General features: G+C 41.8%; 1 protein-coding gene across 2 annotated transcripts; it reads right to left on the bottom strand.

Moving 5' to 3' along the window:
* Nucleotides 1-5,533: 5,533 nt before the first annotated feature.
* Nucleotides 5,534-52,752, bottom strand: LONRF1 (LON peptidase N-terminal domain and ring finger 1). 2 transcript variants are annotated; one of them, XM_068971107.1, is made up of 12 exons: nucleotides 52,002-52,752; nucleotides 27,677-27,795; nucleotides 26,330-26,452; nucleotides 23,186-23,335; nucleotides 22,416-22,656; nucleotides 22,219-22,282; nucleotides 20,318-20,432; nucleotides 17,225-17,346; nucleotides 14,072-14,230; nucleotides 13,796-13,958; nucleotides 9,086-9,238; nucleotides 5,534-6,770 (listed from the first exon to the last, which is right to left on the bottom strand). In XM_068971107.1, the coding sequence occupies exons 1-12, from the start codon at nucleotides 52,750-52,752 to the stop codon at nucleotides 6,612-6,614; spliced, it is 2,319 nt and encodes a 772-aa protein (XP_068827208.1). In that variant the 3' UTR covers nucleotides 5,534-6,611. The 2 variants fall into 2 exon arrangements, with proteins under 2 accessions (XP_068827208.1, XP_068827207.1); XM_068971106.1 differs by having other exon boundaries at nucleotides 22,219-22,315.
* Between the last annotated feature and the right edge of the window lie 19,337 nt (nucleotides 52,753-72,089).

A 72,089-nucleotide genomic window follows, 5' to 3' on the forward strand; every position in this document is an offset into this window, starting at 1 on the left:
GGCGAAAAGGGTAAGTGAACCAGAGAAGGTTATTACTCACAGGTCCTGGCGGAGGTCCATGGCAGCCTCCGGGGGCCACGCGGAGCGGCTGAGGTGGGAGCAGGCAGAGCGCCAGCTGCAGAGGACCCGGGACACGTGCCATTATTAGGGTCCACAGGCGCAGTGCTTTGCAGGCCCTGGGCTAAGGCACAGTTCATTCAAACCATAAACAGCAAGGTTTAAGTAAGCTCCAGGGGCTCTTGGGCACAAGTGGAGAAAGCTAGGAGGCAGGAGAAACTGTTTATCAGCAGTCATGTCAGGAACTTGTGACTCCAAATTGCTGTGCAGAGCACACGCTCGTGGTTCAAGGCCCCTGCTGGCCCCTTAGTCACACAAAGGGATGCCAATACTCCAAGTATTACGGAGTAGCTTAGTGAACCCCTCAACACAAACCAATGCCCAAACTTGAAGACAGATCAAAGCAAATGATCTCAACTGAAACACAAAGAGGAAAGAAAGGGGAAGCACAACAGAGCCTCAAAGATCTATGAAAGAATATCAATGGGCTAACATGCAAATAATTATAAAAAAAGGGAAAAGAAAAATGTACATATGGAAAGATGCACGTGTGTGTATATATGTGCACTGATCGCATCGTTTGATAACTTTACAATGAAATACTAATTCTGAAACTCTAAATAGAATTCAACTATTTTTTATACTGAGAAAACAAGGAAGTTATTAAAAAATTGGAGTGCCCAGGTAAGAATCTAGCTCACTTAAAAGAAGAACAGAAATTGGATTTGCATTAGGCTTTCAGCAGCAACATACATGTCTGTGCTTAGAATGGGCTCTAGTATTTCAGAGGAACCCAATCAAAGGCTGCACACTGAGAGACCTGGTTATCGCTATGTCTATTTTCACTTGCCCCTTAACCACCCTGTCTTGGGCTTCAACATTTGAATACAAGAGGTAATTCCAGAGTCTCCTCTAGCTCTACTGATGTGGAAACATTCCCGGAACTAGAAGTATGTTTTTTTCACTCACTGGCTTGCCCAAGGAGTTATTACCACCTTTCACCTTATCATTTTTTCTTTGTTGTCCTTGCTTAGATGTGTTCTAGCATGTTAGGCTGTTCCATGATTTGTTTCTGTAGGTTGCCACACTGTTACTTCTCTGTCTTCATATTCAGTTTGTTAGTGATGATAAAATTGAATTCAGGAATCTCACATGCACACTCCTTCCTTCCTCCTTTCTTTCACTTTTTGGAAGGGTCCATAGACTTATGTTGGCTAATTTCAGTGACTGGCTTACAGTTAAATCAAATGGATTAAGATTTGGGAACCACTGAATGTGTGCGTGTGTGTTAGTTGCTTAGTCATGTCCGACTCTTTGCAACTCCATAGACCGCAGCCCACCAGGCCCCTCCATCCCTGGGATTCTCCAGGCAAGAACCCTGGAGTGGGTTGCCATTTCCTTCTCCAAAAGGAACTAAAGAAAGAAAGAAAGTGGAGTTGCTCAGTCATGTCTGACTCTTTGCAACCCCATGACTGTAGCCTAGCAGGTTCCTCCATCCATGGAATCATTGAATACTTAGCAACAAAGGCATTTCAAAGAATAGAGATGATAAGCATGGGGTACATAAGTATATGAGATTTTTCCATTGCTCTGAGTTTTTAATTTGGGTCTCTGCTACTTGGAACAAGGTGGGATAAGAAGACCCCACAGTCTGACATTGGGTTGAAGATTGTTTTTCTGTAGCTAAGTTGTGTCTGACTCTTTGAGACCCCATGGACTGCAATATGCCAGGATTCCCTTCACTGTCTCCCGGAATTTGCTCAAACACATGTCCATTGAGTCAGTGATGCTATTTCAACCATCTCATCATCTGTCACCCCCTTATCCTCCTGTCCTCCATCTTTCCCAGCATCAGGGTCTTTTCCAATCAGTTGGTATCAGGTGGCCAAAGTATTGGAGCTTCAGCATCAGTCCTTCCAATGAATACTCAGGGCTGATTTCCTTTAGGATTGAAGATTAAGAGCATTTTAAAGATCCTTGATATACAAACCCTGCAATACTACTTTCTAAAAAGGTTAGCAATTTACACTACTCCCCAAAATATAGGGCTGAGCCTGATCTATCTTGGTGAGGTGCTTAGACACAAGTTCTAATGCCATTACTGTAAAACGCACTCCTCCGAGTGGAAAGCCTGTAAGTCAAGAGTCAGGTCAGTCATTTTCAGACCTTCTTTGCAGTCTCAGAACTTGATGTGGGGTTAAGGTTGAGCCAGACTGCCTGGGTTCAATCAGTTCTACCATATATTAGCTGTGTGACCCTTCGGCAAGTTACTTAACTAGTGTTTCTGTTTCTACATCCTTACAAAGACACTACTTCACAGGACTTTTCTGAGGATTGAATGTTGAGTGTCTACCACATTTTGAAATGAAGCCTATATGCTTCTCAATATCCTACCATGACAAAAAAAATTCCCTTAAGGATACATTTAAATTTTGGTGAACAGCCAAAAAGTATCTGGAGGCAGGTAAGAGAACTCATTTATTAAGCTGGTCATAAATGTCTTCTTTTTTAAAAAAATGTTGGCATTTACATGTTGGCTTAGGAAGAAAATTCATCTCATTGAGCCAGTCATCTCCCTGTGGATCGATGAGCCAATTTGAGTTATTGCTATTTTGTCTGTTCTTAGTCACCTAAGTTTGCTTTATTGTCCCATTTAAATGGATGACCTCCATTCCCTAAGAAAGCCTGTAGGTTGCTTTATTACTCTTGAGTCAATTACTTGTCTTTTCTCTGCTCGTCTTAAAAGTTGTACAGGTAGACATGAAAACAGAAATCTCTCTGCCATGTCTTGATATTTCCCTCCTTCCTTGCTCTACTGACCTCTGCACTGTGTTCTGGAAAGGACCCCAACCCACCTTCTGCCTCATTCCTTCATCCTGTGTCTGAATTCATCCTTCTGTTTAACTCACCTGCTTAGTATATTTTTATGATTCATTCACTGATTCAAAAAACTAGGCTTCCAGGTGGTGCCAGTGGTAAAGAATCCACCTGCCATTGCAGGGGACGCAAAAGACGCAGGTTCCATCCCTGGGTCAGGAAGATCCCCTGTAGGAGGAAACAGCACCTCTCTGGCGTATTCTCGCCTGGAGAATCCCATGGAGAGAGGAGCCTGGCGGGCTGCAGTCCATGGGGTCACGAAGAGCTGAACACAACTGAGCACTTTCACTGCCTCTACCCACCTCTCCACTGTGTTCTGGAAAGGACTCCAACCCACCCTCCGCCTCATCCCTTCATCCTCTGTCTGAATTCATTCTGGTTAACTCATCTGCTTATTTTTATGACCCACTCTCTGGTTGCCAAGGACTGTCTGAGGAACATATTTTAGATCCCCAGGTAGTTTTTGGAATTACACGTCCTCCAATCAAAGGGCACAGGATTTGTCGTTTTGCTTAGAGTGTCTTTCCGCAAAGTCATAGGAGTTGACTGTCTACTCACCTTTGTTCCTTCCTGTGGCTATTCTGGTTCAGTCCCAGGCAGCCTGCTTCTGCTGACCGTGGAGAAGGCTGGGACACAGCCTACGTGAGGGAGGTTGGTAGCTTGCTGTCTGTGCCTGAGGGCTCGCCACCCCTTTGGGGATCTGTGGCTATTTATGGTTTTGTGGTCTTCTCTGGCCCAAAGCCCACATTCAGTGCTTTGGCCTGAGAACAGCTGCTGTTGCTGCCTGCTGCCTAGGCCAAGTGGGAACAGGCCAGACTATCCAGCCACCTCCCCAAGGAATCTGCCTGAGATTCTCTACCAGTCTGGGGCTCCCCTGTAGTTCTCCATTTCTATAAAGCTATGCTCTCCTCTGGTCTTCTATATCAGATCCTGTTTCCAAATCTCAGAAATTCCCCCAGAACACACTGACTTTGGTTTTGCAGCACCATTAGATTTCATTTTCTTTACTGTCACCGTTTTGAACTTGGGGAGGAAAACAAGATAAAGGTATTTTCTCAATCTAAACATCTTTATCCAACTTCCCTTTTTAATTGGCATTTATTTCAACTCTGTTCAGTGCTCCACCTATGTCTTGGAGATTACGTTTGTCTAAACTGCTAGACATTAGTCTCAATACTCGAGAGGCTTTATGTATTTAATTCAGGTATCCCCCATAAATGCTATAAGGAAAGTGCTATGGATTCAAGGTGCTAGCTGAGTGAAGGTATTCAAGTTGACCTTGAGGAACAGGAAGAACTGCACATGTAGAGACAAATGTTTAAGAAGGGAAGAGCAACAACCAGCTGCCTTGGCTTGAAATATGGAATTCCTGACAGAACTCACTTAAAGTGACAAGAGAAAATATGTCAGATTCTTCTGCTCTTCCCCCACTGCCCCCCCGGATAAACTGAATGGGAATTATAGGAGGAAAAAGAGTTCCAAAGATTAAAAAAAATCTATAGACACAGTAATTATCGGAGATCATTTACCACAAAACCAGGGTCAAGTGATAAATAAAACCCATGAATTTCCATTAGAAAGCACGTGTATACAGACAGAGATCATTTACTGCTGCTGCTGTGTGTGCAGACACACTGCAGAAACATACCACAGATGCAGATATAACACCAGTAACGCCTACTGCCACGTGACACATAATCTGAGAACTATCCAGGTAAACTCTTCATTGATACCGCCCAGACACTATTTAACAGACATTAGATAGTTTATTACAAGAAAGTGCAATCTAATACTTCAGAAACTATTCATACGGTACTTTTGGGAAATTGCTCATTCTTTGAATATTTTCTGTGCAACTATTCAAGATTCTTGAGTAGCATAATTGTGGGGACAAAGGGTGGCCCTCTATCTAGGCAGTCATTTCTGCCTTTTTGAAAAATAAAAACATTCGATATTAAGATGACTTATTTATATTTGAAAAATTCTAGCTGAGAAAAATTCTAGGGCTACTGGGGACCTAATTAGTTAAAACTTTGGTCAAGAGGAATCAGTAAGAGTCTTATCTTTATCCTTAAGGGACATAGATTTTTTAAAATTATTTTTAACTGGAGGATAATCACTTTACAATGGTGTGTTCCTTTCTGCCATACATCAATATGAATCAACCAAAGGTATACATATGTCCCGTCCCTCTTGAACTTCCCCTTCCCACCCCTCTAGATTGTCACAAAGCACCAGGTTGAGCTCCCTGAATCATATAGCAACTAGGGACAAATCTTTTAAGAGGTTGCAAAATGTGTTTTAGAGGATGGGCCTAGAGCTTCCTTAAGACACTCCACTGTTTGGTCAAAAGATGACCAAAAAAACATTTCAAAAATATTTTGAAAGCTGTATTATTTACATCTCATAACACAAAACAGTAAAGAAAACTCATGTTCTTTTTTTTGACACTGACCTAATAATTAAGAAAAAAGTATTATGAATTTAGCTTTTATTCAAAATTAAATAAGCAAAAGCAAAATTTTTAAGAAACTTTTTACAAATTACTTACATAAAAGAAAGTTAAGAGGGACAGTCACAAGTCTGCAACAAATAATTACAAAAGTATCTAGGGCAGCATGAATACAGACCATGTCACAGCATAGTGACCTAACTGTGATATGAATAAGGCATAACTAACATTTGCACCAAGACCAGGATTAAAAAAAAAATAACATACTTTAAAAGCTTAGTTCTATATTAAGCTTCTTCTCTTCCCTCAGATCCTTAATGGGTTTATACTATGTAATTTTTTTAAACAAACACATCATGTCAAACTATAAATTACACAGATGGGCAGTTAATGTGAAAAGCCCCTCCCCCCCAAAATGTACAAATGAACTGGTACTGAACTGAGTTCTCCATTTACCTTTATGTACAGTTAAGTGTAAACCATATTTTCACAGTTTTAAGTGTTTTATGAATAGATGCACAGTACCAAGTCAGGTTTGCAGTTGTTCCTGAAAACTGGCTCTAGGTTCTGCATCCGATGCCCATTGGCTATTGGGATGCAAGTATTTACATAAATAAGAAACTGTGTCATAGTCAATGGTCAAGACGGTTCAGCAAGAGCGGTATTTCCGACAAAGAGGGATACTCAATACCATAGCTTAAATACTTGTGCAAAGTAAGCATTAGGACAGAGAAATCTGAGGCAAATTCAATTTGCAAAAACTTGTATCGCTACTGTTGTAAACTTGGGCAATAAATGACCCTCGGCAAGTACTGCTCTCTATGGCTTTTTTTTTTTTTTTAATTTTAAAGCCAGAGAAAATGCACTCATACTATCCACACGTGCAGAGACACACACACACACACCCACACCCACCCCACATACACACACAGTTCTCATTTCATTTAGAGTATGGTACATAGTGCAACTTCATCACAATGTAGAGGTTTAACACACATTCAGTGTGTGTTTTTCTGTGCAAGTTCTTAGTGGTCTAAATCCTAGTTGAAGGTATTCGTTTGCAGAACCACATGACTCAGGAGGTTGAAGAAGAAGAAAACAAAAAAACAAAAAAACAGTTTCCTTACGTTTCTCAAACCAGCACTGGATGTGCAAAGGCAGCGGACAACCTGGCCGTCACCCCAGCCAGATTAGGGTAATTTTAGAGGAGGATCCAAGCAGTTGGTTACTTAGATTGGTCTCTGGAAAAATAAGTCAGTATATGCTGTATCTTTGTCAACCGTTCTTTCAAAGACTTCATTGACAAAACCGACAGCTGATAGCGGGGGTCAACGGGAAGGACGGCAAGAAGCCACCAACACCAGGCCGGTCCATTAGGGATTGCCTAAGAAGAACCCACATTTTATAATGTTAACAGAACAAGTAGTTATGTAGGCCCAGAAGCAACATACCACCACCAAGCTAATCTGGATTGAGCAGTTCACAGTGTCAGATTCTCTTTCTAAATAAAATCTCCCTACCGTTTTCCATCGTGGCTGTAGCAACTTACATTCCCACCAGCGTTCCCTTTTCTCCACTCCCTCTCCAACATTTGTTATTTGTGGCCTTTTTAAATGACCTGTGTGAGGTAGTAGTCTTGATTTCCTCATTGACCGATTGGTTTTTTAGTAGCATACTGTTCAGTTTCTATTTAATCATTCTCACTTCTTTTCCTGTAGTTGATTTCTGATTTCTATACTCTTTATTTGGTGAATGAGGTTAGCTCTGGGTCCTAGTATGTGCACTTGAAGACAATAAACTTTTTTGGATGTCTATTTAGAAAAGACTTTTCATTATTTCTTTTAGGATAGGTTTAGTAATTGCTGTATTCTTTTACTTTTTGCTTTTCTATGAAATTGTCTTTCCTTCTATTCTAAATGATAATCTTGCTGGGTCGAGTATCCTAGGTTGCAGGTTCTTCCTTTTCAGCGCTTCGAATATATCTTGCCACTCCTTTCTGGCCTGCAGTGTTTCTGTAGAGACATCAATTGACAGCCAAATGGGGGTGGGGGGGGGGTCCCTTGTAATTAACTCTGTTTTTCTCTTGTTAACCTTTAGAATCCTCACACTTTGGCCATTTTAATTGTAACATGTCTTGGTGTAGGTTTGTTTGGGATCCTCTGTGCTTCCTGTACCTGGAGATGTGTTTCCTTCTTTAGATTTGCCAAGTTTCCAGTCATAATTTCTTCAAATACATTTTTGACCCCCTTTTCTCTTTCATTCCCGTCTGAAATCCCTATTATGCATAGACTGGCCCACTTTATTTTATCCCATAGGGATCTTATATTGCCCTTTTTTTTTTTTCATTTGGCTTCCTGTCTGCTGTTTTGATTGGGTAATTTCCATTATTCTGTCTTCCAGAACACTTATTCTTTCCTCATTCTCTCTTCATGATTCATTCTGCTATTCATTGCCTTCAGCTTAGCTTTCATCTCAGCAAATGAGTTTTCTAATTTTTCTCAGCTCCTCTTTATAGTTTCTAGTTCCTTTCTAGAACAATCTGCATTTATGTTGATAGCCCTTCTTAATTCCTTCAATTATTTTCACTGCCTCCTTTTTGAACCTGCTGTCTACTAGAGTGAAGAGGCCTATATTTCATTGTTCTCTCGGGGAATTCTCCTGGGTCTGTTTACTGGAATGCCTCCTCTGCGTCTTCATTTTACTTACACTTCTCTTACTCTGGGTTTAGAAGAAACAAGTAGGCACTGTAGTCTCAGATGGCTATTTACAAGTGGGAGCACCCCTGCACAGCTTGTGTGGGTTTAATAGATTTTGGCCGGAGTGCTGTTTGGTTTGGACGCCCGCTGCCTCTTTCCTCAGGCTGCCTGGTCGCCGCCCCTCACTGGGGGCACGCGGCTCGTGGATGCTTCTGGAAGGGTGGGGGTTGGCGCCCACTCAGGGAACCCTTGGTGGCAGCAGCGAGTGCGGCCACCTCCGGAGTCCGGGACGCGGCTAACACCCCCGGAGCTCGTGTAGTCAGCCCCCTGCTGCCTGAGAGAAGCTCCTATGGTGGTCCTGCGCCCCCAACAACGGCATCCTGCCTCTCTGGCAGCCCAGACTTCTTTCCGTGCTCCCCCAGCAGGGAGCGTCACACCTCAGCCCCTTCAGGCTCTGACCTTGGAAGCGCCCCCTCTTCCCTGCTGGCCTCCCTGCCAGTGAGGGACCTCCCAGGAACCATTTCTCCGTCATGACTCCCTCCCCAGGGGCGCAGGTCCCATCCCACTTCCCTTCTCTCGTTTTTCCTTTCCTGCCAGGTTATATGGAGATTTCCTTGCCTCTTGGAAGTCTGAGGTCTTTCCATCAGCATTCAGTAGGTGTTCTGTGAGAATCGTTCCATAGGTAGATAATAAGTTTGATGTGTCTGTGGGATCTTGATCCGACCTCCTATGTCTCACATTTGACTCCTTATCCCTCACTAGAGGCCCTTTCTCCTTCTCTGGCACTCACTCCTAAGAGACATCTCAGCTCACACCTGTTTCCTTTCTCTTCCTATATAAGATGCAGTGGCTACCACTGTGCTAGAAATATATGGTCATGAGTCTAAGGACCAGGCCAAAGAAATGTTGAATGAAACTCTAAAGATGAAGAAACTTAAAAATCTACCAATTTGAGTTTACACACAGAGTGAAACTTTTGGAAACAGTATCAAAGCCATCGTACCTGGAGGTTTTCCTCCCGCCCAGGCATTGATCCAAAGTGCTGAAGAATCTGGCTTCGAAATCTGTCTCTTAAATTCTGAAACCAGCTGCAGGCTTGAGAGTAGACCAAATCATGAAGTTGCCGGAGGTTCTCTATTTCATCTTCATTCTCAACCTAAAAATACAACAGTAAGATGTCTGTGTTTAGTCTTCCCATCCACACTACCAACGTTATAGAAGTGGGGGGAAAATATTAAAAAAGGAATACCTGTCCCAATGCTGGATTAGAGTGTTATTTTTTAAAAAAAGCTTTCCATTTTTTATTGGAATATAGCTGATTAACAATGTTGTGATAGTTTCAGGTGGACAGCAAAGGGACTCAGCCATAGGTATATACATATCCATCCTCCCCCAAACTCCCCTCCCTTCCAGGCTGCCACATCACATTGAGCAGAGTTGCCTGTGCTCTACAGGAGGTCCTTGCTGGTTATCCATGGCAAATAAACCAGAGTGTACATGTCGACCTCAATCTCCCAAACTATCTCTCCCTTGCATTCCTCCCCCCTGGAAACCATAAGTTCATTCTCTGAGTCTGTTTTGTAAATAAGTTCATTTGTCTCGTTTCTTTTCAGATTTCCACATACAAGGGATGTCATATGATATTTCTCCTCCTCTGTCTGACTGACTTCACTCAGCAAGAAAATCTCTAGGTCCATCCATGTTGCTGCAAATGGCATTGTTTCCTACTTTTTAACGGCTATGTAATATTCCACTGCAGATAGGTACCACTCCTCTGTTGATGGGCATTTAAGTTGCTTCCAAGTCTTGGCTATTGTAAACAGTGATGCAGTGAACACTGGGGTGTATGTATCCTTTCAGACCATGTTTTTCTCTGGGCATATGCTCAGGAGTATTATTCTTATGAACACAGTAAACCCCATACACTATACATTTCTGCCTCACATAGTATCAATAGGCCAGACTAAGAAAGAGAGCAAGGCCTGACCTCCCAGCACAGCTAACCTGGCCTTGCCGAGTTAGCAGTCCAGCTGGGAGGGGCAAGATGGAGAGTGAGTTCTCAGATAAAGGTCTATAGGGACTAGGAACGCATCTCTATGGATCAAGGGCCTTTGAAAGCAGTGGAACAGAAAAGCAGAAGAATACAGTTGCTACAATGAAACGTAAGACTGGGGGAGGTCTCAGGTGCAGATCTGCTGTGGCAAAAGTAGGAAGAGGACAGAGGACAAGTGTAATTACAACTTTTACCAGGGAGGCGGGTCAAAAAACCAAAACAAAACACGCAATAACTTAGCATAATAAAGCCAGAATATCAAAAGATAGGGAATACATTATGCAGTGATGAAATTCTGCTATAAAGTCCTACCTCCATCCCCTCTGTACGGTCTTTGGACTACTGGCTCATCAAACCACAAATACAAAATTAAATGCTCAGCCTTCCAGCCTAAGATCCCGAAGACTAGGCACAGAAAACACAGGTGGGAAGATTGAGTGTGTGTGTATCCGTCTGATATTGATTTCTTTACCACACACTCATATTCCACTCGCTCTGTGCCAGAGAGCACTGTATTTCACATACATTGATGCATCTGAACAAATGTGGCCTTAGTCAGCCTTTCATATGTCAAGGATGACTTAGCATACAAACAATGAGACTCTAAAAAACATCCTGATATGTAAAAGGTAAGACTATAGTACACAAGAGACAAAAGAATGTAACTTTTTAATTTTTTAATGACTTGAAAAATAAAACCAAAGATGAAAAAGCATCTGCTTTTTCACAACAGTGTGGATGTGCTTAATGCCACTGGGGGGGTATTGGTACAAAAGCAGACATACGGATCAACAGAATGGAAATGGAGAGCCCAGAAATAAACCCAAAAACCTGCAGTCAATTCATCTTTGATAAAGGAGGCAAGAGGTATTGGAAAAGTTGGACAGCCACATACAGAAAAATATTAACTCAAAATGCCTTAAAGATTTAAACCTAAGACATGACACCATAAAATTTCCTAGAGGAGGTCACAGGCAAAACATTCCCCTAGGTTCTCGTAAGTCAGTCTCCCAAGGCAACAGAAATAAAAACAAAAAGATGCTCATCACTGCTAATTATTACAGAAATGCAGATCAAAACTACAATGAGGTACCACCTCACAGTGGCCAGAATGGCCATCATTAGAAGTCTACAAAGAACAAATGCCAGAAAGGGTGTAGAGGAAAGGGAACCCTCCTTCATTACTGGTGGGAACCTAAGTTGGAACAGCTACTATGCCAAACTGTACTAAAAACAAAATTACCGTATGATCCAGCAATCGTACTTCTGGGCATACATCCTGATAAAACTATAATTCAAAAACATACATGCACCCCTGTGTTCACAGCAGCACTATCCACAGTAGCCAAGACATGGAAACAATGAATGCATAAAGATGTGGTCCACACTGCTAATATGTAATCAACAAGGTCTTACTGTATGCACAGGGAAATCTACTCAATATAATGTTTGGCTATACTCCAATATAAAATGAAAAGTTAAAAAAAAATGTGGTACATACATACCATACTACTCAGGCATAAAAAACTTAAAAATGCCATTTGTAGCAACATGGCTGCAACTACAGTGAAGTGAAGGCAGAAAGAGAAAGACAAATACCATGCGGTATCACTTACATGTGGAATTCAAAATTTGACACAAATGAACCTATGGAACAGAACCATGGATACAGAGGATACACTGGTCGTCGCCAAGGGAGAGGGGATTGGTGGAGGGATGAGGGAGGGGTTAGTAGATGTAAGCTTTTATATATAGAATGGATGAACAAGGTCCTACTATATAGCACAGAGAACTATGCTCAGTATTCTATAATAAATGAAAATGGAAAATATTTACATTTTTTCATATTTTATGTATAAATGAATCACTTCACTATTCAGCAGAAATTAATACAACACTGTAAATCTACTATACTTCAATTTTTAAAATCTTGATTAAAAAAATAAACATGTTACTTGTTAAAACTATTACAAAAGAAAAAAGTATCTAGTTTCCAGCCTTATAAAATTCAAGGGACCAAACCATGAACTTTGGTAAACAAGGAATGATAAAAATCATGAGTCTTGGTTAGAAAAAGGAGCTAAAAAGCTGGCAGACGTTTTAAAGTTATGGAATTTCCTTGCAATAACAGAATCTAAAATGTTATTGAAAGACAGAAAACAGAATTACAACACCAAGGGAAAAAATAGCCTTGATATAAAAAACAAATTTGAGACGATTTCCCAGAATGAACAAGAAATCATTACACAGATGAGGCACTAAGATGAAGAAAAATTTAGACATTCCTATAACTACAACATAGAGAATTCAATTCTAAACATCAAATCCCTAATACTTTCAATATTCTATCATACTGTCATATTTATGTCATATACATATATAGTCGAGGAATTTTGTCAGCAAATCCAATATATGGAGATGTAAATTTACACAAAACTAAGTTTATTAGTTTTACAAAAAATATCACCTTTAGGAAATGAGTCCATTAATCAAATATGCTAAGACACAGACTATATCAATCAACTCAAAATTCCAACTCAATACTTCTAGCTCACTGCACAAAGTTTTCCCATAGCATCTTTATAATAAAATAGGATAGGCAGTAGCAGATTTAATGAAGTTCATCAGCAGAGAAGCTTATCAAGACTGCAATGATAACACACAGCACCTGAAGCCAGAGAGCTGGCTTTAAATTATTATCGTCTTGGCAAATTATTACTAATTAAAACAGAATCCTACTTTCCTTACCTGCTATCTGACTTTTGAAAATTCAGTGAGCTACTGTTTGCAGAAATGCCCAATGCTAACACTCAGTAAATGCTGCTTGGGATGATCAAGCAGATCAATGAACAAGTGATAATACAAGATTTTCTCATTTTCTACTGCCCTTCCAAAGAAAACTGCCTTTAATTTGATATTTATAGTATCTCAAATCATTTTTCTGGTACCTAAACTAACTGCAGATGCTAAAGCAGGTACTAGAAATGTTAAAAGGGTAGCATTAACCCTATTCAAGAAAATTATCACACTAACCCTCCCCAGGTAAGATATCACCTATAATTATACTGACAGTGCTGTATCTGTGATGCTCTAGAGTTTGTGTCTATGTTATCACTGAGGTTATCTTAGGCATATCTTAATATAGAGAACCATTTAAGGATTTCATGTTTACTTTTACACCGAAGTTCAATCTACTGCTGACTGTATCAGCTTTGACTACTAATTAATTTAAAAGGGCAGGACTTAGCAGGTTTCATAACTTAGGTTGGAAGTTCAACACCCTGCTTTTGTTAAGTAACTGCCGTGCAGCTACACACGTGACTACATTCTAGGCACGGTGGTGGTTGTCAAGACAGTAGAAATTAACAAAGTCTAGGCTGTGGTCTCCCAAGGTCTCTTGGAACTCACAGTAATTAAGAGCAAGATGATATAAAGGTCCACCTGAAACTGTCACAACATTGTTCATCAGCTCTCCTCCATTATAAAATAAAAATTTCAAAAAAAAAATGAGAAGAAGGTAATGGAGCTAATTTGCTTAAGTATTGATGAGGGTCTCTGACAGGAAGAACTGGTTAATGTGCCTAGAAAACTGCAGCTTTCATGCCTGTACAATGCCTAGGACAGAGTATACCAATGCTGAGAAAGGGTAGGTTTTAATACCTTAATATCTTCCAGGTATTCAATGTCTGCAGTGCAATATCCATCTTTCATTCCTCTTTTTAAAACCCTAAACCGCTTTCCTCCAACGGTATCAACCACAGACCGTCCATCAGGCAAGAAATGTACATTTCTAATTTGTAACATACAACCATAATCTGCAAAACTAGAAGAAAAACTGCAGTTAGTACCAAAAGTTCAAGCCACAGACATGCACGTTCTCAGCAATATTCACAGAAAATTCAAGAATCAATAAAAACATTTAGACAAAAAGCATACCTATTCTGTGCATCACTGACGCACATCCCAAACTGTTTAGTTCCAGTCTGTATACTTCTTCGAATCATCAATCTGTATCTTGGCTCAAATACATGAAGAGGGCAAGGCACAGTGGGATAGGCCATAGTGCAAACAAATATTGGAACATTCTTGGTCAAGCTGAAAAAGAAAAAAATTGCATTATTATATATCAGAAGATACAACAAAAATGACTGAAACTTTCAATAAATAGTAGAAAACAAAAATGTACTCTAAAATCTGGTAATTTTCATTCTTGGCAGGAATAAGAATCAACATCCCCTTCATTTAAGCTCATGTTGATACAATATTAATCCTAATGCTGTCTGCAATCCTCTTACAAGTAAATTCAAATTTACAAAGTTGTCATATAGAGCTATGTACTTTTATGAATAAAAAAGCAATTGATTGTAACTATTTTATATTAAAAATGTTTAAAATATTTGTAACATGACAGTTATTATCTTCTATCCATAAAACACTCTTACTCCTAGACAATAATAAGTGAGCTCGTGCAAAGGACAAAAAACATTTAAAAAACTCTGTAGTCCCTAAAGTATTTCCTTACTAACAAAAGCAAGTAATTCAATGGCATACAATTTTTTCCAGATAATTAAAGTGATACAGTTTCATTCCCAGATTGGCAGGAAATATGAAGGATAAAGGCAGCGCTCAGTTTCTCATTAATCTAAAGAAACCCTTTGGCAAGGGTATGGGGGGAAACTGGCAGTTGACGGGGGCAGTTTGAAATAGTACAACCATACCGAAGAGGAATTTGGCTACATACATCAAAATTTTTTTTTTAATATTCATATCCTTTGAATCAACAGGTGTACTTTTTTCTGCAAGTATTGTAAAAATGTTCAACATGTATAGTAGCCAAAACTTAGAAGCAAAAACAGACAACCAGTAAAATAAATTATGATGTAACCATAAAATACTATATTTAGACTTTAGATTAATGAGAAAAGGAAGGTATTAAATAATAGTAAAATAATCCCATATTTGTTTATAATATATTTATATATATTAAAATTAGGAAGGACATATGCCAAAATGCCAGTGGTGATTACCTTTGAGTTATGGCTGTAACTCCCTGCCCACCCCACCCCCACAACTAATATTTTCTACTCTTTCTTCAAAAAGACCATAATGTGAAGTCTATATGTAATACATGTTTAACATACAAGTCCTAATTCCTCTACTTTTAAAACTGTGTCTTTTACCATCACTATTACTCCTTGGAAGAAAAGTTATGACCAACCTAGATAGTATATTCAAAAGCAGAGACATTAATTTGCTGACTAAGGTCCATCTAGTCAAGGCTATGGTTTTTCCTGTGGTCATGTATGGATGTTAGAGTTGGACTGTGAAGAAGGCTGAGCACTGAAGAATTGATGCTTTTGAACTGTGGTGTTGGAGAAGACTCTTGAGAGTCCCTTGGACTGCAAGGAGATCCAACCAGTCCATTCTGAAGGAGATCAACCCTGGGATTTCTTTGGAAGGAATGATGCTAAAGCTGAAGCTCCAGTACTTTGGCCACCTCATGCTAAGAGATGACTCATTGGAAAAGACTCTGACGCTGGGAGGGATTGGGGGCAGGAGGAGAAGGGGACGACCGAGGATGAGATGGCTGGATGGCATGACGGGCTCGGCCGTGAGTCTGAGTGAACTCCGGGAGACGGTGATGAACAGGGAAGCCTGGCGTGCTACGATTCATGGGGTCGCAAAGAATTGGACACGACTGAGTGACTAAACTGAACTGAACTGAAGCACTCTTATGAACATAAAAACCAGGGTGGGGGGACACAATCCAGTATATCTTTTAATTAGCAAAACTTGTTAACTACCAGAGAATGAGCTACCCTTAAGAAAATAGCCCAGTTAGTACACAGCAAGATTCCCAAGGCTTCTCTCCATCACACGCAGCTTCCCTTGCATCACTACTGTCATTCATGAATTCCAGTCTGTGTGTGTGTGTGCGCGTGTTGGGGGGGGGGGTGGTGGTCTGGTCCTGTCATTGTGTTTAAGTATTTTAAAAATAAATCTGAAGCTTTCTTGTATCCAGCTTTTTGCAGTGTTGGTCCAAAAGGTCTATAATCCACACATTAGAATATTTTATATCACAAAGTCACAATAAAATATCAGTTCCATCAGAAGACAAACCACTGTCAACTTCTATAAAGAAAAGATAGAAACCTTTCTTCTATTGAAAGCCACTGACCCAATGACATTTGGTGGACACATTACTAAAAACAAAAGGTCTGTAAAGCAGTTATTTTTTTCTTAGTGAGAAACAGAAAATGTTTTAAATTTATATTTTAAAAAACCTAGAAATAGCATGTAAAAATTACAATTTTGGTCTTCAGTGTCCAGTTAAAGTGGGAACAAAGACGAGTTAAGAAATTAGAAACCCAGTAAAGAAACTTGGAGACTGTAGAAAATGGTGAAAGAGGTCAAGTCATGGAGGGAAGAGAAAAGAAAAGTGTGAGAAGCCAACACACAGAGCAACAAAACCAGGTCCAAATTACCCAGCCCTGATTAGCTTTCTGTGTGCTCTCAGTAGGACCCTGCACCACTGAATCCCAAAGGTACCACCAGGTTTTTCACCTTCCTGATACTAAGTCAATTATGCGAACAGTCAGTATCTTCATTGAGATTTTAGCCCCTAAAGTCATCCCTTCCAATTTCAATCTCAGGTCTCAAGGTCCCACCCCCTTGCAAACCTCTGATTGGCTACTCCCCCTGCCAATCCAGGCCACTTACCCTCTACTTTCTCCTGTGGGCGGGGACTGATAGTTGAGGGCGGCAGTTCCCAGCAACCACCTCCACCAGCCTGATGTCCCTGGAGGAACACCCCACCCTCGGCTGCCCCCCAGCTAAAAGACTGCTTCAGTGTGGAGAGCTGTCAGGAAGTCACTCCCAACAGAACATCTGGAAGTTACCAAATAAACCTGAAAACTTCTGAATGTTGAAGACAGGGGAAATTAACCAATATTTGTTTACGACATGCCTTTGACTAGACTGGGTTGAACTACAGACAGAACCCAGCTGGCTGTGCGGAGGCTTCTCCTCATTATTTCAGAGGGTAGTAGTTTGATTTGATTATGTTAATTTGTATGAGAAGAAACTTACTGTGAGAGTTCAGCAGTTTCTTCATCATATATTTTTTTTCTCTCAGACAGCTCATCAGGCAGATACTTCACTATTAAATCTTCCAACAGCTGTGTGACACAGTACCTCCTATCTGCTAGATACTGAAAGACAATATTATTTTACATTCCAGCACTTTTTTCCCCCTACAGTACAAAACAGGTAAAACAGTTTAACTCATATAGTAAAGCCTTTATTACATATTTACACGGTCAGTTCTGAATTCATTAGGAAAAGCAGGGAACAATACAATGGATGACTTTAAACTGGAAAATCTGCCTGAAGCTGAGGTCAAGAGCATTCAAGGTAAGTCTGCACCTGAAACAAGTTCTGTAGATAAGACGACCCTTGCCTTGCTAGGATCACACACCATTAACAGCAGTCAGCCCTGCTCCTGCTGTCTCCCACGCCAAAGGTAAGTTCCTTCTGACAGTGCATGTGTATTTGAAACTAGCATTTTAGTCGAGAAGCAAAAATAAGGAATAAAGAAAATAATGCATTTGCCTTATTTAAGAAAAGCAAAGTTGCTCCCTTTTTTTGTTCCAGATAACTTTTCTTTCAGATTTTTCTTCTGCTGTCATCCCACTATGACTACTGATGCCCTTATCTTATCAAGAGGCTGCTTTTCCTATGTGAGTCACCCTCTGGGTAAGGTGGTACGTTTGTGCCACTCCCATAATACTCTGAACTCTGATACATTTTTGTGTTACTCTCTCTTCCAACTGCCAAAAGCCATCTGACTATCCTTCAAGGTCTGGCTGCAATTTTACCTTTTGCATAAAGTGTTCCTTAATTATTTTTCTGTCTCCTAGGAATAACCTTTAATGTATAGAAGGCAGCTACCATACCCTGCACTGTATTAGCTGGACAGGGATATATTATATCTATGTAACTAAACTAAGAACTGCATAGAGCCAGGGACCAGTTCAGAGTGTGTACACAGAATTCTGAACAAAATATATGTGTGTGTATATATGTCCAATACCAATTTGCTTAATAAAATAATGAGGAAAACTCTTGTGAGACAACCACAAGATAAAGAGAAACCAGCTTTTCCTCTAGATCCAGCAAAAATAAGGCTTTTGTCAGTATCTAATGAAGTACAGAGTAGAAAATATGAATGGTGGGCAAAGGGCTTATACTTGTGGTTTTTAAACTTCAGCATGAACCGTGGCTTGTTAAAAGTGCAGATTGCTGAGCCCTCACCAGGTTCTGATTTAATGGCTCCGGGGAAGGGTCTGCAAATCCGTATTTTTAACAAGTTCCCAGGAGATATAGATGCTGCTGGTCGGGGGAACATACCTTGAGAACAACTGGGCTGTTGACTGGACAGATGTACTCTTGAGCAGATAATATACACATATATATAGATAACTTAAGAGTTTATTATAAAATTAATCAAATTAGAGATATAAAAGCAATTTCAAAGTAATAAAGACGTTTTAAAACTTAAGACTCATGTATTAAATTTGGGAAATATGGCTTCTCTTCCATTACTGGTAAGGATCTAAATTTGTACATTACTTGAGACCTAGGCAATTTGGCAATTGGTTTTAAGAGTCTTAAAATATATGACCTTTGATCCAGTAATTTTCTCCCAGGAATTTATCCTAAGGAAAGAGTCAAAGACACTGACCAACATATACTAAAAAAAAAAAGAAACTTAAATGCTCCAAAACAGAAAAATGTTCTATCATTGGACTAGTACGCTGCTACTGAAAATCACATCTTTGAAATGCATTCAGATGAAAAAATGAGCAAAGTAAGTAGGAAGAGCAGAAAACTAGAGCATATCCATTTTATCCGTGTAAATGTATATTTAGACTTTACCAATTATACATGGTGTCTTCAAGTCAGAACAAAGGATAAAATTATTTTTAAACAGTATGTTAAGTTTCTAAATAACATCCTTACTTTGTTTTCCTTAGAACTTCAGACATTTAAGGTGTGATAACTCTAAATTTAAAGCATAGTAAATATATAAGCGTATCAAAAAACTCTGAAAAACCAGGAAAGATAGCATGTTTTAGAGTACTCTATCTGAAAACAGAGTCTACAAGTTGGAAATGTAAAACTCTTTAAGAATAAAGATTTATTTTAGGTTTCCTGACTTTGTAAACATTCTATTTTGTGTTCTACTACATATAGGGTTGCTATGTTGTATGAAATGTAACAATACATATATGCTATATGATATCCATACAGAGCTATGCTTTCTACATAGGAAGTAACTATTTTTAATAGCAAAATGGTTTTCATCAAATTTCTACATCGTATTTGCAAGACACTTTCTTTCTTAAAATCTAGAGACAGAATCACCCTCCTGCATCAATGCTACCACTGCAACAAGAATTCTAAGGCTCTGGCCTCACCTTTGAGGACATCAAGCAGGACTGAAGAGGGTGCTGCCCTCCCACTGGTTACAGAAGAGACCCACCTGAGATCCAGCTGTTTTCCTAATGCAGGTGATCGGTGCAGACCACCCGCCAGACAAGGAGGGGTGTGGGAAGATGTGCCTCCCTCTCCTTGCCAGGCTACCACTTTCTAGAATTGCACTGTCCAATGTGGGAGCCACTACTCACACGTGCCTACTTAAATGTAAATCAATTAAAAGTACAGTCCCTCCCACACATGTGGCCAATAGCTACCATGTTGGACAGCATAGATACAGGGCATTTCCATCAATGTAGCAAGTCCTACTGGACAGTTGGTCCAGGTGTTAAGGGGATTGACTGAGGCCTGAAATCCAACCTAAAAATGGGGGTGGGCGGCAGGACAGTTGAGATTCCCCAATACTGTCATTAAAATCAACATATTCCTGACCAGGTACTTGATCATCTATTTAAAAAATTAAGTATGGGGATTCGGTCTTCAGACTGCTTTCTCCCACCCTCTCCAAACTCACTTTCCTCCAATACCAGCAGATGGGTAATGAGACATGCATGATCCCTTTTGGTCAATCAATATGTATAATGTAATATATTCTGAACCTAATAATCATTATTTCTGTGGCTAAATAGAAATCAAACCATGTTGCTACACATAAGAGCAATAAACAAATACACAAATGTTTACCTCTTTTAAGCTTTCTTTGCAAAGAGGACAATATGGTGTGTGATCTAAACAACGCTCAAGACAGTTCTTACAGAATGAATGTCCACAAGGGGTTGTTACTGGCTCAAAAAACAACCTGAAATCAACCAGAATACATGTTAGTTTTCACCATAAGCTGTCCACTGGAAAAACTGAACAAATAATGTAACCGTAACACTAGCTTCTGTTTAGAAGAGGAAGGAGGGTTTGACAGGCACGAGAGGGGGGAAGGACCAGTGGTAAATGCCAGGTACAGCCTCCTGAACTGTTTAAAAGTTCACCATCATCAGGGGTACCCTGCTTGGAGCTGTGCGGACTAATATCACCACCACTCACAGGGGCTACTGCAGCCTTGAAATGGGGCTGGTCCAAACTGAGATGGGCAGTACTTCTAAAATGCACACCAGACTAGTGCAAGATTAACAATGTAAACTGTAAACTGTATCATTACCTATTCATTTGTTTTTGTACACACTCATCACTTTAAAACTGGTTTTCTTATAAAGCTTATGAAAGTCTTACTATATGAAATTCATTCAAAATAATCCACTAAATATTACCATTGAATCCTAAAGAAAACAGATGCTCAAAACCAGATGTGGTACTCAAACAATATGGAAAAACTTAATTTTCCTTACATTTTAGTTATTTCCTGAAACACAATACTTTTTGGGAGTTCCCAGAAGTATTGTTAGATGTATAGGTACTTCAGAAATCATCGGGGTCTGATCCCCTCACCTCAAGATGAAGCAGCCAAGCGTCAGGATCAAGGGACATGGCTCAGAAATACCTGGTGTGGCCAGTTCCAGGTGCTTGACACACTGTTCCCTTGCCTCCACCACAATTTTTATAAATGGAAAATGTTCTTTCCAAATTATCCGTCTTAGAATTACAAGCATTCACATAATGGAAATCCTTATCCAGTGTTACTTAAAAAGGATTTTGGAGTTAAGATACATGAACAAGACAGAATCACATACACACAATACATCACTGTATTCTTTCCCAAATCTAAAACCATGGAGTCTCAGAAATAACATGTATAGCTTTTACAGTACAATTCCTCAGATACTTTCTATATTTAAGTCATTTGATTCTTATAAGACTTAAATATAGCATGGTGGTAAAGAATCTGCCTGCCAGTGCAGGAGACATCATAAGAGATGCGGGTTCAATCCCTGGGTTGGGAAGATGCCCTGTAGAAGGAAATGGAAGCCCCCTGCATATTCTCGCCTGGAGAACTCCATGGCCAGAGGAACCTGGTGGGCTACAGTCCACAGGGTCGCAGAGTCAGACACGACGGAGAGGCTGAGCACTTGTGCACGTGCACACACACACAAATCCTGACAACACCTTCCAAGTGAAAAGTCAAAGTTAGCTGCTCAGTCATGGTAAAGAAAGGGAATGGGCCCACCAGGGAAGCCCCTTCTAAGTAAGGAAAAGCTAAATAAGGTTCAGAGATTATATTATTTGCCCATGATGTGAAAGGAAAACCGAGGACTGAAATTCTTATCTTTTGGTTTTTAATTCACTACTCTGTTACTTCACACTGCTCATTCAAACTCACGTCCATCGAGTCGGTGATGCCATCCAGCCATCTCATCCTCTGTCGTCCCCTTCTCCTCCTGCCCCCAATCCCTCCCAGCATCAGAGTCTTTTCCAAGCAGTCAGTTCTTCGTGTCAGGTGGCCAAAGTATTGGAGTTTCAGCTTCCGCATCAGTCCTTCCAATGAATATTCAGGACTGATTTCCTTTAGGTTAGACTGGTTTGATCTCCTTGCAGTCCAAGAAAGTCCAGTTCTTACAGAGTAGATTACCTTTATCTACTCTGTACTTATTTATTTACATTAATATAAAATATCTCATAAAATTTGACAAACTTACCTCATGCAGAGAGAACACTCAAAATCTGAGACATCTATTAATTCTTCTGGGACATCACCATAAGTTAATGAAAACGTACAGACTTCAGTGGGAATTTCTATTAAAACAAAGAGATGGGGTTATATTTTTTAGGAAAAAATTTGGAAGCCATTCTGAATAAATCAATGTATTTTCTGTGAGTGTAGTGAAATTTTTACCTCCCTGTCTTTTCAGCTTATTTCTTCCATCTTCATTTACAATCACATCCTGGTCTAAGAGAGACAACTTTCTTTTCAGCAGAACACCTTTCTCTTGAATGCAAAGTGAGGGTTCCGAGGACACTCTTTTTAAACAGTCCTCTCTGGCAGGCATGTCTGTTGAATTTATAGCCTGTGCTGACCGAGCACGATTTAGGCTTCCTTTGACAGGCTCTGAGGTGACCTCTGCTATTTCTTCATTCTACAAAAAAATGCAACAAATAAGGGTAACTGACTGTATGTTTTTACTGCCCTTATTGCTCTCGCCAAGAATCAAACTGAAATGAAACTGTGATGTCTTGAAAGGTTTATTGTTCATTTAAAATAAAACCAACTTTTAATGCTAAAACCCTGGCAAGTAAAGGATTTTTGTCAGTACTTAGAGAGACCTGGAAATCAAGCTGACTTCTATCATAATGAGATTTAAGTAGTTATGCTAATATAGTTGTTTCTACTACAAGGAAATTAAGATAAATACAATGTTCTGGTTTTTTCCAAGAGACAAACGTTTCTGACGTTCAGGTGATGTAACATTGTGATTAATGAGTAGATATGTCACATAAAAGTTTTTAGTGTAAAATAAAAGGTCACAGATGGAATTCTATTAAGATAAGCCTTACTAAGTTAGTACCTACATAGATTTTAATATTAATATTTGAAACTAGGAAAGCAAAGATCTTGTCAAGAAAATGGATACACTAAGCCTATGACCATCTCTTCTCACCCCTTACCTGCTCTGGGCTCAGCTCACTGGCAGAGTGAGACTCTTCCATCACTGAAGGAAAACTGAAAGGTTTGTTTTTAATACATGGTAATGAATTCCAGGAAGAGTCCTTCAGGCCTTCTTTTAAGTTTTCAGGTGACAATAAATCACATAAAATCTGTAAGGAAGGTATCATAAAGAATAATGAAAAATATAAAATATTTTATTAAGGATAATTTAGTTACTTAATATTTAAGAGGGCTTCTCTTTGGCTCAGCTGGTAAAGAATCTGCCTGCAATGTGGGAATCCCTAGGTTAGGAAGATCCCCTAGAGAAGGGAAAGGCTACCCACCCCAATACTCTGGCCTAGAGAATTCCATGGACTGTATAGTCCATGGGGTTGCAAGAGTCAGACAAGACTAAGCGACTCTCACTCACCTCACTCATTCAATATTTAAGAATTTCTGGAAAATTTCATATGGAGTATAAACTATAAAAATATCCAATCACTGTTGTATACTTGAAACTAATAATATTGTAAGTCAGCTATACATCAACTACAAAAAAGAAAACTTACAGCTAATATTATTTTTAATGGGCAGGGAGGGAACAGGTTAAGTAAAAAAAAAACAAGGACTTCCATGTTGATTTTAAAAGTCCTGCCAAAACCAAGGTGTGCCTCCAAGGGGGTCAAACCACATCAAAGAAATGGTTCAAAAGGAGGGCTCAGGGGTGATTAGACTAGTGGTCTGAGAAGGTGCCCAAGGTAAAGGCTGACATGCATATATAAGGTTTGTAGAAAGAAGAGATCTTAAAGAGAAGTGGGAAATATTTACCTCTGACCATCAGCAAGTCCCATCCTGTCAATACAGTTAATGGTTCATCCCAATGTATATTCTAAGGCTGAACTTAGACTGTTTATGTGAACTTGGACCTTTAACCACAGAACTAAAATTCCATGTGTTTACAGTGAATCTAGCTTCTCCCTGAACCAGTGACCTGTATGGTCAGTCACCACCCCCGGCATTATCGAGGGCACCCCATGGCAGCCGGCCCAAACGGAGGCAGCTGCAGTATCTAAACTCTGGGTGCTTCTCTCAGAAACACCTCAAACTCTCCAACAAGGGGATTACAACAGAGGAACAGACTGGCTACAAGGAAATGAGAGGGATTCAAATTTGTTTGCTTGTCAAATAAGCTGTGTGTATATGTACGGCATATACACATTTCTTAAAGTCTCAATTTGGAAGTTTGGTTTTTTAGCTGTTCTCTCTCTCAAGGCACAAAAGTCAGAATTTTCCACAAATCTTTATAATGTAAATAAAAAGGGAATACACATGGTATTAATGGAAGTGTGTGTACCTGTAGGTGCTCAAGCAATAAACCATTTAATGAACCATCACTAAAGAATTTGGATATGTTTTTATATTTCCCCTGATTTAAAAAAAAAAGTATTAAACATACCCTCACCCTAGAAGACAGTTACTTGACTCCTAGGTATTTACTGAAGAGAGATAAAAACGTATGTCCACAAAATGACTTGTAAAAGATTGTTCGTGGCAACAATTAGAAACAATCCAAATGAAAATCACCACTAACTGTATTTATCACAAACTGTGATATGTTCATACCACAGGATACTTGGTGAACAATAAAAAAGAAAAAAAATTGCTAGATGTGTCTCAAAAACATGTTGAGCGAAAAAAGAGTACATGCAGTGTATGTGGAGGTCGAGAACAGGCAGAACTAGTCTGTGCACTAGAGGTCTGAGCAGTAGCTCCCTCTGGAAGCACAGAAAGAGGGGATCTGCTGCAGAGGGGACGAGGGAGCTTTCCAGGGTGATCTGAAAGAGTCTGTATCTTGCCTGGGGTGTTGTTACATGTGTACAATTTCTCAAAACTCACTGAACTATAAAATGCCTTTTATAAATGCCTTTTATTATATGTAAATGATACCACCATTTACCCCCCAAAAAGAAATAATATTTCCAGGCAGTGGGTATTTTGCATTCACTTGACCTTATTAACCGACAAATAATTACAGGAAAGTAAGGATACCCAGCAGCACGGAAAATGCAAAACTATAAGCCCTTATAAAGTCTGCAGTCTCACCAGGGAGATCACTTTAGCAAAGAGAGCACAGTTAAGAATACACACGACAGTAAACCATCTTTTGTTAAATCAGTGGCTGGAACATGTATGCAAACAAACTTCATAGAGGATGTTGGCTTATTCATAAAGCATTTGGAATGCAAGAAAAATCCCAAAGTTCTCTTACTTTAAGGTACATAAGAATCTCCTGAGGTGCTTGTTAAATTATACTCTAATTCCAGAGATTCTAATTCCAAAGGTCTGTGGTGGGACCCAGGAAATCTTTGTGTTTACCATGCACCCGAGATGACTCTGACAAAAAGCCACGTTCTGAGCAACACTAAAAACGCAATTAACGCTGTGGCCTCTTTGGGGGACACTGAAGGAAACAACATGACTGGGCACTGAAATTTTATTAGGATAGATTTTCCCAGAACATTTTTCAGAGACTCTAGTCTTCCCAGATGTTCTGTGAGTAAATCTGGCAAAAGCTGAACGCTGTTGTCATGCTAGCAAAGCAAAAACTCTTGAGAGGGGCTGAAGAAATCTGTTTGATTGGTTTAACCCAGTGTTTCCCAGAGTCATTTGATCAGAGAACCCCTTTTCCTTTTAATTAACACCTACCACTGAACAAACTCTGGAAAGTCATGTATGGAGTACTGAGAAAATTAAGGCAAAATAAATTGAGTGGGGCAGTACTATTGGCAACCACGGAAAGCAAGCAAAGTTGAGACCTGAAATGAAAGGCAAAGGAAGCCAATAAAAATTCCTGAGCAGGAACATCATGACAATGTTTAATTAGGAATGACTGGTCTGGCTCCCATGGAACAGACTATTAGAGAGCATCTAAATTTAACTAGGCGAAAGTAATGCATTTAACTCTCTCTGAAATGTTCTGATTTGGGTAAGAACTCAATATGCTAAGAAGCATACTGAACCTGAAAACCCCTCGTCAAACTGCTACTAAATCTGACTTATGGACACCCCTTATGTCCTTACCCCAAAAGTCTAGCGGGCATTTGCAAAAAGACCTGTGTTGTCGGGAAACTGGCTGGAAGTGTTAGAGTTGTTAAACGGATTACCTTTTCTACTTCTAGCTTTGCAGGTGCGAAATCTTCATCGAGCGCTAAGCACTGAAGAAACAGTTGTAAGGCATCACCTAAAAAACCAGCATCGTGGAGGACTTTTCCTTTCCTGAAGTACACCTTCAATAAAAGCACACATACCCAACTTTTATGGATGGAATTGTTTTTTGAAACATCAATATCACGTAAGGTTAAAAATAAAAGTTCTGCTTGGAAATGTTCATTTTGAAACTCTGAATGACTCTCAGGAGCCCAAAGCATTTTACAGGCACATTTACACCCTACCCGGGATAGGCACCTATGATTATGAGGTCCAGAAAATGACTCCAAAGCCACATTTCTAATTATATCTCGCCAATGGTAAGTCCAGAGGATTCTTTCCTGTTTAATGGTTTTAAGAGCTTCCCTGGTGGCTCAGTTGGCAAAAGAGTTCTGCAACGCAGGAGACCTGGGTTCGATCCTCGGGTTGGGAAGATCCCCTGTAGGAGTGCATGGCAACCCACTCCAGTATTCTTGCCTAGAGAATCCCACGGACAGAGGAGCCTGGTGGGCTACAGCCCATGGGGTCTCGCAAGAGTCAGACATGACTTAGCGACTAAACCACTGCCGCCACCAAAGCTGTCTGTACAAATCATTTTCCCTCTGATTTGACTTGTACCAACTGGTCATGTCATCATGAGATTCTGAATCATTTTCTTTATTAATTTATAAATTTTAGAGCATCCTTACTATACAGTCCTCAAAGGCATAGCTTTGAATGCAGAAAAAAAGTCACATTAAAAGATGATTTTTAACTTAAATAACATACATGGGAGATGGACTGATTTGCCTTGACAGTATTGGTAAAAAGGAGAATTCGTAAACCGATTATATAATATATACATGCTGCAAATCTTTTTTCAAAAGACCATGGGCAAGGCCCCCATCTACCGTATTGAACGACTGCCTCATCACCCAGTTCCCATCACAATGCCTCAGTCAACTGTTCAGCCACAGAAGCTCTTCTCTCTCCTTTAATAAACCTCCACTGATAACTTCTTTGGGTCCATCTCCACAATAGTACATCTTTGAGGAAATGCTGTATATTAAACTCTTTTTTTTTTTTTTCCTGTGCCTCGAAGTCAAGTTGTTCTCTAGTTAGGAAACAAATGTTTCTTTTAGTCTAAAAAACTGTCAGATGATATTCATCCACTCAAAATATTGACCTCAGACTTCTAGAACTATTCCATATATTTAAAAGAAATCGCCCAATCCATTTCGTTGTGACTTACAATCATAATTGAAATGCATATTCCCTACAGTTGAACTGCTTAAATGCATGCAAATGTAAAACAGTAATTTTACCTCAGGCCAATTTGGCAGCTGAAAGAGAACTGCATTTAAATCTTCTATGGCTGCTTTAAACTCCTGGAGACCAGCATACGATTCAGCTCTGTAGATTTTCAGAGTCAAGTCGCTGGGCTCTGAAATCAATGTTATGAAGGCTTGATTATTTTTAAAAGATTACTGTATAATCCACAGAAACATCATACTAAAGTAAGAACTGACTCAGCGATTCTAGTCAATAACCACTGACGCAAAGGCAGTGAGCCAAGCACAGTACAGGTGCAGCCCACTGGCATACTGACATTTCTCTAACTTATAGCAAATCCTTATGGTTAGATTATTTTAGTGGAGGAAACTGATTTTTTTTTAAAAACTGAAAATATTTTGATAATATGATCACCCCTAAGAAACTGAATGTTTTCCTAACACAGGCAAAGATTTAGAAGATGTATCTCAGATGTTTAGAAGATTTGTCTTTTTGTGGTAAACCTTTTTTTATATCTGATTTTGAAATCTTTATAAATGACTACATGTGTTAACTACTGCACACAGAATTCCCATAGTTACAAAGACTGACCGAGGCACGATCTTATGAGAGGACACGGTGGTCCTGTTTCTGGAGGAAGTGGGTTGACAAGAGTCAGGTTTCTTAAGAGGGAAAATTTTTTAAATTCCTGCCATTAATAAGAACAGGATTGGATGGCCCCAGAATGACTTACTTTCAAATATTTGAGGGTAAAAAGCTTTAGGTGATAATTTCACTATGCTCTCTGTCTCTACTTGAGAAACCGAACTCGTATCCAAAGGCACTAAAACTTCAGACGCTTAGCTGGTTCACTGATGGTACTATAATCAATTCCTACAGGTCACGTGGAATCTAGGAAGATGGTACAGATGAGCCTGTTTCCTACAGACTCAGATGCAGAGGATGGACACATGGGCGCCAGAGGGGAGAAAGGGAGGGTGGGACAAACTGAGAGGTCAGGACGGACATAGATATACTGCCATGCGTGAAACTGCGTGTGGGAACCTGCGGAGCGGCGCAGGGAACTCAGCTCAGTGCCCTTTAATGACCTGAGGGCTGGAGGCAGGCCCAAGAAGGAAAGGATTTTGTATACTTATAGCTGCTTCACTTCAGTGTATAGCAGAATCACAACACTGTAAAGCAATTATATTCCAATAAGAAAAGGTTAAAAAAAGATTACTACAGGTACATGGATTCTGAAACTGAAGTGTAAGCCAGAAATCAATTTTCAATTATCTACAGATGACATTAACTTGACTCTTCTTTTTAAAGCTATTATTCATCTTTAAAGGCTTCCAAAATGTATGCTTATAAAATACAGCATTCATTGTGGAAAGGGCATAAAGACCTTATCACCCACTGTCCTGGGCAAACAAAACAAAAACTATAATAAAACTCCTTAATAGCTTCCTTTACTCTAGTTTTCAAATGATTGCTTTTTTACAGATAACTCTTGATTTGACAATTAATCAGACAAGCCTTTTCCAGTTGCTGGTACTTGAGAACTCAAACTGTTACCTCAAATTTATACCAATGAAAAAATTTTAAGAATAAAATTAGTATTTCATGAAAATAGTTCTTACTTCCTAAGCAGAAAAAGACATGTCTGGAACATTTCATCTTTCGTTTCTTAAAGCAATATCATTAAAGTAAATCATTATCTGAACAAAAACTCATAGAAACTGAAAGCTCCATGTGATTAATCAATCAAGAATGAGGAGTCTCAGCACCAAGATAGATAGATGCTGGAGGGGTTTCAAAGATGTTACTTTCTCCTTGTCTCTGAGGAGCTTACAGTCACATTAGGAAATCCCATTTTCTTGTGAAATGGCATCACGTGGTCCTGACCAGACAAGCACAACTGGAGTCCGGGAAACAGGGAGCAGCAGGTGCCCAGCCGGTCCAAGGAGTGGTCACCACAGCAGCGTCCAGCTCCGAGCTGGAGAGGATGGGGACCACGTCGGGCACAGCTAGGGTCCTGCCAAGAGCACCCCTAGGACCCGCCTGTGCTCCAGCACCTCCAGAGAGAGGGGCTTCAGTCACAACCAGCAGCCCCCTCCACACTCGGATCCCTTACTGGACTGTTTCTCTTCTCACGTGTTTCCTTTTACAGCAGGTACCCCCACACGACCCTGGAGGTAGTGCCCACAGGGACCTCGTGAGTACCGTATGCTCTGATCAAGGTCTTTACCGCTTGGCGCTACCCTTCACGCAGCTTCCCCAGGGCAGCGCAGCAGGAAGGGGCTGGGGAGACCTCCATCTTTACAGCGCCAGGTCAGTCCACCATGCTCCTCCCCTCCGAGGATGCAAACAAGGAGCTCAAGCTACCCAGGCTCCCTGGAAAGCTGGTGTCTACTGGGATGAGAACCGTGGTAGACCCGTGAAGGAGACGACAGGAGGGTCAAATCTTAAAACTCTTGTTCCCCAAATCCTTGTAGGTTCTGTTCTTACTGAGCATTTCACATGCCAATGGAATAGTGATTCTGACTGACTGTTGGGGAGGGGAGAGCCTCATCAGTTGAGTTCAAACTCCCAGAACATTATTAAAGAGATTAGGGCCACCCCACTTGTTTCCTTCAAGTCCTTCCTAATTAAAAAAAACAACAACAACAAAACAAAACAAAAAACAACCACCAATGCATGATTGAAGCCCTCTGAATAGTATAAGGATACAGAACATCTGCCCTCTGTGTCCACTTGTGGGAAAGGCAACTGCAAAAAAAATGCCATCAGCCAGGCTGTGTCATTAACTCAAGTGTTTAACAGGCAACAGATATTTATGATCTGCTCCGTGCGAGGTCCTGCGGACCCTGGGATGAACTGATCACCCCTCTGCACGAGCCACCGGGGAGGGCCCGCCCCTCAGTCCACGGCTGCAGGTATGCAGTGCCCGGCGCATCACAGACTCAGAAATATAAGGATGTGTCAGGGCCGAGTGTACTGGGCAGGATTTAACTCCTACCTCTTCTTTTTTTCACCCTACCTCCAGCTGCATCAGATTTCCAACAGCCAGCTGCGCTTTTCCTCAGGCTCAGTACACTTCCCACACCTCAGCACCCCCAACAGGATATGTGTGCTGTACTGTTAGTAACGCTGACTGTCCAAATCTAACCTTTACCACAGTCAGTTTTACCTCCTCTAGTATTTCCCCAATTCATCCCGGGTCTTTTCCAATCCAACTGCTAATAACAAAGTTTTGAATGCCAAAATTAAGCTAAGACTATTGTAACAGCTTGCTAACTGCACACCCTGCCTCCAGTTTTATCTATACGTACCTCACCATCCACAGATATAGTTATTTAGCACAACATCCAAGTTCCTGCGTGCCTGGGTCCTGCCCATCTCTCCAGCCTTATTTCCCATCAATATGAGCCTCCCAGTGAGTCCCAAGAGGACCTAGCTACTCAGCCCCATGCACGCCTTTTTCTACCTCATGCCTCCTTCCTTTTCACAGAGCTTCCTCCTTGTGAGACTACCCCTACGCAACTCCCCTCTGTCTGGACAACTTTTTCTGATCCAATAAGACTCAGCTCACCAACCTCTTCTCCAAGATGCTTTCGTTTGCATCTATTGCCACTTGGCATTCCAGAAGGATTCAGAGCCTGGAAGCCAGACAGCCTGGCTGCAACTTCTGCTCCTCCACTCACTCATTGTGCACTGGGGCAAATTACCTCTGTACCTCAGTTTCCTCAGCTATAAAATCTGAGTTTTTTTCCACCTATGGTCAACAAAGGACGCAAGACTACACAGTGGAGAAAAGACAGTCTCTTTAATAAACAGTGCTGGGAAAACTGGACAGCTGCAGGTTAAAAATGAAATTAGAACACCACACATAAAAATAAGCTCAAAATGGATTAAAGACCAAAATGTAAAGATTCATAGACAAGCAAAAGCTAAGAGAATTCAGCACCACCAAACCAACTGTACAACAAATGTTAAAGGAATTTCTCTAGGCAGGAAACACAAGAGAAGGAAAAAACCCATGAACATACATATTGATAATTACTTTGAATGTAAATGGATTAAATGCTCCAACCAAAAGACAAGGGCTAGCTGAACAGATACAAACACAAAATCCATATACATGCTGTATACAAGAGACCCACTTTAGACCTAGGGACACATACAGACTGAAAGTGAGGGGATGGAAGTGAGGGGATGGAAAAAGATATTCCATGCAAATAGGAATCAAAAGCAACACTCATATCAGATAAAACAGACTTTAAAATAAAGACTGTTACAAGAGATAAGAGAGGACACTACAGAATGATCAAGGGATCAATTCAAGAAGAAGATACAACAATTATAAATACTTATGCATCCAACATAGGAGCACCTCAATATATAAGATAAGTGTTAACAGCCATAAAAGGGGTAATTGACAGTAACACAATAATGTGGGACTTTAACACCCCATTTACACCAATGGATAGATCATCCAGACAGCAAATAAATATAGAAACACAAACTTTAAATGACACAACAAACCAGATAGATTTAATTGCTATTTACAGGACATTCTGGGGCTTCCCTGGTGGCTCAGACAGTAAAGAATCCGCCTGCAGTGTGGGAGACCTGGGTTCGATCCCTGGGTTGGAAAGATGCCCTGAAGGAGGGCATGGCAACCCACTCCAGTATTCTTGCCTGGAGAATCCATATGGACAGAGAAGCCTGGTGGGCTAAAGTCCATGGGGTCGCAAAGAGTCAGACACAACTGTGCAATTAAGCACAGCACAAGACATTCCACCTGAAAGCAGCAGAATACACATTCTTCCCAAGTGCACACAGAACATTCTCCAGGATAGATCACATCTTGGGTCACAGATCAGGACAAAGAAAATTTAAGAAAACTGAAATAGTCTCAAGCATCTTTTCCAACCACAATGTTATGAGATTAGAAATCAATTACAGGGAGAAAAATGAGAAATTATATCTGACACTGCAAAAGAACTGTAAAAAAAAAAAAAAACACACAAACACAGAGGCTAAATAGCGTGCTGCCAATAACCGAGAGATCACTAAAGAAATCAAAGGAAAAAAAAATACACAGAAACAAATGGTTTTTCTGGTGGCTCAGTGGTAAAGAATGCACCTGCCAATGCAGGAGATATGAGTTTGATTCCTGGTCTGGGATCCCACATGCCCTGCAGCAACTAAGCCAGTGTACCACAACTGTTGAGCCTGTGCTCTTGAGCCCGGTAGCCACAACTACTGAAGCCCGTGCATCTAGAGCCTGTGCTCCACACCAAGAGAAGCAGCCACAATCAAAAGCCTGTGCGCTGCAACTAGAGAGCAGGCCCCACTCGCTGCAACTAGAGAAAAAGCCTGCACAGCAATGAAGTCCCAGCACAACAACAACAACAAAAAAAAAACCCACGATGATCCACAACTTACGGGAGGCAGCAAAAACAATTCAAACAGTTCTAACAATCAAGAAACAAGAAAAATCTCAGTCTAACCTGACATCTAATGCAACCAGAGAAGGAAGGACAAATAAAACACAAAGTTAGTAGGAAAGAAATCATAAAGATCAGAGCAGAAATAAATAGAAAAGAGGAAAATAATAGCAATCAATAAAACTAAATGCTGGTTATTTGAGAAGATAAAATTGATAAACCTTTGGCTTTAGCCAGATTCAGAGAAAAAATGGGAGAGGACTCAAATACTAAAATTAAATGAAAAATGAGAAATAACATCTGACACCACAGAAATACAATGATCATAACCGACTAACTACTACAAGCATCTATATGCCAACAAAATGGGACAACCTGGAAGAAATGGACAAATTCTTAAAACGATACAGCTTTCCAAAACTGAATGAAGAAGAATTTGAAACTATAAACAGACCAATCACAGGTAACAAAATTGAAACTGTAATTAAAAATCTTCCAACGAACAAAGTCCAGGACCAGATGGTTTCACAGACCAATTCTATCATTTATTTAGGGAATTAACACCCATCCTGCTCAAACTCGTCCAAAAAACTGCAGAGGGAATTCATTCCATGAGGCCACAATCACCCTGATAGCAAAACCAGACAAAGATATTACAAAAAAAGAAAATTACAGACCAGTATCACTGATGAACATAAATTCAAAAATCCTCAACAAAATACTAGCAAAGAGAATCCAACAACACATTAATCAAACACCATGATCAAGTGGGATTTATCCCATGAATGCAAAGATTTTTCAAAATATACACGTCAATATGATACTTCATATTAACAAATTAAAGAATAAAAAAAACATATGATCATCTCAATAGATGCAGGAAAAACTTCTGACAAAATTCAACATCCATTTAGATAAAAACTTTCCAGAAGGTGGGCAAAGAGGGAACAGACATCAACATAATGAAGGCCATGTACGACAAACCACAGCAAACATCATTCTCAATGGTGAAAACTAAAAGCATTTCCTCTAGAGGAACAAGACAAGAATGTCTGCTTTCACCGTTTTTATTCAACATAGTTTTAGAAGTCCTAGCCATGGCAATCAGAGAAAAAGAAATAAAGGGAGTAAGAACTGGAAAAGAAAAAGTAAAACTGTCACCGTCTGCAAATTCCATCATACTATACATAGAAAACCCTAGATGCCACTAAAAAAATACTAGAGCTAATCAATGAATTTGGTAAAGCTGCAGGATACAACATTAATGCACAGAAATCTCCTGCATTCCTATACACTAATAACAAAAGATCTGAAAGAGTAATTAAAGGAAACAATCCCATTTACCATTGAAAGAGAAAGAATAAAATACTCAGAAATAAACCTATCTATGGAGACAAAAGGCCTGTACTCAGAAAACTATAAAACACTTATTACAAAAGAAATCAAAGATGACACAAACAGATGTAGAAATATACCATGTTCCTGGACTCGAAGAATCAATTCTGTGAAAATGATTATACCACCCAAAGCAATCTACAGATTCAATGCAATCCCTAACAGATTCCCAATGCAATTCTTTACAGATTTAGAACAAAACAATTTACAATTTGTATGAAAACACAAAAGACTCCAAATAGCCAAAGAAATCCTGAGAAAGGAAAATGGAGAGACATCAAAAGCAGAGACATCATTTTGCTGCAGAGTCAAAGCTATGGTTTTTCCAGTAGTTGTGTACCAGTACAAGAGCTGGACCATAAAAAAAAGTCTGAGTGCCAAAGAATTGATGCTTTCAGACTGTGGTGTTAGAGAAGACTCTTGAGAGTCCCTTGTACTGTAAGATCAAATCAGTCAATCCTAAAGGAAAACCAACTCTCAATATTCATTGGAAGAACTGATGCTGAAGCTCCAATACTTTGGCCATCTGATGCAAAGAGCCAACTCACTGGAAAAGACCCTAATGCTGGGAAAGATTGAAGGTAGGAGGAGAAGGGGGTGTCAGAGGATGAGATGGTTGGATGGCCTCACTGACTCAATGTACATGAGTTTGAGCAAACACACTGGGAGGTAGTGAAGCACAGGGAAGCCTGGGGTGCTACAGTCCATGGGGTCACAAAAAGCTGACTGAGTGACTAAAAAACAAGAACAACAACATGCAGCTCAATATCAAAAACATCAGCCCAATCAAAAATGGCTGGAAGACTTAAACAGACATCTTTCCAAAAAGACATACAGATGGGCAAAAGGTACATGAAAAGACACTCAACATCACCAATTATTAGAGAAATGAAAATCAAAACTACAACAAAGTATTAGTTCATACCAGTCAGAATGGCCATCATCAAAAAATCTACAAACATTGATTAGCTCTAGTAATTCCATTCACCATTAAAACAAAAAATAAAATAAAATAAAATACTTAGGAATATATCTACCTAAAGAAACTAAAGACCTATATCTATAAAACACTGGTGAAAGAAATCAAAGAGGACACAAATAGATGGAGAAATATACCGTGTTCATGGGTCAGAAGAATCAATATAGTGAAAATGAGTATACAACCTAAAGCAATCTATAGATTCAATGCAATCCCTATCAAGCTACCAACAGTATTTTTCACAGAACTAGAACAAATAATTTCACAATTTGTATGGAAATACAAACAACCTCGAATAGCCAAAGCAATCTTGAGAAAGAAGAATGGAACTGGAGGAATCAACCTGCCTGACTTCAGGCTCTACTACAAAGCCACAGTCATCAAGACAGTATGGTGCAGGCACAAAGACAGAAATATAGATCAATGGAACAAAATAGAAAGCCCAGAGATAAATCCACGCACCTATGGACACCTTATCTTTGACAAAGGAGGCAAGAATATACAATGGAGAAAAGACAATTTCTTTAACAAGTGGTGCTAGGAAAATTGGTCAACCACTTGTAAAAGAACGAAACTAGAACACTTTCTAACATCATACACAAAAATAAACTCAAAATGGATTAAAGATCTAAACATAAGACGAGAAACTATAAAACTCCTAGAAGAAAACACAGGCAAAACACTCTCCAACATAAACCACAGCAGGATCCTCTATGACCCACCTCCCAGAATATTGGAAATAAAAGCAAAAATAAATAAATGGGACCTAATTAAAAGCTTCTGCACAACAAAAGAAACTATAGGCAAGGTGAAAAGACAGCCTTCAGAATGGGAGAAAATAACAGCAAACAAAGCAACAGACAAAGAATTAATCTTAAAAATATACAAACAACTCCTGCAACTCAATTCCAGGAAAATCAACAACCCAATCAAAGAGTAGACCAAACAGACATTTCTCCAAAGAAGACATACAGATGGCTAACAAACACATGAAAAGATGGTCAACATCACTCATTACCAGAGAAATGCAAATTGAAACCACAATGAGGTACCATTTCACGCCAGTCAGAATGGCTGCAATCCAAAAGTCTACAAGCAATAAATGCTGGAGAGGGTGTGGAGAAAAGGGAACCCTCTTACACTGTTGATGGGAATGCAAACTAGTACAGCCACTATGGAGAACAGTGTGAAGATTCCTTAAAAAACTGAAAGCAGAACTGCCATACGACCCAGCAATCCCATTGCTGGGCATACACACCAAGGAAACCAGAACTGAAAGAGACACGTGTACCCCAATGTTCATCACAGCACTGTTTATAATAGCCAGGACATGGAAGCAATCTAGATGTCCATCAGCAGATGAATGGATAAGAAAGGCGTGGTACATATACACAATGGAGTATTACTCAGCCATTAAAAAGAATACATTTGAATCAGTTCTAATGAGGTGGATGAAACTGGAGCCGATTATACAGAGTGAAGTAAGCCAGAAAGAAAAACACCAATACAGTATACTAACACATATATGGAATTTAGAAAGATGGTAACGATAACCCTGTATGCGAGACAGCAAAAGAGACACAGATGTATAGAACAGTCTTTTGGACTCTGTGGGAAAGGGCGAGGGCGGGATGATATGGGAGAATGGCACTGAAACATGTAAATTATCATACGTGAAACGAATCGCCAGTCCAGGTTCAATGCATGATACAGGAGGGATGGGATGGGGAGGGGGGAGGGAGGGGGGTTCAGGATGGGGAGCACATGTAGACCCGTGGCAGATTCATGTCAATGTATGGGAAAACCACTACAATACTGTAAAGTAAAAAAAAAAAAATCTACAAACAATAAATGCTAGAGAGGGTGTGGAGAATAAGGAACCTTCTTGCTCTGTTGGTGAGAATGTAAACTGATATAGCTATGATAGAGAATTGTATGGAGGTTCTTTAAAAAACTAAAACTAGAATTACCATATGACCCAGCAATCCCACTTCTGGGCATACACCCTGGGAAAACTGTAAGTCAAAAGGACACGTGTACCCCAACGTTCAATGCAACAGTACTCACAATAGCCAGGACATGGAAGCAAAGCAAATGGCCAAAGACAGATGACCCAACGTTCAATGCAACAGTACTTACAATAGCCAGGACATGGAAGCAAACCAAATGCCCAAAGACAGATGAATTGATAAAGAAGATATGGTACATGTATACAATGGAATATTAATCAGCCATGAAAAGGAATGGAACTGGGTCACCTGTAGAGGTGTTGATGGACCTAGAGTCTGTCATACAGAGTGAAGTCAGAAAGAGAAAAACAAGTATCATGTATTAACGCATATATGTGGAATCTAGAAAAATGGTACAGATGAACCTAAATCCAGGGCAGGAATAGAGAGGGTGTCACAGATCACGGACACGTGGACATAGAGCAGAAAGGAGAGGGAGAGATGAGTTGGGAGATTCACTTTATTGCACAGCAGAAACTAATATAACACTGTAAAGGAATTATACTCCAGTTTAAAAAGAAAAGACCTAAATGTAAGGCCTGGTATTAGAAAATTCTCTCAAGAAAACATGGGGAGAAAATACTCTGACATAAATCTCAGCAATATCTTTTTAGATCCGCTTCCCAGAGTAATGGAAATAAGGCCAAAAATAAATGGGACCTAATCAAATCAAAAACTTCTTCACAGTAAAGGAAACCATAAAACAAAAAGACAACCCACCAAATGGGGCTTCCCTGGTGGTTCAGTGGTAAAGAATCCACCTGCCAACGCAGAAGACTCAGGGTCAATCCCTGGGTCGGAAAGATCCCCTGGAGGAGGAAATGGCAACCCACTCCAGTATTCTTGCCTGGAAAATCCCATGAACAGAGGAGTCTTGCGGACTACAATCCATGAGGTCTCTAAGAGCTGGACATGACTGAGCGCGCACGCATGCACAGAATGGGAGAAAATATCTGCAAATGAAACAACTGACAAAGGATTAATCTTCAAAATCTGCAAACAGCTCATGCAACTCAATGCCAAAACAAACACCACAATCAAAAAATGGGCAGAAGGTCTCAACAGACATTTCCCCAACAAAGACATACAGATGGCCAAGAGGCACATGAAAAGATGCTCAACATGGCTAATTATTAGGGAAATGCAGACCAAAACAACAATGAGATATCACCTCACATCAGTCAGAATGCCCATCATCAAAACCAATAAATGCTGGAGAAGGTGTGGAGAAAAGGGAAACTTCCTACACTGTTGGTAGGAATGTACACTGGTACAGCCACTATGAAGAACACCTCCATACTAAAAATAGAGTTACCATATGATTCAGCAATCTCATTCTGTAACATGTATCCAGAGAAAACCAGAATTTGAAAAGATACAGGTACCCCAATGTTCACTGCAGCACTATTTACAACAGGCAAGACACAAAAGCAAGCTAAATGTCCATCTACAGGTGATGGACAAAGATGTGGTACATAGACACAGTGGAATACTATTCGGCCATAAAAAAGAATGATACAGTGCCATCAGCAGCAGCATGGATGGACTTAGAGACTAGCGTACTAAGTGAAGCCAGAAAAAGACAAGAAAATACCGTATGATACTGCTTATATGTGGCATCTAAAAAAAAAAAATGATACAAATGAACTTATTACAAAACAGATACAGAATCTGCCTGCCAATGAAGGAGACTTGAATTCAATTTCTGGGTCAGGAAGATCCCCTGGACAGAGGAGCCTGGTGGGCTACAGTCCATGGGGTTGCATACAGTTGGACACGACTGAGAAGTAAACCACCACCACCATCACATTTGAAACAGATAACCAATAAGGACCTACTGTACAGCACAGAGAACTCTGCTCAATATTCTGTAATAAACTAAATGGAAAAGAATTTAAGAACAATACATGTATATATATAATTGAATCACTTTGCTATATACCTGAAACTAACACACCGTTAACCTAACTCCAATAAAAATAAAAACTTATTTTTATTCAGAGGATAATTGCTTTAGAATGTTGTGTTGATTTCTGCTGTACAAAGAAGTAAATCAGCTAAAGGTATGCGTATACTCCCTCCCTCCTGGACCTCCCTCCTCCCACCATCCCACCCCTCTAGGTCATCACAAGGCATGTGAATTGAACTTCCTGGCTATACAGCTGCTTCCTGCTCCTTCTCTCTTTTACATGTGGCCGTGTGCGTTTGTCAAGCTACTCTCTCAATTCGTCCCACCCTCTCCTTCCCCCAGTGTCCGCAAGTCTGTTCTATTTCTGCCCCGCAAACAGGTTCATCGGTACCTTTTTTCTAGATTCCATGTATATGTGTTAATATACAGTATTGTTTTTCTGACTTACTTCACTCTGTATAACAGGCTCTAGGTTCATCCACCTCACTACAACTGACTCAAATTTGTTCCTTTTTATGGCTGATAAAATAAAACTTAAAAAAAAAAAACAACTACCCCCAAGGGAAGAACTGAACTAATTTTCAATAGACTTTTAAAATGCAAAAATATACACAAAGGAGCAAAGGGTAAGAATTTTAAATATGTGAGATGATAATTTTTTTCAGTTAATACAGTTATTTGGTAACAACAAAAACTAGAAACTGTTCTAAATGATCTACAGCCTTCAGAACAATCCTATGTGGGTCTAACATTGTTCACATTTTTATAAAGAAATTGAGTACAGAAAGTTTAAGTATCTTGCCCAAGACCAAACAGCTCGTAAGTGAAGGATTCTAGATGCTCCCTCCAGCCACCTGGATCCAGAGTTCCTGCTGTTCACCTTTGCTAATAACAGGGCTCACAGGGCGTACTTACAACAGGGCTTGGTACATTATAAGCTCTACTTAAGTGTTTGCTATTACGATTGTGTTCCATCACTGTATGTGCGTGGCATATATTTAATTATAAAAAAATCTGTTTTTGAGCTCCCCCCATTATTTACTGTCTCTGTATCCTCTATTCCTGCTTTGATAAATGTCTGCTGAAGCAGGGAAAATTCATTAAAATCTGTCCCCTTGGGCTCGTCAATCCTTGCCCTCATTCCCTCTTCTCTTCGACATGGTGGTATCGTCAGTACCTAGGTCAATAAAACAACTGAAATAAAATTCTACTACACATCTGAGGAAACTAGCTTTAAGTGGTCCAAGGTACCGCATGGGCTGCAGGAAGAGAATTCTCCAAAGTGGAGACGTCTCAAAGAAATCTGTTTTCCAGTAGGTTATGGATAGTAAGTGGTGTGTACACATCATTTATCTTCAAGACACTTGTTTTGAATAACAAGTGTTATAAAATATTTACCTATAAACTTTGAAAAATACAGAAAATTAAGAACCAAAGATCCTTTTCCTACCACAAAGCAATTCATTAAAATCTGTCGTCTTAAGCTCCTCAATTCATGCTCTCATGAACTAAGAAATAACCAGTGTTGGCATATAACCTGTACTTTTTTATCTGTGTGGGTAGATTACATTTTTAATGTATAGTTTTATGAAATATACCATATATACTGTGTATAATCTGCTTTTTATCAATGTGATTATATCCACAAGATACTTAATGGTTGCAAAGTATTCCATTATATATACCATCTATGTAAAATTCCCTATTCTAATTTTTGCTACTATAAAAAGTACTGCAATGAACACTTACCTATAAGCTTTTTACATATCAGCTTATTTCCTTATTTTCTAGAAAGCTAAGTGTGCAGAAAGCTATGTAGATATATTATACAAAGTCTTCAATATATTCTGCTCACCTTCCTTTTATAAAAATGTTACACTCCCAGAAGCTGTGTGTTTTTGTTTCCTAGGAAAATAGGAATGAAGAAGGATGTGCGCTCATCTCCTCCTGTGAGAACACCAAAATCACAACTAGCTGTTGAACAACCATCGACAGGAGGATGCTGGAACCTACCAAAAAAGATACCCCACATTCAAACACAAAGAAGCAGCTGCTGCAAGACAGTGGGAGGGGCACAATCACGATAAAATCAAATCCCATACCCACCGGGTGAGTGACCCACAGACTGGAGAACCGTAAGAACTGTAATACCAAAGAAGTTCTCCCACTGTTGTGAAGGTCTGGAACCCCACGTCAGGCTTCCCAGCCTGGGGAACCGACAAAGGGACTGGGAATCCCCAGGGAATCTGACCTTGAAGGCCAGCGGGATTTGATTACAAGACTTCCACAGCACTGGGGGAACAAAGACTCCAGTCTTGGAGGGCACAAACCAAACCACACGCACACCAAGACCCAGAGGAAAAGAGCAGCGACTCCACGGGAGACTGAACCGAAACCACCTGCTGGGATGAGGCTCTCCTGGGGGGGGTGTGGGTCGGCAGGGGCCACGCACAGGGGTGGGACACTGGAGGCAGCAGGCTGGGAAGGTCCCCCTTGGTGTAAACCCTCCTGAAGGTAGCCATTAAACTGACCTTAGAGCTGGGGGCTGGGTCGCCTCAGGCCAAACAACTACCAGGGAGAGAGCGAAAACCCACTCATCAGCAGACAATTGGATTAAAGCTTCAGTAAGCAAGGGCGTCCCCACCAGAGCAAGACCCAGTTTTCCCCATCACCAGGGAGCTTACACAAGCCTCTTAGCCTCCTCCATCAAAGGGCAGGCAGAAGAAGCAAGTAGAACCACAATCCCACAGCGAGTAAAACAAGCCACATTTCAGAAAGTTAAGGACTTCCCTGGTGGCTCAGATGGTAAAGAATCTGCCTGCAATGCAGGGAGATCCGGGTTTGATCCCTGGGTCGGGAAGATCCCCTGGAGAAGGGAATGGCAACCACTTCAGTATTCTTGCCTGGTGAATTCCATGGAGAGAGGAGCCTGGGGCCTGGCAGGCTACAATCTATGGGGAGCAGGAAGGCAGACACGACTGAGAGACTAACACACAACCAGCATGAAAAAGCAGAAAGTTATGTCCTTGATGAAGGGACAAGGAAAAACCCCAGGAAAAGGAGATAGGCAACCTTCCAGAAAAAGAATTCAGAATAATGATAGTGAAGATGATTCAGGATCTTGGAAAAAAATGGCAACAAAGATTGAGAAGATGCAAAAAATGTTTACCAAAGACCTAGAAGAACTAAAAAAGAAACAAACAGATGAGTAGTACTCTAGAAGGAATTCACAGCAGAATAACTGAGGCAGAAGAGGGGATAAATGAGCTGGAGGACAGAATGGTGGAAATCACTGCCACAGAACAGGACATGAAAAAAGAAGGAAAAGAAATGAAGACAGCCTAAGGGATCTCTGGGACAACATTAAACAGACCAACATTTGCATTATAGGGGTCCCAAAAGGAGAAAAGACAAGACCTGAGAAGATATTTTAAGAGATAATAGCTGAAAACTTTCCTAACATGGAAAAGCAAATAGTCAACCAAGTCCAGGAAGCACAGAGTGTCCCAGGAAGGATAAACCCAAGGAGGAACACACCAAGACACATAGCAAATCAAACAGACAAAAATTAAAGACAAAGATAAAATACTGAAAGTGACCAGGGAAAAACGACAAATAACATACAAGGGAACTCCCATCAGGCTATCAGCTGATTTCTCAACAGAAACTCTATAATCCAGAAGGGAATGGCATGATATACTTAAAATGAAATATTATGAAAGGGAAGAACCAACAACCAAGAATACTCTATCCAGTAAGACTCTCCTTCAGATCTGATGGAGAAATGACAAGCTTTCCAGACAAGCAAAAGAGAATTCAGCATCACCAAACCAGCTTTACAACAAATGCTAAAGGACTTCTCTAGGCAGGAAACGAGAAGGGAAAGACCTACCTACAGAAAATAAACCCCCCAAATTAAAAAAACAGTAATAGGATCATACATATTGATAATCACCTTAAATGTAAATGAATTAAAAGAACCAACCAAGAGACAGACTGGCTGAGCAGATGAAAACACACGGAAAACACGTGCACTTCCACTTTTCACATCACTCTGCTTGACCCCCCAAACTGTATGTATTTATTTCATATTATTAGGTTAATCATGTTTCCATTATGGCTTGCAATTATAATTATCTTTTATTTTTTGTCTGGCTATTGATTGTAAGAACTGATAAACATCTTTTACTACTGTGATTATGTAACTATTACCCACTTAATACCACTGTATCATGACTGGTCAACAGAAAAAGTAGAATTCTGTATCACCAAAACTACCATTTAATAGGAAAACCTGTAATCACTTTTTAAAATCCAGATACATATCATAATTATCAAGGCATTTTGTGGGAGGCGGGGGGAATGCCCAGATATTGCTTTTTCTTTTTGCCAGAGCTCCAGATATGTTTCTAACGAGCTGCTGCTGCTGCTAAGTCGCTTCAGTCATATCCGACTCTGTGCGACCCCATAGACGGCAGCCCACCAGGCTCCCCCGTCCCTGGGATTCTCCAGGCAAGAACACTGGAGTGGGTTGCCATTTCCTTCTCCAATGCATGAAAGTGAAAAGTGAAAGTGAAGTCGCTCAGTCATGTCCGACTCTTAGCGACCCCATGGACTGCAGCCCACCAGGCTCCTCCGTCCGTGTGATTTTCCAGGCAAGAGTACTGGAGTGGGTTGCCATTGCCTTCTCCTTCTAACGAGCAGCCATGTTTACAAACAACTGGACTATATGAGGAGCTTTTACTTTTATTTAGTTTGTTTCACTTTTTCTATTTCATATTCAGTGCTCCCATTTCATTTACTTTATAATTTCCAATTTCTCCATCTCCCCCCCTTTTTTGATGTTCTTTCTCAAGCACAGTAGAAAAGCTTTAGTATACATATACATATAAATAATATGTATAACATATTTTAGAAAATGAATTTTTGCCTAATTAAAAAATTTTTGACATTTTGATTCAACTTGTTCAACTTATTATGAATAGAATGCTAGATTTCTAATTTTAAAAAATATATATGCAACAAGCAACAAAGGTTTACTGCATAGCACAGGGAACTATAGTCAATATCTTGTAATGGAAAATTAAAAAAATAATATGGGTATATGTATAACTGAATCACCAAGAATTCTACTTTTTGAAATTTAATAATGTTTATCTTTTTTGCCACTTTTTCTAAATCTCCTATGGACACTAACAACAACATACGAGATACAAAATTTTAAATATATCTGTGTAGGATATCAGATTAATATACATTAATTAAACATAAATTACATTCAAGTTATTAACGATATCATTCAAGATGCTCTGATTCTTTATTTTTTCTGTACTTCATAAAATATTCTTAGAGAAAAGTTAGTATGTCTCATTATGATTATATATTTTTTGTTTTCCCTTATATTTCTTCTGATGTATCTGTTTCTTTGTTATTAGGTGTCTAATGGTTTACAATGTCTATCTTCTTTGTGAACTTTTTATCATTAAAAAATATTCATCTTTGTTTCATTTAAAATAATTTAAAAATACAAATGAAAAACAGCATCATTATTTTAGTGTGCCTTTTCTCAGTGAGTTTGACCTTGAAACTATTTATTGGCTATTTGAATTATTTATGTGTAAGTGTAAAAATTCCCTGTTCATTTCCTTTTTATCATTCCTCTAGAGTGTCTTTTCTTTTTATATTTATATGTTCAGCTAGTTTAAGAATTCCAATGGCTAACTGAAATACCAAATTTTTTCTATAGAACTTGGTTATCACAGTTAAACTAAGGGCTGCTGACTGACAAGTTATTAGCGATTAATAACGTCCAGGAATAGTAGTTTGGTGTACTAATTAAGATCATAACCACTAGATTCAGAAGATCTGGGTTCTGATTCACTTTTGACCATTTATTTAACTCTTTGAACCTCTGTCTCCTCACCTATAAAATGCTCGAGATACCTACATCTTAAGACTGTTGTGAGGGGACGTCCCTGGTAGTTGAGTGGCTAAGACTCCATTCTCCCAATGAAGGAGGCATGGGTTCGATTCCTGGTCAGGGAACTAGATCCAGTCTGCCACAACTAAAGATCAAAGATCCTATGTGTGGCAACTAAGACCCAGCACAGCCAAATAAACAATATTTTTTTAAAGGGATGCATGTTAACAGTTAACACAAGGCCTGGCACATAAGCGCTCAATAAATAACAATTACTGTTAAATTACAAAATATTTCAAAACAAGTTGATAAATAAATGACATCAGTTCTTAATACAAGGTAAAGTATTTTCTACATCTTTTACTCAAATAATCCTCATAGACCAGGTAAGAAATATCCTCTTTTACTCAAATACCTCATAGACCAGGTAAGAAATATCTTTGGGCTTCCCTGATGGCTCAGAGGATAATAATCGGCGTGCAATACCTGTGTCGGGGACATCCCCTGGAGAAGGAAATGGCTGCCCACTCTAGTATTCTTACTTGGAGAATTTCATGGACAGAGGAAATATCTTTAGGGATTAGCAATTCAGGTTGCACAAAAGGAGGGGAAGAGAAAAAGAAAAAAGAATGATCCTATTCTATTAACACCACAAGAAAAAGAAAAAAAAAATTGAACAGAAACTTCTGCTTAGCATTTTAGAGTTCTCTTAAATCATTCACCTTCTATAGTAAAACATAATGACAATTTCAAAAAATATCTTTATAATGCAAGAGGCAGTAGTGAAAGTCGCTCAGTCGTGTCTGACTTTTTGTGACCCCCCATGGACTATACAGTCCATGAAATTCTCTAGGCCAGAATACTGGAGTGGGTAGCCTTTCCCTTTTCCAGGGGATCTTCCCAACCCAGGGATCGAACCCAGGTCTCCCACATTGCAGGCAGATTCTTTACCAGCTGGACCACAAGGGAAGCCCAGGAATACTGGAGTGGGTGGCCTGTCCCTTCCCCAACCCAGGAATCGAACCTGGGTCTCCTGCACTGTAGGTGGATTCTTTACCAAGTGAGCTATCAGGGAAGCCATTAGAGGCAGAATACTATACAAATACATTTAAAATTATACTTGAATACACCTAAGCCTCCAGAAATATTTCACTAAATATAAAAACAAGACTGAGTAAACCAAAGTTTAATAAATAAATAATGAGAAATCTATGATAACTGAGCTTTGGTCAATCTTTCATCATTTGCTTGATGAATAAAAAGTAAAAACATAGAAATTATTTTAAACAGACCACTTCAGAGTTATTTATATAACCCCCTTTTTCATTTTCTATAACAATGAGAAAATGCTGTTATAATAGTGACCGTGAGGCACTGCAAAAATCCTAAAAGTGGACTTCTGAATTAAAGGAAAGATGAATCAGAGATATACAGGATACACATTCAGTTTGTTAGAAATCAGTTAAGCAATAAGCCCCTTTTCTAACTATTTTCAAGAAATACTAATTTGCTGCAACTTTAAGAGAAACAAAAAACACAAACTCTCTTTGAGGACAGGCACTTGATTTTATTCACCTCTGTATTTCCAACACCTAAAACAAAGCCTAGTATGGAGCAAGCACTCAACAAACACTTGTTAATAACAAGAACACTTAAGATTTATATGCTCATTTTAAAATCAATCAGTCTTAGAAGCAATACCCACATGCCCAGTTTCTGCTTTCAGTTGTAACTTGGTTACTTGCTTGCCTTTAAAAAGTCACTTTCTTGGAGCTCTTTTTCTACATTCTATGAATTCGGGGTACTAATACAGCCTCTCCTATCTCGCATGATCTTTGTCGCTCAGTCCTGTCCAACTCTTTCCGACCCCATGGACTGTAACCTATCAGGCTCCTCTGTCCATGGGATTTTCCAGGCAATAGTACTAGAGTGGATTGCCACTTCCTTCTCCAGCGGATCTTCCCGACCCAGGGATCGAACCCAGGTCTCCCGCATTGTAGACAGACGCTTTACTGTCTGAGCCACCAGGGAAGTCCTCAGTTAATGGAAGTGAAAATGTGTTGCGAAGTATAAACCACCATATAAATGTCAATGTTTACTGTTTCAAGCATTTGGCAGAGTAAGTTAGGGCATACATAAGTTTGCATGGTAAGTCACTTCAGTTGCATACAACTCTTTGCGACCCTATGGAATGCAGGCTGCTAGGCTTCTCTGTCCATGGGATTCTCCAGGCAAGAATACTGGAGTGGGTTGCCCTGCCCCACTCCAAGGGATACATAAGTTTGAAGTGAAGCCTGAGTTTCACACAGTCTTGTCTGACTCTTTGAGGGGATAAATTAAATTCAAATCTCTTCATGTTAACCTCATTGACTAATAAAATGTTAAAAAACCTTTTACATTTTCTTTAAATGTATTCATTATTTACCTATAATTTGACTAATCTTTTTTCCCTGGTGGCTCAGATGGTAAAGAATCTGCCTGAAATGCAGTTTGATCCCTAGGTTAGAAAAATCCCCTGCTGAAGGAAATGGAAACCCATGTCAGTATCCTTGACTGGAAAATCCCACGGACAGAGGAGCCTGGCGGGCTACAGTCGATCGGGTCCCAAAGAGTTGGACATGACTAAGCACCTAACATACACATAATTTGACTAATCTTTTTATCAGGAAAGCCTTGCAGCATCTATATTTTATTGATATATGCTAAAATGTTACTACTAATTAACATATGTAGGCCAGAATCAGGATTTAACCCTCACTCTGTTAATATACCCTGGTGGCTCAGATGGTAAAGAATCCACCTGCAAAACAGGAGATCCGAGTTGGATCCATGAGTTGGGAAGATCCCCTGGAGACGGGAACAGCAACCCACTCCAGTATTTTTGCCTGGAGAATTCCATGACAGAGGAACCTGGCAGGATACCCACCATGGGGTCATAAAGAGTTGGACATGGCTGAAGCAACTTAGCCCGCACACATGCACTGGTAATATTAATGTGGTAGAGATAAAAGAACAGGATTTGATATCATAAGATTTAGATTTCAATTTTGGCTAAATCATCTTCTAGCTGGGGCACAAGTTTTACATTTTAAGAATATTTTAATTAATATTTACTGGGTATTTATCCGCCAGGCACTATTCGGAGCACTTCACACGTTTTGACTCTCTTAATTCTCACAACAGGCCTAGGCTATTGTTACGATTGTTATCTATGAGGTAGACACTGCTCACTTTTCAGATAAGGAAAGCAAAACAGGGAGGTTAGACACAGGGAGGTTAGAGCAGGTGGAGACTGCACTGGGATTCAAACCCAGGTCGTTAGACACCAATAGGCACAGCTCTAACTACTAGGCAGTACTAGGCACCTCAGGCGCTTCAATTTCCCTCTGAGGATAATAGTACTCCATAGAATTCTTTGTGACAATGAAATGATATAAAACATTTTGAAATACCTGACAAGGAATACATAATTAATAATCAAAACAGAGATTTCCCGGTGGTCTAATGGCTAAGACTCTGCACTCCCAGTGCAGGGGGCCCAGGTTCGATCCCATGTCAGGGAACTAGATCCCCGCACGCTGCATCTACAGATTCCAAACGCCACAACTAAAAACAAAACAAAAATGAACCCACATGCCTCAACACACAGAAGATTCTGAACGCTCCAAATAAGATCTAGCATAGCCAAACATTTTTTTTGAATATTAAAAATAAAACTTTTTTCTCCAAGTGTTTTAAATAAAATGTTCTCTTCCCTGTGACTTTTACTTACTTTCTAACCATTTCAAATTATAAATTATACTGTTCTGTTGGTCTTCTTTGTGGAGAGAGGGGCAAGCCAGTGTAAAAATTCACTAAAAATAAAACAAAGAGCATAGCTGAGTGGGATCATTTTAAGAGTCTTAAGTATAAAGAACCAAAGCAGAAAAGATCTGTACATAATATTCCTGAATACCAAAAAGACAAAGTTATGAAACATCCAAAAGTTAATACCAAAAGATCAATGGATTAAATGTTATCTAAATATATTTCAATTCAACAGAAACTTATGTAATCTCATGGGAACGTTCTGATTTTGGCAAAGGTTTTCTAGCTTTCCTTTCTTGTTGAAAGGGCTTAAATTTGGATGTGTGTGGGCTAACTGTAGACTGATTATTTTTTCTAGTTAATAGTATTTACTTGTTTCATTGCAAGAATTATATGAAGAAATTATAGTCTTTTTCCACTGTTAGCAATAATGAAGGTATCTGGGGTACAGCTGTCCAATTATACAAACACATTTCAAATGCCTTTCTAGCTAACTAGCTCTCAAAGTTAAACCTTAACTGCACAAGTAGATTTATAACTCTACTAAACCTTTTTATTTACCCTCATAAACTGTTAAACACATAATATCTGCACTCCATCAACTATAATTTGTTAGCTCTAAGATTTTTTTCTTCCTACTTTGTACTAAAGATTCAAAGGATGAAAAAAGTTATCCTCATTAGTACCAATCAGACACATTTCAGAGTATGGAATTACAGATTTTTCAAAGACCTAAAACTGAGGAGAAAATGGACAAGGTCAAAGGAGTCTTGGGTTCTAGTCCTGCAAAAGTAGAATGAAGCAGCTGAATGGACAAAATTCCCACATGTAGTCTATGCAAATTGAAAAAAAAAGGAGAAAGAGTAGATATTTCCCTCTTTCCCTGTTAAAAAATAATATCCTCAATCCCAGGCCCAAATCTTCTTTAATTAAAAACATTATTGGTCATAGAACGCTAAGCTAGATCTTAATTAGTAAATACTCCCTGTTCTTCTGTGGATTAGGACCTGAATTTTTTCAAAAAGCCTAATTTAAGAGGTCAAACCATTTAAATCAGTAGGAGTTTCTCCTTTATTTCACACTAGTGGCAAAAAACTTCCTTGGGAATTGATGCTACACATTTTCATTGGATGAGCCCTAACGGTAGGATGAATCCTGATCCAACATTTAGGAGAAATTCAGGACACAGTGTTGCCTCCGCACATCAGCTGGATGTGTGACTGTGGACCAGTCGTGTCACTGCCCCAGCTGCTGCTTCCTCATTTTGAAGAACGTGTCCTACATGGTCTGTCCTTCGTTGACCATCCAAACTCGATTCACCCAGAGAGAATGAGCTGTTGAGGAATTTTGTCTTCCAAATAGTTCTGTTTTGTTCTGGGTCTATCATGCTACTTCTATAACTGCTACTCCCGGTAAAGATACTGAAAGTATATGAAAGCATGCCAAGTTTGCGGTTTGAATTCTAAAGGTATTCAACGACTTAACATAATGACTACTTCAAAATGACTGAGCGCTTAGGGTTAAAAAAAAAAAAGCTTCCAAGATGCTTTCAGTTACAGTTTATAAATGCACCTCAAACCTCACATCAGTTTATCTTCTTGGTGATTAATTCTACTTCTTTGGTGGTTAATTCTCCAAGTATTATTCTATTCCACCTTGAAATATGCTTATTTCACACAAGGGTTAACAAGGACAAAACTGACACTTCAGGCCTTGATCATTGTGTGGGAAACTGTCCCGCGCATCACTGGATACTGAAAGAGCCTCCGTGGCCTCTGCCCACTATTTGTAACAGCACCACTCCACTCGTACAAGGGGTGGCCACCAAAAACGTCTCTAGATATTGCCCCTGATAACGTCCCAAGACTGGGGGTGGAGGGAATACCCATGGTAGAAAACCACCGATTTTACAACGCTTCATTTTACACAGCTAACTACCTCCGCCAAGGTCTCTTTCCACAGCCCCAAACCACCTTAAGAAAAGTGGCTAGCCTAGGTTAGCAGGCTGAAACTGCTTCTTGGCGGCGAAAGAACAGACCGAAGATCTTCAGAGGCCCTTCGCCGCCAGAGCTTGATCAAGAGTATGGAAAGGCAAACACAAGCGTGGCCACGAACTCCATCAGAGACTACCTCTATTATCTTCACCATGAGCTACGTGCATTCGAAAGGAAGCACAAGCGTTTCTGAAATAAGCACGCTGTGAAACAGACAGGTGGAAACCATCAAGAGGCAGCAAGTCTCCGGGCGTTCTCATTCAAGACTGGGACAACCCTGGGCAGCTCCGACCGGGCCTCCGGGTGCGGGGTGCGGGCTCCCAGCTCCCGCCACGCCCACCCGACGTCACCCGTTACACAACGCCCTCCACCACCCCCACCCACCCCGGCTTATGCAATTCTGCCTCCCGCGGCTTCCAATTGCCCTGGTGACTTTAGCGGGAGACCAAGGTATATACGTTGCACGCCCATCGTCGGCTGGGGATCCACTTCCCCGCCCCAGCAAGGAGTCTCCCCGCGGCGGACCCGGCCCGGGCGGCCAATTACCGGAAAGAGCGCGGCAGGAAGCGAGCCGACGCTCAGGCTCGCCCAACACCCTCCCCATCCCGCGCTCGCGCGGCCTCGGCCGGCCACCCGCTCCGCGCCGCTCCACTCGGGGCGCGCCCGCCACAGCGCCAGGCCGAGGCGTAGGAAACCCCGCGCCGCGTCACAGTCGGCTCGAGGGCGATCCCCATTGTGACCGAAGCACCTCGGGGCGCCGCCCCTTCCCACACACACCCCCCAAAACACACACAACCCGGGACCCCAAGACGCAAACCCTGGGAGGCAGCTGGCCTGGGGCGCAGACGAGCTTGGGGCCGCCCCGCGCGTCGGGAAGGAAGGGTGCGGTCGCGGGGCCCGCGCGCTCACCTGCTCGCAGCTCCTCGCAGGCGGCGGCCAGGGCCTCCCGGTAGCGCCCCTGGTGCAGCAGCTCCCCGAGCCGGCCGGCCGCCCGGGCTCGCTCCCGCTGGCCCGGGAACCACTTTTCGGCCAGGTGGTTGAGAACGACGCTGGTCCTGAAGCCGGAGGAGGCGGTGGCGGTGGCGGTGGCGGTGGCGGTGGCGGCGGCGGCCGGAGGCGGCCGCGGGGAGGTCCCCGGGGCATCGGCAGCCGCGGCGGGCGGCAGCCGGTCCCGGCAGAGGCGGCAGCGCGCGCGGAGCTCTCTCCGCAGGCAGCGGCGGCAGTAGCTGTGGCCACAGGGCACGGTCACCGGCTCGCTGAGGAAGCCCCGGCAGCCCAGGCAGCTAAGCAGCCCGCCGGCGCTATCGCCGCGGTGGGCGCCCCCCGCCGGACTCGCGCTCCAGCCCAACCCGTGGCGGAGCCGGTAGTTGAACACCAGGCAGTCAACCAGGGTTCCGAGGCACTCGGGCCTGACCGGGGCCCCGCGGCGCAGCGCCGCCGCGTACGCCTCCAGCGCGCCCTTCAGGTGGCCGCCCAGCGCCAGCAGCTCGCCCCGGCGGAGCAGCAGCTCCCAGCGCTCCGACTCCGCGGCGGCGCGCTCCAGCCGGTCGCCGCCGCCGCCGCCGCCGCCCACTTCCCAAAACCGGCCCTGCCTCTGCGGCCGCGAGTCCACCTCCTGGCTCCCTCCCGGGGAGCTCCTCGCTACGGCCGGGGAAGACATGGCCCGCGGACGGCTGCTCTGCCGCCGCCCGCCGCCACGGTCCCCGAGCCTCCGGGGCGCGCGGCTCCGCACGCGGCCCGCGAGCAGGGGGGCGTGGCGCGCGGACACGGCGGGGCGGCGCGCGCCCGGGAAGCCCCGAGGGCGGGGCGCGGCGGGCGCGGGGCGGGGCCGGGCTGCGCGGCGGCGCCCGGGACTCCCCCGCACGGCCCGCGGCCGGGTCCCGGAGGAGGCGACCGCCGGCCCCGCCCCTGTCGAAGCCCCTCCCGGCGGGAGGCGCGAGGTCAGATGATCCCCCGGCGGGGATCTAATTGGCTTCTCCGGAAAGAGGGGCCTGGCTTGTAAATGAACAAAGCACGGAGGAGCCCGAGGCTCCATCCCCCACCTGATTGCTCCGCGGGGCCCTCACCTTCACCCCCCAGTCATAGATTCTCCCCTAACCCCTTCTTCGCTGGCACTTCTCCGCCCGGCAGCCGGCCTCGCTGGGCTGAGGCCCAAATCACCATCCCTCTCCTGACATAAACACCCACCTAAGTTGGGACCCGCCCCCCCGTTCCTGTCCCCTGGGATCTTCCCAGTATAGTTTACCACAGGTCCGGTGCTCAACTGCATTTTTACTCGTTTATGCCCAACTTCCCTGGTGGCTCAGAGGTTAAAGCGTCCGCCTGCAATGCAGGAGACCTGGGTTCGATATCCGGGTCGGAAAGATCCCCTGGAGAAGGAAATGGCAACCCACTCCAATATTCTTGCCTGCAGAATCCCATGGACAGAGCAGCCTGGTGGGCTACCCGCAAAGAGTCGGACACGACTGAGCGACCTCACTTTCATGCCCAACTTACAGATGGACACGTAGAGGCCGAGGTCTCAGGGACGCGCACAGTCAGTGGGACGACTTTGTGACTCCCTAAGTCTAGAGTAGGTCAAGTTTAGGAACGAAATATGGCTCAGATGGTAAAGAAATCTGCCTGCAATGCGGGAGACCTGGGTTCCATCCCTGAGTCGGGAAGAGCTCCCCTGGAGAAGGGCATGGCAACCCACTCCAGTATTCTTGCCTGGAGAATTCCATGGACAGAGGAGCCTTATCGGCTATAGCCCATGGGGTCGCAAAGTCAGACACTGAGCAACTAACATTCTACACACACACTACCTACCTGACACGACTCCCTGAAGAGTGTAAGACAATTTTGCTTGATGCCAAATTACTGCTGCTTTTCTAGTTTAAAACTCAGTCCCCCATCTCGAGGGAGGAAGCCCACAGGTTCCTCTCCACATTTTATTTACTACTGCACAACTGGCTAAGGCCTACATTTGGCATTTTTTAAAGAGAAAACGCCAGGATGGATGTTTTTCACGAGGCAGTTACCATATCACTGCAACCCAAGCAAGGTCTGCAGTTTTGCCCACAGGAGAAGGAAAATGATCTGGTTTTTGTATAATGGGTTATATTTCCTTGAAACTTGGTGGCAACCAGTTTAAAGCTCTCTGTTGAAAGTACTGATAGATTTGATTGTAGGGTACTAAATTGTTAGGGGCTTCCCTGGTGGCCCAGGCAGTAAAGAATCCACCTACAATGTGGGAGACCTGGGTTGGATCCCTGGGTGGGCAAGATCCCCTGTAGGAGGTTACGGCAACCCACTCCAGTATTCTTGCCTGGAGAATCCCCGCGGACAGAGGAACCTGGCGGGCTACAGTTCATTGGGTCAAAAAGAGTCAGACACTACTATGCGACTAAACACAGCACACAGCATAGATTGTTAAAGCTGTCCTTTTTTCAAAGGTTAGAAACAATGGCCCAGAGAGGGAAAGCTATTTGCCCAAAATCACACAGCTAAAAATATACAAAGGTTTAAAATCACTCTACTCTTTCTGCTAGTATTAGATCTTAAATAAAAATATTTCACATGAGATTTTCAAAACAGCTAAAGAGAACATTAACCTGAGCATGCTATGTCTGAACCTGGCTAACGTTCCATCAGCATCCCTCATTATACAGAACAGGCAGTTAGGCTCAAAACTGCTTTGAGTTACACGTATTTCTACTACACAACTAGCAAATCTCCCTGCCCTCAAGGGAACAAGGAAAAAGCCTAGGCTCCTGTTCCTATAGGGTGGGGAGTTCACTCATCCACACTGAACCTAAGCAAATTGGAGCTGAAACCCCAGGAGCAACTTCCAATCAATGGAGGTGGGGTGTATTGCGATTGATTCACAAGCACAACCCTGAATCTGATTCCAGGCCCCTGAGTTACTGCCATCCTTCAATACACTGAAGATGACATTAGTCAGATACCCACAAACTCATCTGAAACTTGAAATCGTAAGTAATAAAACAAATATCCATATGCCCATGGACATTTACTTTTGTGATGTATTCCTATCCTTAACAGCCACTTGCAGAATGTATAATAGTAACTACTTAACACCTGGGGTTCATGATTACACAAAAAAGTGTAAGTTGATAAATATGCTTATATTTCTTATCAAATATAATTCAGGTTTAACTAGGGGATTTCCCCCCAAAGTAAAATATAATATTCAGAAAATAGTATGAAACATCATTTGTCCTTTGGAATTTCTTTCCCCAATAAATGTGACAAATAGCCACATCTGAATCTGGTGTGAAATAAAATAGTACAGTTTTGATAATATGGGGGCAGGGGATGGGACTGTAGGAGGAATCTCGCTGTGTTCTCCTTGGCATTTGTGAATGGTTATAATTCGTGTTTGCTGGTTTATACATTTACATAACTGGTTCTCATTTATGTAACTTATTTATGTAAGAGGTTGTACTGCCTCTGTGGCCTTTGTGTGCTGCACAATTTCCCTCTGAATCAGGAAGTCTGGGGCAAAACTCTCACCGGCTCTAAGACAAGTTACTTGTCTGTCATTCTGTGCCACCACGAGAGGGTATGTACTTTGATGTGGCTGAGTTTTCAGTTCAGAGGAGAGAAAAATTAGTATCTTTCTTCATTCATTTTTTTTTTTTTAATTGGACTTTGGTCTCTGACTCACCCAGCAGCCTGCCACGGAAGAGAGGGAATCCTGTGTGTGTGTGGTGGATGAGGTGGGGCGGTGGCGGGGGGCGGGGGGGGTAACCTCCAGACCAAGAGGAATAGGATGGGGTAAAACTCTCCTTTCTTTCCCTTCCAGTGTTACTTGCTTGTGCCTTTGCTAACAAAGTAGTAAAATGATGAGATTTGTATTTCATTTCAGTTTTTTTGTGTTGTCTTCTAAAATAGATCAGTTATGTAAGAGTACGAAGAAAAGCATATCTGTTTCCTAATTTGGAAAATGCTTATCACCATCATTCCCTGCGTATCCCAGCCCTCCCCCGCCCCCACTGCGCCAGAAGGAGCCTTTTCCTGATATAGTTAGGTAAACTATTTAAGCATCACGTAACACAGTGCTTTTCCTGTGCACGAGTCAGCTGAAGATGTGTATCTGGACCTCCTTTTTTCTTTTTCTTTTTTTTTAAACTGTGGGTGAATTTACCATTTGTTTCTTCACATTCTTACCATTAAAAAAGAAGACAGACAGAATTTAAGCTTTAAAGAGCCAAGCAAAATTATGTCCTCTTCCTGATTCATTTCAGTTAGTAACATTCTGGTCAATGCACTGATAACAGTCAATTCTAAAATGAAATATAATCAGTGTGTAGCCAATAGCATATTGATACGTAAGGCCCAGATGGAAGGGAGTTTAGAGCCCACCTGGCATGCCCCTCGTTTTACAGCCATCAGGATACTGAGTCCTGAGGAGCTGCTCGCTTATGAAAGTCACATTAGACAATCCACAGACCTGGACCGCGTCTGTGCCTCTGTGCCAGGCAGGAAGCCTCTGGCCTCGCTAAGCCTCGTCTGCCACCTGTAAAATGCCAGAACTGGAACTCTCTTAGGTGCCTCCTGCCTCTGGAGCAGAGTCCTGGGGGTTGGTTTGAACACAGTGAGAGGAGGCAGATGGTCTCCCAGGCACAGGAGCGCAGCAACGTGACACCTGATGAACATGTAACAGCAGAAGGTGAAGGCTGAAAAGCGAAAAGGAGGGAAGAGAAACACACTTGGGTGCACACCCAGCCGTGTGCTGAGGAGGGAGAACCAGCCCTGGGACGTGAGCGTTTTCAGTTGCCGGGCAGAGATCCCCCACCACACACACCTCCTCGCCCCTTCTAACAGTCTCTGAGAGGCTGGAGAAAAGCCTGGGGGAGGGGAGCTGGTTACATAACTTGGGCATTTGTGGGGAAGTTTATATAAGATGCTAAAAATACAGTATATGATTGCAGTAATGGTGTTCTAAGTGAAGAGCCCTAATGAGCACAAACTGAGTAGGTTAAATAGAGGTGATGGTAAGTAGATGTCTAAACCCAGTGGCCTGCAATGACTACTGTCTCACCAAGTTTATTGCCCAGTATTAAAATAATGTTATCCTTGGTAGCTCAGTATGTAAAGAATATGCCTGCAGTGCAGGAGACCCGGCTTCGATTGCTGGGTCAGGAAGATCTCCTGGAGAGGGAAATGGCAACCCACTCCAGTATTCTTGCCTAGGAAATCCCATGGACAGAAGGGCCTGGCGGGCTACAGCCCATGGTCGCAGAGTCAGACACGACTCAGTGACTAAACCACCATCCCCATGGGGAACACCATCAAAGGGCTCAAGAGCATCATCCTTAGTTCTTTTCTAATACTCTGAAGAATATAGAAATGCTAAGGACATAACCCATCTTCTATTTTACTGGTAGTCAAATTGATAAAATGAATGCAGTTCCCAGTATCAAGCTGTTAAACAGAAACAGACATAGGAATAAATTCCACACATTATTTAACAAGTTCTGAGAATTAACCACATACAAATCCCCTGGTATTGTCTACGCTCCTTCCTTCTCCTCTCACCTCTCACCTTAGCACTTACTGTCACCTGAAATTATATATATATATATACATACACACACACACACACACACACACATAGAGAGAGAGTGTGTATGTCTGTCCTCCAAAATGTAAGCTCCTTGAGAACTGGGATTTCTGCCTGTCTTGTTCACTGATGTGTCTCAAGCACTCAGGGCATTAGATAATAACTGCTGAATGAGTCACACACAAATTAATGCTATCACCTAATACTCTTCCCCCTAATCAGAGATAAGAAGACATTACCATTAACACACTAGGACAATTTATGTTCTTCATTTCTCGTGTTTCATACCTCCGATCAGGCCTGCCAGAAAATCCTTCTAGTTCTGCTTTTAAAATATATTCAGACTCTGACTCCTTCTCTCTGCTCCCTCTGCTTCCCAACTCCCTGCCACCCCCACCATCAACCTGGCTCAAGCCATCAGTATCTCTACTAAAATAACATCATGGGTTTTGGTACTCTTTAGGTAAGAGAGAAGATTTTGCAGGTGCGAACAGATAAAAAGAAAATTATAACCAACAAAAAATATGTGTACATATGTATACATAAATCAAGAAAACAAATACCTAACAGTCTAATATGGCAAATAAAGCTTTAATAACTTCAAAATTATAAAGCACTACTCATTTGGATAGAATCTAGCATTATTACTACTACTGTTATTTGGAAATGCTTCTTAAACTCCTGGGTGTATCAGAAAATCTTTGAACATTTGAGAAGATCTGCTGGGATGCTTATATGGGTCCAAAAATTCTTGGGAGTTATCCTCAACTCCTCTCTTTCACTCACACTTCATGAATGGTGGGCCAGAAAATCCTTTGGGCTCTACTTTCGGAATATATCCAGACTCTGACCCCATCTCGCTCCTCCCCTGACACCGCGCTGGTCCCAGCCACCAGCAGCATCTCGCACCTAGATTCCTGCCACTGGCCTCTGCTGTTGTCATGACACCCTTTCATTGTGACCAGCATCTTATAACACAAACCGTGTGCTCCTCGAAACACAGCAGTTATTTCTCGTTTTAACTCAGAAGAAAATCCAAAGGCCCATCCATGACCTGGAAGTCAGTACTCGGTCTGTCCCAGCCTCCAGCCCACTTGCTCTCCCTCTTCTCACACTTCTCCAGACCCAGTGGGCTCACCAGGACCTTGGTCCTTTCTGTTCTCCCGGTCAGGGATACTCTTTGGCCAGAGATCTTCCAGGCTGCCTTTCTTTCTTCCTTTAGACTTTGGATCAAATGGCACCTGTGATGTCTTGCCTAGTCTCCCTATCTCTTTTTCCAGTTTTTTATCTTTAGCTTTTATCACTAATATAACTGTTATGTTTTCTTTCTCTTATTTATTGTCTGTCTCCCCCAAGAGTATGAGTTCTACAAGGGAAACTTTATGTAATAAACTGCTTTATTCTCTGTTGGATTTTCAATGTCTGCTGCTACTGCTAAGTCGCTTCAGTCGTGTCCAACCCACCAGGCTTCCCCATCCCTGGGATTCTCCAGGCAAGAACACTGGAGTGGGTTGCCATTTCCTTCTCCAATGCATGAAAGTGAAAAGTCAAAGTGAAGTCGCTCAGTCGTGTCTGACTCCTAGCGACCCCATGGACTGCAGCCCACCAGGCCCCTCAATCCAGGGGATTTTCCAGGCAAGAGTACTGGAGTGGGTTGCCATTTCAATGTCTAGAACACATAAATAGAGCCTCAATTTAAAAAAAATTGTGGAGTGAAAGAATAAGGAAGGGGCTCTAGTGCAACACACAGAGGGTGCACAGAGTGAACACACACGTGTGCTCTGGGGCTCAGCTTCTGCTTGGGATGGCTTTGGCTGTTTGTGCCACAGTCGGAAGTCTATGGATTCAAGGATACACAATGCAGTGTACGAACCACTGTACGATCACAGCTGGATTTAACCATATAGAATGGAACCTCTAACATGGTTTCTTATGACAGGATCTGACAAAATAATATTTGAGCTAGAGAAGTAGAAGTAGAGTTGCAGCATCAGCATACTTAAAGAAAAACAATACCCAGTGAATTTACTCCTTGAAAATTCATGAATGGACCTTCAATCTGGTAAAGTCCCCAGGCCCATCAAATGCAGAGGAGCCTCTGCTCCCATCTCTTTCCCATGTGGTTTTGTTTCCTTTGTACATTTCTGAGGTTATACAGCTTGACTGGGCTGTCACCTGGTTTAGAGGATAAAGCCACGCGGTGCATTTTTGCTTGACTCATTTTCAGCTCATATGTGACTTTTTAAGAATCTGAGTTATTAGATAAATCATAAGGATTTGAGGTTGTAATTCATAAAATAATGAGTGACTTGGATAAGGTGAATGTTTGCAGAACTTCGAAAGACTGGAGTATGTTAGCTATATGGGGAGGGTATTGGAGCTGGTGAAGGAGATGGAAGCATGTGAGGTAGGAAGACACCTGTGACTGGGTTAGCGCAGTGATCTGTGTCCCAAGCCGTCTACAAGGTCAGTGTCACGAAAGGAGAGATGATGACCTCAGATGATGGAAGACTTCCTAACCAGGAGGTGAACACATACAGATCAGAGTCAAGACGAGCACACAATGGTAGAATGAGCAACCAGGTTAGTTGTTAAGAAAGTTACGAGAAAAAGCAGGAGAAGAAAGGCATGAAACACAGGTTGATATGCATTATAGGTGATCTCTTTTCAATGTCTAGCACATGCTGCAGGTCAGGTTAGTTTAGGTAAAGGCAACAGAGAGAAGAATCTCTTTTTTATTTCTCTACCAATGTAACATATCTAGGTGAGGAGACAGTCGTTCAGACTTAAATGAGAATGGATGCTCTTTCAAACTTAATGAAATAAACAAGATAAAGAACTCTTTCAACTAGTATGGAACACTAGTTATCACAAAAATAAACAAAACATATTAGAGAGTTGTAAACAAGCTAAAGAATGGGTACATTAAAATACTACAAAAGGAGGTCAGACTCTTGCTCTTTAGTTCCTAATTCATGTCTGACTCTTTTGCGAACCATGAACTGTAGCTCGCCAGGTCCATGGAATTTCCAGAGAAAGAATACTGAAGTAGGTTGCCATTTCCTCCCCCAGGGGATCTTCCCACCTCAGAGATCAAACCTGAGACTCCTGCATTGGCAAGCAGGAGTTGTCAATGGTTCTTTACATTGAGCCACCAGGGAAGCCCAAGTGAGACTCTACAGAAATTTAATTTAGTAAAAAAATAAAAATAAAAAATGATGCTTTCCCAAGATCCAGCCTTTGAGTTTTCTGTTAGTAACAGGATCCTGGGCTGAATGGTCCAGGAATCTCACCCAGTAGGATAGCTCCCATATTCTTATGTCTCTCCTTAATTAATCCCATTGACTCCATTATGAAACCAAATCAAAAACACATGATAATTATGAATAAAATGTCTTGTAATCAGAAATATCTTGATCATAGCTCTAAGCAAAACGTGAAACATAGAGTATGTTTTGGTATACAAGTGTCAGTGTGATGATCCTTCCCACTGCTAGCTGACTAGCTCATAGGAACTCCCAGGATTCTGGCCACTGATTTAACCTGTCTGCCTTCTGATGCCTTCTCTCAGCACCTACCGTCTTACTTGGGTTTCTCTTACCTTGGACGTGGGGTATCTTTTCATGGCTGCTCCAGCAAAGTGCAGTCGCTGCTCCTCACCTTGGACGTGGGGTAGCTCCTCTTGGCCGCTGCCCCTGACCTTGGATATGGGGTAGCTCCTCTCGGCTGCGCTCATGTGCCATCGCAGCTGCCATCAGAGGGCAGACAGACTGAAACCACAATCACAGACAAGGAGCCAATCTGATCACATGGACCACAGCCTTGTCTAACTCAATGAAACTAAGCCATGCTGTGTGGGGCCACCCAAGATGGACGGGTCATGGTGGAGAGGTCTGACAGAATGTGGTCCACTGGAGAAGGAAATGGCAAACCACTTCAGTATTCTTGCCTTGAGAACCCCATGAACAGTATGAAAAGGCAAAATGATAGGACAGTGAAAGATGAACTCCCCAGGTGAGTAGGTGCCCAATATGGTATTGGAGATCAGTGGAGAAATAACTCCAGAAAGAATGAAGGGATGGAGCCAAAGCAAAAACAGCACCCAGTTGTGGATGGCATTGGTGATAGAAGCAAGGTCTGATGCTGTAAAGAGCAATATTGCCTAGGAACCTGGAATGTTAGGTCCATGAATCAAGGAAAATTGGCAGTGGTCAAACAGGAGATGACAAGAGTGAACATCAACATTCTAGAATTCAGCGAACTAAGATGGACTGGAATGGGTGAATTTAACTCAGATGACCATTGTATTTACTACTGTGGGCAGGAATCCCTTAGAAGAAATGGGGTAGCCATCATAGTCAACAAAAGAGTCCAAAACGCAGTACTTGGATGCAATCTCAAAAATGACAGAATGATCTCTATTTGTATCCAAGACAAACCATTCAATATCACGATAATCCAAGTCTACTGCCCCAACCAGTAACACTGAAGAAGCTGAAGTTTAACAGTTCTATGAAGACCTACAAGACCTTTTAGAACTAACACCCCCAAAAGATGTCCTTTTCATTATAGGGGACTGGAATGCAAAAGTAGGAAGTCAAGAAACACCTGGAGTAACAGGCAAATTTGGCCTTGGAGTACAGAATGAAGAACAGCAAATGCTAACAGAGTTCTGCTGAGAGAATGCACTGGTCATAGCAAACACCCTCTTCCAACAACACAAGAAAAGACTCTACACATGGACATCAGCAGGTGGTCAACACAGAAATCAGATTGATTATATTATTTGCAGCCAAAGATGGAGAAGCTCTATACAGTCAGCAAAAATAAGACCAGGAGTGGACTGTGGCTCAGATCATGAACTCCTTATTGCCAAATTCAGACTTAAATTGAAGAAAGTGAGGAAAACCACTAGACCATTCAGGTATGACCTAAATCAAATCCCTTATGATTATACAGTGGAAGTGAAAAATAGATTTAAGGGACTAGATATGATAGACATAGTGCCTGATAAACTATGGATGGAGGTTCGTGACACTGTACAGGAGACAGGAAGCAAGACCATCCCCAAGAAAAAGAAATGCAAAAAAGCAAAATGGCTGTCTGAGAAGGCCTTACAAATAGCTGTGAAAAGAAGGGAAGTGAAAAGCAAAGGAGAAAAGGAAAGATATACCCATTTGAATGCAGTTTCAAAGAATAGCAAGGAAAGATAAGAAAGCCTTCCTCAGTGATCAGTGCAAAGAAATAGAGGAAAACAACAGAATGGGAAAAACTAGAGATCTCTTCAAGAAAATCAGAAATACCAAGGGAACATTTCATGCAAAAATGGGCTCAATAAAGGACAGAAATGGTATGGACCTAACAGAAGCAGAAGATATTAAGAAGAGGTGGCAAGAATACACAGAAGAACTGTACAAAAAAGATCTTCACAACCCAGATAATTACGAAGGTGTGATCACTCACATTCACTTAGAGCCGGACATCCTGGAAGCATCACTACAAACAAAGCTAGTGGAGGTGATGAAATTCCAGTTGAGCTGTTTCAAATCCTGAAAGATGATGCTGTGAAGGTGCCTCACTCAATATGTCAGCAAATTTGGAAAACTCAGCAGTGGCCACAGGACTGGAAAAGGTCAGTTTTCATTCCAATCCCAAAGAAAGGTAATGCCAAAGAATGCTCAAACTACTGCACAATCGCACTCATCTCACACACTAGCAAAGTAATGCTCAAAATTCTCTAAGCCACGCTTCAGCAATACATGAACTGTGAACTTCCAGAAGTTCAAGCTGGTTTGAAAAAAGGCAGAGGAACCAGATATAAAATTGCCAACATCTGCTGGATCATGGAAAAAGCAAGAGAGTTCCATAAAAACATCTATTTCTGCTTTATTGACTATGCCAAAGCCTTTGACTGTGTGGATCACAATAAACTGTGGAAAATTCTGAAAGAGATGGGAATACCAGAGCACCTGACCTGCCTCTTGAGAAACCTGTATGCAGGTCAGGAAGCAACAGTTAGAATTGGACATGGAACAACAGACTGGTTCCAAATAGGAAAAAGAGTATGTCAAGGCTGTATATTGCCACCCTACTTATTTAACTTCTATGCAGAGTACATCATGAGAAACGCTGGGCTGGAGAAAGCACAAGCTGGAATCAAGATTGCCGACAGAAATATCAATAACCTCAGATATGTAGATGATATCATCCTTATGACAGAAAGCAAAGAAGAACAAAAGAGCCTCTTGATGAAAGTGAAAGAGGAGAGTGAAAAAGTTGGCTTAAAGCTCAACATTCAGAAAATGAAGATCATGGCATCTGGTCCCATCACTTCATGGGAAATATATGGGGAAACAGTGGCTGACTTTATTTTTCTGGGCTCCAAAATCACTGCAGATGGTGATTGCAGCCATGAAATTAAAAGACACTTACTCCTTGGAAGGAAAGTTATGACCAACCTAGACAGCATATTAAAATGCAGAGACATTACTTTGCCAATAAAGGTCCATCTAATCAAGGCTATGGTTTTTCCAGTGGTCGTGTATGGATGTGAGAGTTGAACTATAAAGAAAGCTGAGCACCAAAGAATTGATGCTTTTGAACTGTGGTGTTGGAGAAGACTCTTGAGAGTCCCTTGGATTGCAAGGAGATCCAACCAGTCCATTCTAATGGAGATCAGTCTTGGGTGTTCATTGGAAGGACTGATGTGGAAGCTGAAACTCCAATACTTTGGCCACCTGATGCTAAGAGCTGACTCATTTGAAAAGACCCTGATGCTGGGAAAGATTGAGGGCAGGAGAAGGGGACGACCGAGGATGAGATGGTTGAATGGCATCACCGACTCAATGGACATGGATTTGGGTGGACTCCGGGAGTTGGTGATGGACAGGGAGGCCTGGCGTGCTGCGATTCATGGGGTCGCAAGGAGTTGGACACGACTGAGCGACTGAATTGAACTGAACTGAATTTAACCCGATTCTGACACTGGTTTCTGTCTGTGAAAATTCAGACCTAAAATCTCTGACTCACATCTCAGGTGACAATACCTCTGATCCAGTGTGAAAAGAACCAAAGATTCCCACAGGCGCATTTATGACCAAGAGAATGTTGCTACAAGTGCCTTTGGCCTTAGAAGATTTCTTAATCCAGATATTACTATACTGCATCAATGCCCTCTATTACATCAACAGAGGTTTTTAAAAAATTAAGGTCTGTCCGTTAGGCAGGCTTTTTTAGATTCAGATCAAACCTTTCTGACCAGAAGGGGTATTCTGAGTAACTAAACAGCTCCATTTTTGTTTCCCTTAAATTTGATGTAGCCAAGTTATCTGGCCCCAAATATAACTAGATAACTCAAATGCAGTCAGCAAGAGCTGAATTTATGAAGCTTTCATTTATATCTGTTTACATAAGCAACTTGCTTTAAGAATGTCTTGGAATTGTTTATATGACAAATCAAAGCTGCTTTGTGTTTCTCTGGGGGGCAGAGGGGTGGGGGGAATAGAGCCATTTAAACACGTAAGAGAAGTTTCCAACTGCCGAGACAGTGTGAGTTAAAAGACACTGCTGCAGGCAGTACTGCCAAAAATGGTTTTACCCAGAGGGTAAGCCACTTGAAGAGTAAGCTTACCTGGTGGTTCAGATGGTAAAGCGTCTGCCCGCAATGCGGGAGACCCGTGTTTGATCTTTGGGTCGGGAAGATCCTCTGGAGAAGGAAATGGCAACTCACTGCAGTAGTCTTGCCTGAAAAATTCCATTGACCAAGGAGCCTGGCAGGCTACAGTCTATGGGGTCGCAAAAGAGTCAGACATGACTGAGCGACTTCACTTTGACTTTTCACTTTCATGCATTGGAGAAGGAAATGGCAACCCACTCCAGTATTCTTGCCTGGAGAATCCCATGGATGGGGGAGCCTAATGCGCTGCCGTCTCTGGGGTCGCACGGAGTTGGACACGACTGAAGCGACTTAGCAGCAGCAATTTTTATAATTAAGGCCTCCATTGGTTCCGCCCACAGTGGAGTGGGCAGTGCCCTAAGGAGGCGGGGTCGACGCAGGCACACCATGCTTCCTCCCAGGGCATCGGCGCCATGGCAGGGTTTCGGGTGGAGGGTGGGCAGTGGATAGTGTCCCTACCCCGAGCGCGAGGTGGGGGGTGGTTACAGGGGGGCGAGGACAAAGGGCGGTGTGACAGCGCTAGGTCACAATGGTCACAGAGGGTTAAAGGTGGCCCCCTGGGGTGTTTTAGGTGGGGGCTTGAGGAAGGCAAGCAGTTGAGCATCTCGGCCCAGGTTCAGGAGTGAGAGGGTGAACGGGCCTCTCTATGAGGCCAGGGGCGGGCTAGGGGCCCTTTGTGAACGCGCCACCACGTCTCTCTCTGTGCCCTTGGATGCACGCGGTTCGGATCCAGACCCTTGGCTCGTACCCAGCTGGCTGAAAGGACGAAGGGTGGGTAATCAGCGCCCCCATCCCTTCCAAGTTGCCCCTGCCAGGGTGCTCTGGAGCAAGAAGGAGGCCCTGCGCTCAGCCACCTGACCGCCAGGCCTGCTGAACACCCAGCGGCCTGCGATATGCGGAGCCACGCAGAGCTATATTGAAAACAGATGGCCACGAACTATGCATCCAGGTTACCATATTACCCAGGGGAAAGCTGCATGCGGTACGCATGATTACCACCTGCACAGAAAGCTACAGCTGCACAAGGGAGGGTGTGCTAATGCAAGTGCACACTGATCTTTAAGGACGGCTCTAACCAGATCAGCAAGAGAAGTGATCAACAGATACGCCATATGCAAATGCTGACTGGGAGCCTCCTATCCACCAGTGCCAGCCTTGCAAGACCTGGTGCCGTGCTGCTGGCCCGACCAGTTGTGAGGAGTGTGCCAGGTGTGGTGAGACACCCAGGGAAGCAGCGGGGCCCTACAAAGACCTTGGAGCTAACCAGGCAGCTTCTGCTCAAGTGTGTAAAGATAACCATCTACAGTCAGAACAAACAACAGCCCCACCTGAAACTTGGCACTGGCCACTCTTTTCCCCTTCAGCTGCGTCCCCGTCAGTTCTGAGAGATCACTCTACTCACCAGAAAAACCTTGTTTAGCCCTCAAGACCATCAATGGAGCCTTACACTTGTAGCCAGGCCATCCCAGCTGAGGAACACAAGCGACTTACCTGTGTCTGAAGCTGAGCCCAGTAACCATGGAGCTCCAGGGAGCAGGAGACAGCCCCCAGGTCTGCAGCAGCTGCCTTCCCATCGTGTCTGGGGCCACCTCCTCTATTAACACTACAGGTGAAGAAGTCCAGGATGCCGCCTGCAAATCCTGTGTTCACGGAAGCACACTGTCTCTCCCGGTCACAACAGCTGTGTGCTTAACAAAGGAGCAGTGGTGTTAATGGCATCAAACCCAAGGTGGCAGAGGGGAGCGGGTAGAGGTCACCCCTTTATTCATATTCTTCAGATAATTACCTGGGTAAAATATACAGCATGCACCAGTGTTACAGGGCTTTATACAGTTGTCGAAAATGTAGACATTAATAATATAAATATAAGTAAGTGTGCCATAAAATGTGTAAGAAAAGAATATTGTTTTTCAACAGTGAGTGGGAGAGAGGTCGTGAAGTGGTGGCTACATAAGAAAATTACAGGACTTCCCTGGTGTGTCCAGTGGCTAAGACTCCATGCTCCCAATGCAGGGGATCTGGTTTGGATCCCTGATGGGGGAACTAGATCCCATATGCCACAAGTAAGAGTTCACGTGCCACAGCTAAAGATCTGCATGCTGCAATGGTTCAGACGGTAAAGCATCTGTCTGCAATGCAGGAGACCCGGGTGTGATCCCTGGGTTGGGAAGATCCCCTGGAGAAGGAGATCGCAACCCACTCCAGTATTCTTGCCTGGAGAATCCCATGGGCGGAGGAGCCTGGTGGGCTACAGTCCTCGGGTTCGCAAAGAATCAGACACGACTGAGCGACTTCACTTCACTCACAGCCAAAAAAAAAAAAAAAACCCTAAAAACATAACTACATATGATCCAGCAATTCCATTCCTGAGCATTTATCTGAAGAAAATGAAAATACTATTAGAAAAGATACATGCACCCACCCATGTTCAAAGAAGAAGCATTTACAATAGCCAACATATGAAAACAAGCTAAGTGTTCATCAGCAAATGAAAGGATATGGAAGAAGTGGTATCTATATACACAATGGAATATTACTCAGCCATAAAAAGAATGAAATTTTACCATTTGCAAGAGCATGGATGGACCCAGACCTTTGAAAATAAGTCAGACAGAGAAAAAACACTTATATGTGGAATCTAAATATAAAACAAATGAATAAAACAAAATAGAAACAGGCTCACAGATACACAGAACAAACTAGTTGTTTGAGAAGAGAGAGGGATTAGAGGAGGGAGGAGGAAAGAGGTAATGTAGGAGATTAGGATGTGCAAACTATTGGGTATAAAAGAAATAAGTTACAAGGATGTAATGTACAACACAGGGAACATATCAAATATTTTATAATAACTTTAAGTGGAGTATAATCTCTAAAAATATCAAATCACTAAGTTGTACACCCAGAACTAATATAATATTGTAAATCAATTATATCTCAATAAATAAAGAAGACAGTGTGATGCTACACAGTAACATCATCCCAGCAAGTAGCCGAGTGAAGTTGCTCAGTCGTGTCTGAACTACACAGTAACATCATCCCAGCAAGTAGCCGAGTGAAGTTGCTCAGTCGTGTCTGACTCTTTGTGACCCCATAGACTGTAGCCTACAAGGCTCCTCTGTCCATGGAATTTTCCAGGCAAGAAGAGTACTGGAGTGGGTTGCCATTTCCTTCTCCAGAGGATCTCCCCACCCAGGGATCGAACCCAGGTCTCCCACATTGAAGGCAGACACTTTATCGTCTGAGCCACAGAGAAGAGGTCTTTAACCTCCTGAAGGCAGCATTGTAGTTGGGTGACTGCCTTTGCTCATGTTAGTGACAAAGTACCTTCAAAGTATTCCCTTAAGTGAACCACACACCCTAGCTTATACATCATCAAATGCAACTGGGTATTCCATTGTCAAAGTAGATGCCACTTATTAGCTACTATGTGACACAGGCATGTGCATTATCTCCTTTCCCTTAACAGTCTTTGAGACAGGTACCATTAACCACATGTTACCGATGACAAAACTGCATTGAGTAACTTTCAAAGTTGCACAGTTAATAAGAGGTAGAGCCTAGATTCCAACCCAGAGCCAAAGTTCTTAATAGCAACCAGGATGTATCTGGGCATTTTGGGGGGAAGAAACTAGGGAAGGGGGCTACTCTAGACAATAAAGAGATAAGTCACAGCTTTCTTACAAACATAAACAACTTTGTTTTAGAGGTAAAGAAAACAAGCATACACCATTAGTGACTAGGTAGAACACAAAGGATCCCTGCAATAGGAAGTGACGTCCAGTTAAAGATGAGATAAATGCAAAGATTCAAAGCTATGGTTCCGTAGTCATGTATGAATGTGACAGCTGGACCATAAAGAAGACTGAGCGCCAAAGAATTGATGCTTTTGAAATGTGGTGCTGGAGAAAACTCTTGAGGGTCCCTTGGACAGCAAGGAGATCAAACCAGTCAATCGTAAAGGAAATCAACCCTGAATATTCATTGGAAGGATTGATGCTGAAATTCAAGTTCCAATACTTTGGCCACCTGATGCGAAGAGCTGACTCATTGGAAAAGACCCTGATGAAGATTGAAGGCAGGAAGAGAAGAGGACGACAGGACAACGAGATGGTTGGATGGCATTACCGACTCAATGCACATGAGTTTGAGCAAACTCCAGGAGACAGCGAAGGACAGGGAAGCCTGGAGTGCTGCAGTCCATGAGGTTGAAAAGAGTTGGCCACGAATGAGTGACTGAACGACAACCACACTGTGTATTTCGATGCCACTCTCCAAAGAGCTTGCACCTTATTGTGCAAACTTACTGAAACAGGATGTTGTGTCGTATATAAAGCACAATTCAACAGATGCATGCTCTGAAGGGAACTGACTCCTAGCCAGTGATGCACTGGTTATGAGTTTATCTCTCCTTTCCTTACATAAGCATGTTTATGCAACATCAATACGCAGAGCAATAGCCAAAAGATGCTGTGATAACTGATGAGAACAGAGAAGTTCTGCCCAGCTCAGCACTTCCGGACAGTGCTGCCTTATGAAGAGGGTATCTCATACTAAGAGATGCTCACCTTGAGAGCATACGCCCCTGGAGATACATAGTCAGTTCATTTATTTTTACTGCTTCTTTTGGGTTGATGGTAGTCTGTCTTTAATTTCTATTTATGATTATGTTTTTCTAATTACTTAATTAACTGTATTTAGTTTTGGCTGCACTGGGTCTTTGTGGGTGTGTGTGGACTTTCTCTAGTTGCAGTGCACAGGCTTCTCTTCGTGGTAGCTTCTCCTGTTGCCTAAAGCATGGGCTCAAAGGCACTCGGACTTAGTTGCCCCGAGGTGTGTGGAATCCTCCCAGATCAGGGATTGAACCCCTGTCCCCTGCATTGACAGATGGAGTCTTAACCACTGGACCACCAGGGAAGTCCTATGGTTAGGTTTTGATTTAAGGAACTATAAATTTGTCGAAGCTTAAAAAACTTTATCAAACTTAAAAAACTGACCTAGCTGAATACCTGGTCACCTTCCTAAAGGTCTCTTGAAAGAATTCTTTGTTAGGAAGTATTTTAGACATAATGATTTCTAATGGTATTTACGGAGCTTAATGTTAGGTCTGAAGGATTCACTTGTAAATTATGTAGATTTGAGTTACATTCATGCTAATTGTGCTAGTTTAGAAAAGTGTTTATATAGACATTAAATCACTGTGTTTTGGGAGACACTGTTCTACTAGGCCTGCCTGTGGTTAGACCTGATTACTTCCGTCTTCCTCACCACTTCAGCTCTTATTTTAATTAGTGTTTATGCGCACCCCATAAGTATATAATTATCTGTACATATCTGCTCTACACCTTCTAATTTGCTTTGACTCTTTTTTTATTGCATTTATCTTTTTAGTATCTATCTCTATCTATCTATCTATCTATCTATCTATCTATCTATCTATCTATATATATATATATATATGTCTTCCTCCTCCCCAAGCCTCAAAACTCCTAGCAAAATATTGTTAACACACACAGGATTTTGTCTGACAGTAGAGTTCCAAGTCAATTAGCAAGTTTCGAGTCTTGCAGCTTTGGAGATGTCTCAAAAGAATCAAGCCTAAATGATCCCTCCCAGATACCAGTCATCTCTTGGGTGGTTTCTTGTCTTTCAATTACTTGTTTATGTAATCAAATGGCCACGGACTCCTCTGAGAGCCCGTGTTAGAAGGAAATTCAACATCTAAACGAGCATTCATCTGTAAAGGATCTTACTGTGTCTAGAGGCTAAGAGAGTTTAAATGCACATCTATTTCTATATTATTCACTTCCTTTCTTAGTTACCTTTTTCCAGGCTTTTCCCTCAGATCTATCAGTAATACCTCATTTCCGCAAGCCTGTGTCTACAAGTATTTTTAGAGCTCTTTTGCCTCCATCACTTACCTTATTTGTGAAAACCAAATATTTTCCACTCTGAACTTCTCTAATGGTTCAACCGGGAGAGTGATTGTTTTCCATGGCAAAGCAGTCTTCACTTTACAAACGAGACCAAGGACCTCTCATCTCTTCTTTGTATAAATATGAATTGAGCCCATTTTGCAGGATGAAAAGAGTTCTGTGGATGGACGGTGGTGATGATACTACAATAATGTGCTTAATGTCACGGCACTCTACACTGAAAAGTGGTGAAGATGGTACAGGTTCTGTTAGGTGCAGTTTGCCACGACTGTACAGCGTCTGTTCTTGTGCATTAACTGTGGGCCTGCACTGTGCTCCCTGCTGTGGCCATGATGCTGAGTGACACCTCCCGGTCCAGTGGGACAGTCTGGTCTCCTGACCAGATCGTGCTTCCAGTGTGGCACAGTGCTGTGCAAGGTGTGTAAGCTATGTCACTGTAACTGAAAACCTGGCAGTGGGCACCTAATTTACCTACAGGGACTCTGAGAAAGACTAACATTGAGAGGTGATGTTAACATGAGATGGGTCTGCTTATTTCAAGCTGGCAGAGAAGAGTTTCAGCACTGAGGGATCGGCCAAGGCAAAGGGTACGAGGTCAGGAATAATTCTATGTGTCTGAGCAATGGAAGGAAGACCTGCAAATTCATGGGGATAAAGTATGGAAGGACAAGAAGTTGGAGAGGAGCCAGCATCCAGATCATTCAGGTAAAAAAAGATTTGGATTTTACTTCAGGTAAAAGGAAAGCCACTGAGAGGTTTTAAGCAGGTGGACTGGCCTGGTCTTATTAATATTTTAAACAGAACACTCTGACTGCGGTATA

Source organism: Capricornis sumatraensis, chromosome 4, assembly GCF_032405125.1.
Source record: "Capricornis sumatraensis isolate serow.1 chromosome 4, serow.2, whole genome shotgun sequence".
Lineage (NCBI taxonomy): Eukaryota > Metazoa > Chordata > Mammalia > Artiodactyla > Bovidae > Capricornis > Capricornis sumatraensis.

What these genes read in the sequence shown, in the direction of transcription:
- LONRF1 (XM_068971106.1), bottom strand. Translation starts at nt 52,752, where the DNA reads ATGTCTTCCCCGGCCGTAGCGAGGAGCTCCCCGGGAGGGAGCCAGGAG. An exon ending in CAAAGCTAGAAGTAGAAAAG is followed by an intron (nt 23,336 to 26,329) that starts GTAATCCGTTTA and finishes CCTTCCTTACAG; the next exon opens with ATTTTATGTGATTTATTGTC. An exon ending in GGCGGGAGGAAAACCTCCAG is followed by an intron (nt 6,771 to 9,085) that starts GTACGATGGCTT and finishes GGTTCTTCTTAG; the next exon opens with GCAATCCCTAATGGACCGGC.